The sequence below is a fragment of the Poromitra crassiceps genome, assembly GCF_964638095.1.
Source record: "Poromitra crassiceps genome assembly, chromosome: 2".
NCBI classification, from domain to species: Eukaryota; Metazoa; Chordata; class Actinopteri; order Beryciformes; family Melamphaidae; genus Poromitra; species Poromitra crassiceps.
This window is the reverse complement of record NC_139624.1, coordinates 4,965,531-5,037,619: the sequence shown is the minus strand read 5'-3', so window position 1 is coordinate 5,037,619 and position 72,089 is coordinate 4,965,531. Positions and strand designations below refer to the sequence as shown.

The 72,089-nt window shown below is 44.5% G+C and overlaps 3 protein-coding genes and 1 pseudogene across 4 annotated transcripts in view; 2 read left to right on the top strand and 2 right to left on the bottom strand.

The window, feature by feature from the left end:
* Positions 1 to 2,157, top strand: part of LOC310791774 (putative nuclease HARBI1 pseudogene) — a 4,253-nt pseudogene extending 2,096 nt beyond the window's left edge. Inside the window, exon 2 of the transcript in view lies at positions 2,150 to 2,157. The product of the transcript in view is annotated as a putative nuclease HARBI1 pseudogene (transcript). The remainder of the gene's footprint in view (positions 1 to 2,149) is intronic.
* Positions 2,158 to 2,549: 392 nt separating this feature from the next.
* LOC310791767 (olfactory receptor 2K2-like) lies at positions 2,550 to 7,309 on the bottom strand (the record flags this gene model as incomplete). The annotated part of the gene is made up of 2 exons (XM_083653421.1): positions 2,550 to 2,656; positions 6,517 to 7,309. The coding sequence occupies 2 exons, from the start codon at positions 7,307 to 7,309 to the stop codon at positions 2,550 to 2,552; spliced, it is 900 nt and encodes a 299-aa protein (XP_083509547.1).
* A 27,365-nt stretch (positions 7,310 to 34,674) lies between these two features.
* LOC310791755 (membrane-spanning 4-domains subfamily A member 4A-like) lies at positions 34,675 to 57,940 on the top strand (the record flags this gene model as incomplete). The annotated part of the gene is made up of 6 exons (XM_083653413.1): positions 34,675 to 34,848; positions 35,945 to 36,055; positions 41,615 to 41,671; positions 43,240 to 43,395; positions 53,439 to 53,558; positions 56,802 to 57,940. 6 exons carry the CDS (start codon positions 34,675 to 34,677, stop codon positions 56,994 to 56,996), a joined length of 813 nt encoding a protein of 270 aa, XP_083509539.1. The 3' UTR covers positions 56,997 to 57,940.
* Positions 57,941 to 61,774: 3,834 nt separating this feature from the next.
* Positions 61,775 to 63,272, bottom strand: LOC310791746 (olfactory receptor 10A6-like; the record flags this gene model as incomplete). The annotated part of the gene is made up of 2 exons (XM_083653403.1): positions 61,775 to 61,791; positions 62,480 to 63,272. The coding sequence occupies 2 exons, from the start codon at positions 63,270 to 63,272 to the stop codon at positions 61,775 to 61,777; spliced, it is 810 nt and encodes a 269-aa protein (XP_083509529.1).
* Positions 63,273 to 72,089: the final 8,817 nt, after the last annotated feature.

Here is a 72,089-nt window from a genome sequence, read left to right as displayed (position 1 = left end):
CACCCCCTCCCCCAATCACCATCAACGGCACAGTGGTGGAAAGGGTGGACAGCTTCAAGTACCTGGGAGTCAACATCCACCAGGACCTGACATGGGCCGGTCACACCGCCACTGTTGTCAAAAAGGCCCAACAGCGACTACACAGACTCAGGCGCCTGAAGAAATTTGGGCTAAGGCCAGAAATCCTTGGGACTTCTACAGAGGCACCATTGAAAGCCTGCTGACTGGCTGCTTCACCACCTGGTACGGGAACTGTACCACCATGGACCGCAGGGCGCTACGAAGAGTAAGACCCACGTAACAGGATGTGAGCTGCCAGAACTGCAGGAACTGTATAACCAGCGGTGCCTCAGGAGGTCCCTGAAGATCATCAAAGACACAAACCATCCCCACAACAGCCTGTTCTCCCTGTTACCCTCAGGGAGGAGATACAGGGTCCCAAAAGCACACACAAATCGCTTGAGGGACAGTTTCTTCCCGCAGGCCACGAGACTCCTTAACATACACAAATAGTGTAGTAGCTGTACTGTACCGTACTGTAGCTGCTACCATTATGTATGTCTAATGTTTAATTGTATGTTTAATTAGGTATATGCTATTTGCACCTGTACGTCAAATACGTCGAATTTAAAATGTTTAAGCACATCTAAAGTATGCACATGACATGTGCACCTATGTGCAGTGAATATGCCACTGTCTCTTATTTGTCTTATCACTCTACTGCCGTATTGCTTGTTGTGTCTCTTGTGTTTGCACTCATATGCCCTGTTATATTTGTACTATGTTGTAAATGGAGTCCACAGCACAAGAATTTCACACGTGATACTTGTACCACGGAGTGACAATAAAAATCTTGAATCTTGAAAACAGCTGATTGTTGAGGATCACTCCAAGGTTCTTAGCTGTTTGAGAGGGAAACACGGTAGTGTTGTCAATGGAGATGGGTCAGTGAGGGGACAGTCTTTCCCGGGGAGGAAGAGGAGCTCTGTTTTCCCAAGGTTCAGCTTGAGATGGTGGGCAGACATCCAAGCACCAATGTCTTTGAGGCATGCAGCGATACGTGCCTCGATTTGGGTGTCTGAGCGGGGGAAAGAGAGGTAGAGCTGAGTCTCGTCAGCATAGCAGTGGTAAGAGAAGCCATGAGATGAGATCACATGGCCCAGATATCTGATATAGGGAAGGAATAGCAAGGGGCCTAGGACTGAGCCCTGGGGCACACCTGTGCTAAGAGTACAGGATCTGGATAGGGATCCTCACCATAGAACCTGGTATGAGCGGTTAGAGAGATAGGAGGCAAACCAGGAGAGTGCAGATCCTGAGATGCCTAGATCAGAGAGAGTAGAGAGAAGAATCTGGTGATTCACTGTATCAAAAGCTGCAGACAAGTCAAGGAGGACAAGGACAGAGGAGAGGGATGAGGCCTTAGCAGTGTGTAGGGCCTCAGTGACTGAAAGGAGAGCGGTCTCAGTAGAGTGAGAAGCCTTGAAGCCAGATTGTAGAGGATCCAGTAGGTCATTCTGGGAGAGATAGAGAGAAAGTTGTTCGGAAGCAGCCCGTTCAAGGGTTTTGGAAATGAATGAGAGAAGAGAGACAGGACGGTAGTTCTGGATGGCAGTAGGGTCAAGGGAGGCTTTCTTAAGCAGTGGCTTGACTCTAGCAGTATTTAGAGGAGCTGGCACAAGACCAGAGGATAGAGATGAGTTGATAAGGGTAGTGAGGAAGGGAGATATATCAGTGGAGATGGATTGGAGAAGAGAGGAAGGGATAGGATCAAGGGGGCAGGAGGTGGCACGGTTTGACCTGACAAGCTTATGGTCATCTTTGGGGGAGAGGGGAGAGAAGGAGGTAAGCAGGGGTCAGAGAGTATTGCAGCTATTGACTGGATGGGGGAAGGAAGACCTGATGTCATCTACCTTCTTAGCAAAGAAGGTTACAAAATCAGAGAGGGAGGATGGTGGGGGAGGTGGGGGAGGGTTGAGGAGAGAGGAAAAGGTGGAAAATAATTTGCTGGGGTTGGAGGCAGAGGACTGGATTTCAGAAATGAAGAAGGAGGTTTTTGCTGTTGAGACAGCAGCTGTAAAGTTAGAGTGGATCAGGTGGGAAGCAGAGAGATCCCTGGGGTTCTGTGTTTTTCTCCATTTCCTCTCAGCTGCCTGAAGCTCTGTTCAATGAGATCGCAGAGATTCAGACAACCAAGGAGCAGGGGGAGAGGATCGAGGAGGTTTCGAGGTGAGAGGGCAGAGAGAGTCAAGAGCAGAGGAGAGAGAGGATAAAAGAGTAGTGGAAACCTCCTGGGTAGATAGGAGAGAGAGGGAGATTGGAAGGGAGAATGTTATAAAGTGATGGTCGGATACAGGGAGAAGAGTGACAGTGAGGTTGGAAGTGCAGCAGGATCGGGTGAAGACCAGGTCAAGCAGGTTCCCTGCCTTATGAGTGGGTGGAGATAGAGAGAGGGAGAGATCGAAGGATGAGAAGAAGTTAAGGAAGAGGGTTGCAGGGTTACCGCCTGGATGTTGAAGTCACCCAGAAGAATGAGTGGAGTGCCATCCTCAGGAAAGACAGAGGAGGGTATCCATCTCATCAAGGAAGTTACCCAGTGGACCAGGCGGGCGGTAGATCACCACAATGTTGAGCTTGACCGGTAGGGCAACAGCAACTGCATTGGACTCAAAAGAGGATATAGAGAGATGAGAGAGATGAGTGACCGTGTAAGTCAATTTTGGTGAAATGAGGAGACCCGTGCCTCCACCACGCCCAGAGGGTCTGGGGGTTTGGGAGAAAGAGTAAGCCGCGGAGAGTGCGGCTGGAGTAGCATTATTCTCAGGTATGATCCAGGTCTCTGTCAGAGCTAGAAAGTGGAGGGATTGAGATCGAGCATGAGCTGAGATGGTCTCAGTTTTCTTAACAGCTGACTGACAGTTCCAGAGTCCTGCAGTAATAGTAAAGGGATTACTTGTGCATTTTGGGTAGGAAAAATTACATGGGTTACTACATCTGAAGCTGCCATATCTACGGCGTCTATGGGCTGATGTAACAACGGGGATGGGGGAAAGACACATGGGTAGAAGAGTAGGTAGTTAGTAAAAGATAAGTAACACAGGGCCCTATTCTCTGGCCTACCCTCGATGGACTCCCTTGTCTTTGTGCCCCGAGGCTTCGTGCCGCTTACAGCTGCGGCTTTAGACTGACTGTGCTAAGAAATACTGCTTCAACAGGGGCTCTAAACTCCGCCTACCCAATGCTGGCCTGATGTCAGCTGAGAGCAATTAACAGCTGGAAACTACGCAGAGTTTCACTCAGACAGAAAATCTAGCCTAAACAGCTTACAGACAGAGAAAATACAGCTAGTCTAAGGATAAACAGTTCACAGACAGAGAAAAAGCAACTAGCCTAACCACTCACACTGTTCTGGAAGACAAGTGAAATCACAGACAGGTATATCACAGAGGAGAAGCACTATGGCAAACAGCTATATGTGTTGTAATTTTGGCTTGTATGATGCCCCTGATCATAGCCTGAGCATGTAACATACGCCGCTGTCTGTACATGTCATCATGATCAGACATTTGATCTGTAATAAAGTGACCCAGATATTTTGTTTGATCACAGACATATAGAGCATTCTCTGACAAATAAAAAAAGAGCATTCTCTGACAAATAAAAAACAGGAAAAATCTCCCTGTCCCCTTTAGTTATATATATATACGTATATATATATATATATATATATATATATATTTAGAACACGGCTCTCTTGAATACTCGATTCTGATTGGTCAATCAACAATATTCACCGGTCATTATTTCTCGACAACCGACCGCTGCTCTGCCACACCTGGATTAATCAGTTGATAAGAGCTTTTTGTCAGCAAGACACTACTAATTAGGCCAACCAGTTGCAGCTGTGGTGTCTTGTGTGCCAATTACGAATGAAACCGCTTTGTCGTTGAAAACGCTATTAAAAAATCTATTTGAATAATTATTTTTGTCAGATTATTGAATGATTTAGTTGTAGGCCGTGTTCTAAGCGGGATAATGTATATTGAGGCGGTGATTACTGGGAAATAATGACCTTCAGGTGAACGATTAAGCCCTCCGCTGGCGCGTCGGGCTCAATCCACCTGTCGGTCATTATTTCCCCCGTAATCACCGCCTCAATATACATTATCCCTTACATATATATATATATATATATATATATATATATCATCAGTTGTCCGTCCGATGTTCGTTAACACGATATCTCAGGAATGCAGACGAAATTTCATCAAATTTGTCTCAAACATCGACTTGGACTGAAGCATGAATTGATTAGATTTTGGTGGTCAAAGGTCAAGGTCACTGTGACCTCTCGAACGCCATTTTCAAGCTTGTTAACGCGATATCTCAGGAATACCTTGACGGAGTTTCATCAAATTTGCCTCAAACATCAACTTGGACTCAAGGATGAACGGATTACATTTTGGTGGTCAAAGGTCAAGGTCACTGTGACCTCTCCAATGACATTTTCAAGCTTGTTTTGATACGCCATCAACGCGTATCAAACATTGGAACATCAAGGGTTCCAAAAGCACGCACAAATCGCTTGAGGAACAGTTTCTTCCCGCAGGCCACGAGACTCCTTAACATACACAAATAGTGTAGTAGCCGTACTGTAGCTGCTACCATTACGTATGTCTAATGTTTAATTGTATGTTTAATAAGGAATATGCTATTTGCACCTGTATGTCAAATACGCCGAATTCAAAACGCCGAGTGTAATTGTATGTTTAATAAGGAATATGCTATTTGCACCTGTATGTCAAATACGCAGAATTTAAAATGTTTAAGCACGTCTAAAGTATGCACATGACATGTGCATGTGCAGTGAATATGCCACTGTCTCTGACTCTCACTATACTGCCTTATTGCTTGTTGTGTCTCTTGTTGTTTTTGCACTCATATGCCCTGTTATATTTGTACTATGTTGTAAACGGAGTCCACAGCACAAGAATTTCACACGTGATACTTGTACCATGGAGTGACAATAAAAATCTTGAATCTTGAATCTTGAATCTTGAACGCGTTGATGGAATTTCTTCACATTTGCCTCAAACGTCAATGTCTGGACAGACATGGATGTCGACTTCTCACTTTATTTTTTTATTTAGTTATGTAGTGAGTTATGTTTTATTAATATGTTAGCATTTCAATCATGAGAGACAAGTGGGTAAACTTGCTCACCACACATCAGCTGTCACGGTGGAGAGTTGAGGATTGAATGTGCCAATCAAGCAACGAGGGATGATTAGGTGGCCATGATTGAAGGAAGGCCTGTTTGGGAATTTGGGAAAAGCCAGGGCACCGGGGTTACACCCCTACTCTTGTGAAGAGTGCCGATGGGATCTTTAATGACCACAGAGAGTCAGGACCTCTGTTTAATGTCTCATCCGAAGGACGGAGGTGGTATGAGGTAACATGACTGGTCCTCATCTTGAAACTAGGTTGAGGCCATCATTAATACAGGATCTGTTAGTATTGAGTGGATCAAGATGAACAGAAGAATGTCAGATGGGGTTTGGGATTTCAGACCATTCCTTAGTTTCTTCAAAATGAAAGATAGACCATAGAGCATATAGCCCTACTTATAGAATCTATAAATTGAATGTTTAATATTGTTTCATTGACACATTTAACCAGAGACATCATCTCATTACTGTTGACAACTTCTGTTCATTCAGTTTTTTTCTTGGTCTTTCAGTTGTAAAGAGACACTCAAGACTTTATTGATTGGTTTTTATTCAGTAGTCAATATAAACATACAAGGAAAATACAATAATGACTTATTTCCACTGTGGTCCTAAGGATATAAGGACAAGTCACAGACACCAAATCACAGCAATAAAGACAGCCACCATGTCAAGTGTGTGTCCATTATATTGTGGAGGACAACAGATAGCACGGGAGCTGTCATAAGACATGAAGGCTAAGTGACAAAACTGTCAAGTTTCCTGGATGAAGGATGACATTATAGATTCATGATAGGGAAAATACAGGAAGGCAAAAAAAACATGAAATTATGTTGTATTTATTTACACTGCCTACACTCACCCTGGAAAACAAGAAAAAAATCAACAAAAAAAGACTTCTCAACATAATCATATTATTTTTAAATACCATGAATTTACTGAACTTTTATTTCACCAGATCTCAACCCAAATAAAGTAAATGATAGTGGGCCACTGGCACCATCGGGATACTTTTTTCATTATTTGTCTCTTTTTGTGAAATCAACACACTATAAATAACTAAAATATTATTTGTATTTACATATTTGGTTTCCGGTACTCTTCCAGACTTATTACACCTACCCAGGAACCCTGGAACGAGCCAGTATGTAACAATAGACCAGACTTTTACATATGTTTCGTATTTTGGACAGTCCCATTCCATACATGATAGGATTTAAAAGCATTAAAACATTCATGCATATCTGAGCATACACTTGAAAAAAAAAATTCAACACACGGGGCCAACTGCTCTTGTCAATTCTACGGGTCGCTACTAAGAAGAGGCAGGCAAAGGCAAAGCACAGAAGGGAAACAAGCTGAGGAGTGCAGGTGCTAACAGCTTTTTGTCTGGTCTCTTTTGAACCAACAAAACAAATCTGAAGAATCTTCATGTAAGAAAAAAGGATTGGAATTAGAGGGACTAAGACACTTTGAACAAGAGTAAAGAGTCCATAAATGTTATTTACTCTGGTGTCAGAGCGTGAGCATGCCAGCTTGATGATGGAATAGTTGGCACACCTCCAATTGTTTATGTAGTTTCCACACAGTGTCAAGCGCCTGCTCAAGGATAAGCCAATCAGGTATGTGAGAAAAACGTAAAACCATGTCACAACAATAAAGACAGCCACCTTGTTAGATGTCATGCGTGTATTATATTGTAGAGGATGACAGATAGCAAGGTATCGATCATAAGACATGAGGGCTAAAGTGAGAAATTGAATACTTCCATATGAATACATACAGAACATCTGCAAATAACAAAATGGGACAGAAACTGTGTGAGTGTCAGAGATTAGCTGAACCAGAGAGAGTGGAAAGGTCCCTGCAGTCCCAAGCAGTTCATTTACAAACAGGCTGCACAGAAAAAGATACATAGGTTCATGTAAGCTTCTATTCATACAAATAACCACAATCAGTGCTGTGTTGGAAAAAACAACTGCAATGTACAACAATGCTATTATTGTAAAATACAAGTATTTCAAAGGTCCAAGATGCGCATAAGCCCCAAGAATGAAATAAGATACAGTAAAATTGGCCATTATCCTTGGATTAGTTCACAAGACAATTAGTATGCACATGATGAAATAATTTGACTTAATGCTTTAGAAATGATCGACTAAATTGCCTTCTTCCATATACAGAACATCTGCAGAAAACAATGTGCGACAGAAATTGTGTGTCAGAGATGATCTGAATCAGAGTGAATGGAAAAGTCCCTGCAGAAAGATACAGTTCATTTACAAACAGGCTGCACAGAAAAATATATATAGGTTCATTCATACAAATAATCACAATGAGTGCTGTGTTGGAAAAAACAAGTGCAATGTACAACAATGCTATCATAAAATATATTATAAGTATTTCAAAGGTCCAAAATGAAATAAGATAAAGTAAAATTGACCATTATCCTTGGATTAGTTCACAAAACAATAATAAGTGTGCACACAATTAAATAATTATTATGAAATAATACAATTACAATTCACTCCCCTACCCACGTAGAGGATCCAGGAACATTAGAAGAAGAAAACAAGTTACGTATGAATGACACAAGTTTACATGTTACAGTACACACAATCTAACATTGTACTCTGCTGTCATGTACACTCAAAGAAATAATTTGTAAGATTTACTTAAAGAAAACACTGCGACAAATTGCACAGCGATTTTCAAGTAAATTTTAGTGCTGAAATACTAAGTACAACTCACTTGCCAGTATCAAGTAAGATCTACTTAAAACCTTTAAGTAAATGTTATTTAAAACTATCAAGTAAATCTTATTCATCTGTATTGTTCTCTGTTTGACATTTTAATTACTTAATAATTACTCACTATAATTAGACCCTTCTCAAGGGGGCCATTTTGTGTCGAAAAGGCAGGGTAAACACAGGTGTAAGCAAAACACTAATGAGGGTTTCCAACTTCCATGATTGGAATTTGGAAATCCTCATTAGTGTTTTGCTTGCACCTGTGTTTATTCTGCCTTTTCGACACAAAATGGCCCCCGTGAGAAGGGTCTATTATGTAAATGTTTTTACATGTTTTCCATAAATGTTACGAAATATTCACAAATCACAACTAAAATACCATTTAACAGTTTATTTTTTTCCCAACAATGAATCACCAATGTTCATATCACATGTGACATCTGGAAGCATCTACTTAAGGTGCATTCCGTAAAACCTTCCAAATGGTTGAAACAACAAAACCGTGGAATTAGCTTGACCAGGGATGCAAACATGGATAATGAAAAAGGTGACATACCAGGGCAGACACAAGACCACTCAAAAATCATTCACTTAAAGGGATAGTTCGGTTTGTTTGAAGTGGGGTCCTATCAGCTAGTTCCATACACTAACTGAAATAGGTACAGTGTTCTGGACGCTGAGCACACCGTTTATCGAGACCCAGCACTCTGAAGCAGCAGCCTCCAGACCTCTGTCTCTCTAGTAGACGGGGCCAAGAACTAAAACGTAATTTAGCCACCTAAAACAACGGCCACCTAAACAAATCGATATATGTGTACATGTACGCTCTATTTTGACAATTTTCAGCGCTTTACTTTTCTGCCAAACAACCTTCTCATTCGGTACTACTTTTTCTCCCAACCGTACAATTGCCGTATTCCTCCGCTAAACGCCTGCACAGAGCCGCGGCGCTGGATTACTCCGCAGATCAGCTGTTATTTTGGGTTATTTCTCCCAGCTTGTTAGTGAAGACAACAAATAGAATACACAAACGAAAATATGAGTATTTTGATAGCGAGGACGATATGCCATTCACCTTGGTGACAAATACAATTATGAACCAGAGAGACTAATATACAGAAGAGGAACTTTTGCAGAGAGAGAGTGAACACGCAGAAAGAGAGATACGAGGAACTGCCATAATAGGCTGCCTAAATGCCGGGGTGTCCTGCAGACCTTTTTCACCATTCCCAGGATGAATTGGGGAAAACGTCCCAGACGTGAGAGGCCAGGTGACTTGTTGTCTCTAAGGTAAGTCAGTGTTTTGTCTCTCTTCTAAGCCTTTCTGTTTTGTAAACCGCGGCTCTGTGTTCTGTGCAGGTGTTTAGCGGAGGAATACAGTAGTTCTACGTTGGGAGGAAATAGTGCCGAATGAGAGGGCTGTTTGACGGTAAAGTAAAGTGCTGAAAATTGTCAAAATAGAGCTTGCATGTACACTGATATTGATTTGTTTAGGTGGGCGTTGTTTTAGGTGGCTAAATTACGTTTTAGTTATTGGCCCCGTGTACTAGAGACAGAGCTGTGGATGCTGTTGCTTGGAGTGCTGGGTCTCGATAGACGGTGCGCTCAGCGTCCAGAACACTGTACCTATTTCAGTTAGTGTATACAACTAGCTGATAGGACCCCACTTCAAACAAACCAAACTATCCCTTTAAGTGCCTTAATCATAGCGACCATAAATGTTCTGACTTTCTAAAACAGTGATTCTCAAAGTGGGGTCCTGGGGATCCCCACGGGTCCTTAAGAAGATCCCCATCAAAAAGCGACAGACATTATTTTTTTGACTATAATTCCATCCAAAAGTAATCCAATGACAGAATGTATGACTATTTTGGTCATGGATTTTCATACACTTTCTGTAATATTGTATCAGATGGTGGACCCTGGGACAAAATCTTATCAAATGTGGTCCATGGTCTAATTTGTGTCATGTAGGGGTCCTTGATGTGAAAACGTTTGAAAACCACTGCTCTAAAAGACTTGTGTTGGATCTGGTCAAATATGTCCAGGACTTGACTTTGGAAACATTTTACAGAAAAGCAGACACTTGAATGAACATTCAGTTACAGCAAAAAAACAACCATTCTATATCAGATGCATCTGTTATTGATTAATGTCTGTCATGACATTGGAAAGTCCACAAGCTGCTGTATGCGAGACGAGGGTCCAATGCAGGTGAATTGTTACAGTCTTTTGCAAGATGGAGAAGTGATTTGAGGCGTACCAGCAGCAGATTGTACAGTACTTGCCATGGCGACAGCAGTACTGTCGCATCCTGACATCTCCTTGCCCTCAAGGACGACGGATACATCCACTGGCTCCTCTCGATCAGCACCATGGACGACCAGGATCTTGAGGATGTGTTGAGTGGCATCACTGCGACTGTCCCCCTCATACAATTGACAAGAAAAAAGAAGACAATTCAGTTGAGAAACAAATACAAAATAGAGTGATTGAATCATTTGAAGTGATTACATTGTCAGGGCAGAATGAACACATACAGTAGTGTTAAAAATGATCTTTATTAAACATAGCTCAGATTATGTTAAATTGTGTCAAATCTACAGTAAGTTCACGCTGTGATGCTTTTACAGTAAGCCAGCATTCATAAAATATTTGCAGAACATGGCACAAGATGGCTGCATTCCAGATTGTAGCCCCTGCATACATGTTGCTTTCAGCCAATCGTGTGCCTCTGCACCTTAATTGACCTTTCACATTGTCACCTTTAGCTGTGTAAAGCCATGCCATGTCGAGCTGATTTCAGTTTCCATTACAATTTTTTTTATGTGCCAAGCCATGCCGAGCTGCGATCGAGATGGACCTTCTCTGGAATGGGACCAAAGCACACTAGACCCACCTCGAGCGGGTTGCAAAATTGCAAGCGAGCTGCAGCAACGCCTCAGTCAACCCTTGACGACCCCCCTCCTCCCCCTCAAATAAACAGCTGTGCTGCAGCATAGGTTGTAATAGCAAACTCTCCTGTCTCTCTCCAGAGTGGAGAGAGCAGAGAGAAAGGTGTGTTTAAAAGCCTCTCAAGTGTTCTTTTGTAGCTTCTAATAATTAAATCTCTGTGGTTTGATGTTTAATTTGTCTCGTGTGTTTCGGTTTGTACTTTCAGATATCTGCTTCATTTTACTGTACCATTTCCTGATAACATGATCCGTGCCTTTGGCCCCATGTCCATCTCGGGCAAGGCTCGGCGCATTTAAAGTGGTAAAAGAAACATAAATCAGGGTGACATGGTTTAGCTCAAGTGGCCAAAGGGGCCAATGGAAAAAGGCCCACCTATGGCTTTGTAACCGTAGAGCACGTTTGATTTTTGATTGTACTTAATTTGAATCATTGAAATTGAGTTTGTTCTTCCAGATGATACAGTATGATTTTTTATTTTTTTTTATCTGCCATTTGGGCCATCGCTGAGTGTAATATCTCCATCCCTTCCCTCCGTCCCTTCGTCTGCCTTCCTCTCTTACTGTTAATTTGCATTTTAAATGATAACAAATTAACATTTTAAAGTGTTAAAAAAATCATGCATTACCTGGCATTCGTCAAAAAGTTCCTCTTCTTTCTCGCCAAGGTACAGTACGAGGGTGCAGATAACAGCTTCATGTCTCATCTCAATGCTTTGGTTCTGTGAACAGAGCACAACAAATATTGTGTCAATACTGAACCATTATTCATACACGATGAACTGTCAAGAGAGAACACAACATGTGATTTGAGTGCACGGAGCAAGTAGCCTGGTAAACCAGCCCGTCACGTGAACTCACATTTCATTTGGTTCTGTGTGACGGTCTGGCCCCGACGCCATGGGGGGGGGGTTTAGCAGGGGCGGGAGCATGGGCGGGCGTAGTTGCCTTGTCAGACAACTCCTTCAGCCAATCAGCGTCGGATCCAATCAAACCCAAATCCACTCGGGAGAATGGCAAAAACATATTTTCCGCCAAGAAACTCTGCGGTTGCGACGATACTCCTGTACTTGTTTAATTGTTGTTATTGAGTCTATTTCTGCACTAACAGCACTTTATGGCTGTATAAACTAGACAAACGCTGACATTACTCCTCGAGACGATCAGGCAAGGAGGCAGCCATTACTGTTTTGTTAGTGCAGTGCTAGTGGCGTTCCTGATTGGCCAACTTGCGCTGTCAATCACAGCGGAGTCGCTGATTGGCTCTTCCGCTCTGCACCTTCTGCTAAACCCCCCCACTGGCGTCGGGGCCAGACCGTCACGGAAAACCAAATGAAATGTGAGTTCACGTGACGGGCTGGTTTACCAGGCTACGGAGCAAGAGCCTCGGGGTGGAACGATACATCGATCTGCATTGATGCATCGATTCAATGATCCGATACATTTTTTGTTTTTGCTCCAAGTTAAATGTTTTATGGTCACTCACAGTTCAGTAGGTCACGAGTTGGCTTGGTTCCAGCCTTAAAACTTGTTATATAGGGATTTTTTTAAATGTCTATGGAAAAAATGAATGGGAAACTCACTTCCGGGGCAAGAGATTTCATGTGACTGTTCAGCTCCACAGCATCGATGGCCAGTGAAAACATCAATATGAATTATTAGCGTACTCTTTCTCATACAAACAATGCGAGCACCATAGCAAGCACGCAAGAAAAAGAGGATATTCGCTCCCCTCTCGGATATAAATCAATGCATATAGTCTAATATCGATCGCAGCCGCTCAATCGAATCGTATAGAAATCGTGATATTGGCAAATATCGCATCATTGTCCAATGAATCCATATACATGTAGTATTGTATTGAGATCAAACGTGTGATGCCCACCCCTACAAGAGCCATGGGTGGAAAGATGGAGGATTTGTGCTGTGTATGGATTGGAGTGGTGTGTCTTCCTGAATTTTTTTTTAAACAAGCACACCTGACTCAGTTTGTCCAGGAACGGCCTCAGTTGTCCCCACAACACCTCCCTTGGTGTTGGTGTGTCCTCCTCCCTCAACTGTCCACTCTCGACTCATCGTAAGAGTAAGGTCATCCTGTAACAGACACAATTGTGATATTAAAACAATGGTCTAAAACAGAGGTTTTCTAAGTGAGAGGCGGGCCTCCCCAGGGGGACTCCAAACAGTTTCAGGGAAGGCTCAGTGAATGGAAGTTAAAACATATATCATTATTTCATTAGTTATCAAAAGGAGATCACATAGAATAGCCTAAATGTATGTGATTTGGTTAAAGAGATAGTTCAGAGATCATTTATTATTTTCCCCTCCAGTCAGAGAATAATCTCAGCCCCGATCTAAAACATTTAGCCACAATTTTATATCACATTAGGATAGGGGGAAATAAGTAACAGCAACATGATAGAATGCATTACATTTCTACTTGCCTGACTAATGTTGCAGTGTCACTCCACTGTCTCATCCTGCAGCTGTGGTGCTGCCCTGTGTCCTGTTGACAGAGACATGTTTTTTTACAGGTGAATTTCATGGATCACATTCACCTAATTGCAAAAGTATTCACACATTCTTTCATTGTGTGCAGACTAGCCCTTTTTTAAAGACATTCATTCTGTGTGTGTGTGTGTGTGTGTGTGTGTGTGTGTGTGTGTGTGTGTGAGTGTGTGTGTGTGTGTGTGTGTGATGCGAATGCAGTGAGCACAGCACAGAGAGAGAGAGAGAGAGAGAAAGAGAGAGAGAGAGAGAGAGAGAGAGAGAGAGCGAGAGAGAGAGAGAGAGAGAGTGAGAGCCGAATGCAGCCACAGGCATGTATGTCCAGACATAACGTTACATTAAGAGAGAGAGAGAGAGAGAGAGAGAGAGAGAGAGAGAGAGAGAGAGAGAGAGAGAGCGAGCGAGCAAGCGAGAGCGAGAGAACCAACGCAGCCACAGGCATGTCCAGACATAACGTTACATTAAATTAGCTCTTCCACAGCGCGGGACTGGCGGGATACTCAGTCCCACACTGGTGGGGAACGAGAGTGGACTGACAAGAGCAACTAGGCAGCTTAAACTGTGAATTGTTCAGCTCAAAATACAGGGCAGTCAAATGGCGGCAACTATTACCAGGCGCGGTGCAGCTGCACTGCACTGTTACCAACAGGAGTTTATGAGATTAAAATATGAACAGTAACATATCAACAAGTATCACAAACGCACACGGCTCCACTATTAGTATCACACATCGAATTAAACAGAAAGGCAGACTTACCTTGCAACCAAGTCAATCCTCTTGCAAAAATGCAGCCACGCACCAACTCCTCCATGTGCTTGAAACCGAAAGAGAACTGCCTGGTGCAAATGCGCATGCGCAGATTAAATAAAGCTATGTTTGATTAAAATTTACCTACTGTTTTAAGGATTAGGTATGTAAATATTATTATGTATTATGTAAGTAAATATTACGCAAACATTCTTACAAAAATGTACCCATTCCACACAGTTAATTTACTTACTGTTTTTAGGATTATGTATGTAAATATTATTATGTATTATGTATGTAAATATTACGCAAACATTCTTACTAAAATGTACCCATCCCACACATTTAATGTATTTTCAAGAATAAAATGTGTACATATTACAAAATAATATTTAGAAATTATACTTCCTAATATTACTAAGTAGAAATTATGTCAGTTCTTTACTAAACATTACTACACCATGCAGTAAATTCTTTCAGTGTACACAGCTGTAATCCTCCCTCCCTAACTGTAGAGAGCAGTGATGTCCGCTGCTTTATAGGGTTTCAGGCCACTCCCACAGGCGTTTACCTGTCCATCACATATTCATCCAGCGTAAACAACTATGACTCAGGCACTTTTGGATTATTTTCTTACTGCTAACTTGACACTGGCTGAAGTTTACACTGGAGCAAAATAACTGAAAAATGTATTTGGGGAGCAAACAGATTTATTTGGCCATAGTATTGTTGTGCTCGTAGGAGCTGGTTTGGTTATGAAATATGATTATTAATAATTATGAATTATTAATATTCATAAATTTATTAAATTTGACAGAAAATATTGTATTCTCTGTAAGATTTGGGCACCAGCGTGGATAAGGCCACACACCTGTCTAAAAGTCAAGTTATGACTATTTTAGACACCAAACCAAATTATCATATCAATCTCATAATGATATAATGTACATTGTACAGTTAATTGAAGGGTCAAAGTCTGTAAGCTTCTGTCACAGATTTCCACAGATAAAATACCTCATGAATAATAACCAAGATTCATAGAATTATGTAATAAAAATATTAAATTCATCACAATATCAATGGACATTAACATAATGATGAAAATGTCAGTTCATCACATCTAATTCTACAGCTAATAATCTACCACATCTATAGCTAATATGATATATGAATAAACATTACATCACTTGCGTGTGTGTGTGCAGTGGTTTAAGTCTGCAGGTTTTGCGGGAGCAGACTTGAGTGTGTGTATGTTAATTAGCATTTGGGTGTGTGTGGGTGTGTGTGTGTTAGAGAGAGAGTAGGGGGAGAGAGAAAAGGAGGAGAGGTCTTCAGGCTGTCTCTGTGATGTAATCACAGAGGTGGTTGGGGGGCGGTCTGGAACCGCCTCCTCTCCAAAATGGCGGTTCTGCCTGGCGAGATCACTCGGTGTGAGTGACTCATCAAACTCTCTAATTCAGCTTAACTGTTTTCTAGCGGGTGGAAGTTCTGAACACCTCCAGAACGTTCCAAGCTTCTTCCGGTTGACCCGGCTAGAACGGGCTCAGCTGGGAAGACGAGAGAGTGAGAGAGAGAGGGAGAGAGGAGAGTGGCCCGCTGTTGGCCGCAAAGTTCGTCCGAACTTGGCGCTCATCAGCTCTGCCTACAACACCCTTAGGTTTCTATATCATTCAACAGTGTGTAATACATTCAACGTCAGCATACATGAAAATGCATTTTAACCCTAACACTGCCCAGAACCATTAACCATGAATGAACTCTCACGTGGGCTCCACTCCGTTGAGCGGGATCCTCTGTTGGTTAGGGAGAGTTGTCCTACGCGCTGTGGGTTCCGGCGCAGTAGGGAGGATGGCGTCGGTCTTTCGGAGCGATGTTCTCCGCGCAGCTCACCCTGGCCGGGAAAAGCGTGTTTTGGGTCCCTTTCTGTGGCTGGTTCGCAAGCCACGGTGTGTCTTTTCTTCTTGTTGGTTGGCTCTGCTGTGGTGTGCGCTCGCTTGGATGTTGGTGGGTTTTCCCGCTGGGCGTCCGGGCTACAAGTTTGAAAGCACAGGAAGGGCTTTTCCTTGCGACTTATAACAACTAAACCGACTTAAATTAAACTGAGATTAAGTAGAACAATCTCAGTCACGGGTATTTCCTATAGACTCACGGCCTTTCCCTATAGACACGTTTCCTGGGCACTTCCGGTTTGCTTCCGGACTCGGCCGCGAGATGTCTTTCTCTTCCGGTGTTTGTGAATACAAAGAAGTGTAACGTACTAGCGTAGTAGCCATAGCGACCGCCGGAAAAATGCAAACTTACTTACTATGGCAATAAATACCACAGATGTACATGACTGTATTGCTAAAGTAAAAAAAAAAGTAGGTCATGTGGCCTGGGCAGGGATGAACAGGCACAACAGGTGTAGAGGGCGTCCAGGAGGCAGGGCCGAAGGGTGGAGCAACCCTGGATGATGGCCTGGACACCAACGACACAGGCGGAACCTTTCAGGAGGCCGGCCCAGAAACTGGTGACGAAGACCATGAAGGTGGCTGGGCTGTGCAGAAGGCAGGCGACTAAGGATGGGCAAAAACAAAAGGGGTCAGACGTCACAGCCCTAAAAGAGGCCTCAATTGTCATGCCTGGCCTAATGTCAAATTCAAAGCTATACACTAAAGTACATAACATCCAGTGTGACAGTCAGTCAGTCAGTGGGAGACAGACATCAGTCAGTCAGGTAGACAGGCAGACAGCGAAACACACACAGTCAGTTCAGACACTGACAGACAGTGGGACAGACAGTCAGTCAGGTAGACAGTGACACAGTCAGGCAGACAGTGAGATAGTCAGTCAGGTAGACAGGCAGACAGTGAGACAGTCAGGCAGACAGTGAGACAGACAGACGGTCGGTCAGTCAGTCAGGTAGACAGTCAGTCAGGTAGACAGGCAGTCAGTCTGATAGACAGTCAGACAGTGGCAGACAGACAGACGTCAGTCAGGTAGACAGGCACGGGGCACGGTGGCTCAGTGGTAGAGCTGTCGCCTCACAGTCAGAAGGTCCTCGAGTTCGATTCTCGCCTGGGACACTGTGGGCGCTGTGGTTGTGTTCCCCCCCATATCTTTGGTGCCTACTGCCCAGGTGGGGTATCTCGTCGTAAGGGCCTTTCTGGTTGTGTGGAGTTTGCATGTTCTCCCCGTGCTCCCCCAGGGGGTTCCTCCGTATATAACCCCCCCCCCCCCCCCCCCCCACCAAAAACATGCAGAAGATCAGATCGTCATCGTCATCCGACCAGTGACGACAACATCCGAAGTTGGTCCCCGGGCGCTGTATGAGAAAGCGACCACTGCTCCTGGCCTGCCCCCCGGAGGAAAGGACATGCCTGGATGGGTTAAATGCAGAGGACACTTTTCACCGGCCACCATCAGCATGAGTGTGTTGTGGCCGCATGCATGTGTTGTGGTGTTCGTGTGACAATAAAAGACGGGGCTTGTCCCGTTACGAGGCAGACAGTGAAACACACAGTCAGTTCAGACACTGACAGACAGTGGGACAGACAGTCAGTCAGGTAGACAGTCAGGCAGACAGTGAGACAGTCAGTCAGGGGGAGCGTACCTATGTTCCCCGGGTCCTATATTCCCCGGGTCCTATGTTCCCCGTTTTTGTGGGACCGGGGAACATAGAACCCTTCCTAACCTCCCCCAGACCCTAACCCAAAACCTAACCTCTCCCACCCCTCACGCCTAAACCTAAGGTCGGCATTGCGGGTGGTCGGCATAGCGGATAGACACCCCAAATGTTACGGAGAGTGTTAAAAACGGGGAACATAGGACCCGGGGAACATAGGACCCGGGGAACATAGGGATGACCCCCAGTCACGTAGACAGGCAGACAGTGAGACAGTGAGACAGACGGTCAGTCAGTCAGTCAGGTAGACAGACAGTCAGTCAGGTAGACAGTGAGACAGTCGGGCAGACAGTGAGACAGACAGATGGTCAGTCAGTCAGGTAGACAGGCAGTCAGGTAGACAGTCAGTCTGACAGACAGTCAGGTAGACAGGCAGACAGTGAAACACACAGTCAGTTCAGACACTGACAGACAGTGGGACAGACAGACAGTCAGTCAGGTAGACAGTGAGACAATCAGGCAGACAGTGAGACAGTCAGTCAGGTAGACAGGCAGACAGTGAGACAGACAGTCAGTCAGTCAGGTAGACAGACAGACAGTCAGTCAGGTAGACACAGGCAGTCAGTCTGATAGACACTCAGTCAGGTAGACAGTGAAACAGTCATTCAGACAGTGAGACAGACGGTCAGTCAGTCAGGTAGACAGGCAGTCAGGTAGACAGTCAGTCTGACAGACAGTCAGTCAGGTAGACAGACAGACAGAAAGTTGGAAAGTAGGATACTGACTGTCTCACTGTCTGTCTACCTGCTGACGCTGCCCTCCAAATCAAAACCGCAGTAACTACAATTTTGGTCAAAATTGAGTTATTATTGAAATTGAACTTTTAGATTTGTTTTATCATGTGACAAATTTTCTAAGTTCAGTCTTGCTCTATATTTGAAAAAACCGAGTATAAATGTTGCAGTAACTACGAAATCCAACCAAAATCCAGACAAAACTGCAGTAACTACACTTACTGCAGTTTGATTTGCTATCACAGAGCTTCAGCTGAACTTTGAGGTGTAGTTACTGTGGTTCAGACTGGTTTTTGGTTGGATTTTGTAGTTACTGCAATTTTCCCGCTCTTTCCATAACAAAGCCCAACATATCAATCACTCATAATGGCACAATCTGTTTAGTTAATCCAGTCAATTCCCAATATGGGAGCGCACTGACAGCTGTCCAAATTGTTAATGAATGAGTCTTCTGTGTCTTTAAAATCGTAAATGCTGTATTCCTAGCTAATAATCCATAAGAGATCATCCAATAAAGAAGGGAATTGTGTTCTCCACTGGGAAGTGTTAATCTGGCTGTAGATAGTGATAATTGTTTGGTATCACTAACTAGCTCATCAAGACAAGCTTTTCAATTGCTGCATAAATTATCAGCATTCAGACTCAGTCTGTAATTCATTTTATTCAAAATAATTTTAATATGCTATGTAATATACTGTATTATGTTCTTGTATGAATTATCAATCTGAAAAGCTGAGCTGATTTGTAAAGAAAACCTGTTCTAAATTAAGATAATAAAACAACTGTGCTCATTAATTGTGTCAGAATGATGACCAAAAAGCAACACCAGTGATGAAGATTACATCAACTGACTTCAGGATTCCCTGAATTTATCTGTTACTCATCCATTTAAATGTTTTAAACATGTAAACAATAAAACAATTAAATACAGATATGATGTGGTATCGAAATCAAAACCGATTACAATTGTCTCATGAAAAACAAGACGTTACTGCGGTTATGATTTGTAGGGCACTGCAGTCAGGTAGACAGACAGTGAGACAGATTGACAGACAATGAGACAGGCAGACAGACTAGCTAATGAGACAGGCAGACAGACAAGCTAGCTAGTCGCTACATTTTATACTGGCAGGCAGGTTTGCCTCAAATATAAGTTGAAAGCTAACATTAGCTTGCAAGCTAACGTTAATGTAACGTTACATAAATAGCTCTTATAGCTGATATAAGTTTGCAAGCATCGCCACATGGAAAGGACAACATAAAAACAACAAACAATATAAATAATACCGAAATAACGTACTCACCTTCATTCCAGAACTGATATTTCAGCCAAGTTTAATCCACTCGCTCAGCCCCAGACAGCTTTGTCTGTGATCCCTGTCTGTCTGTCTGTCTGTCTGTCTGTCTGTCTGTCGGTCTGCTGCAATATAGGGCTGTTTTTGTGTTGACAAGTATGGCGACACCCATCGAGGGTGCCGCGTCTATGTGCCGACAGACCGCAGTGCCGACAGTCCGCAATGCCGATAGCCCACAAACAGAACCATCTGAGCGAGGCGGTGTGCAGCGTGTCGGGGGACCGGCTCCCAGCCCCCACGCCTAAACCTAACCTCTCCCACCCCCCATGCCTAAACCTAACCTCCCCCAGACCCTAACGCTGGTTTCACACCGGCGACCCACGCCTTGCCTATGCCTTGCCTTTACCCACGCTTTTTAATAGGCGTCCGTTTTAGTCAACGAGGCTGTGTACACCGGACGCCTGAGCGTGAACCCTGCGTGTACCCACGCCTTGCCTGTGCCTTGCCGATTTTATCGAATAGGCGAGAGTTCTATTTTCACGCCGACAAGGCGCGTGCAGGCAGGCTTTTCTGTCAAGCCATGAAAGAAAAACGTGACAATATCCGTGGGAACTGGAAAAGTCAACTGAATTTCAAAATAAAATGGAGTTTCTACAACAGTATTGAGCAGAGAGAGAGAGCGAGAGAGAGATTGACGGGTGGCTATCACGTGGGGCTTTCTCCCTGTCGGCAAACAAATCTTCATGAGAGAGAATAGCGACCGAAGAAGCAAGATGGACAATGTTGTTGTGCCAGCACATATTCTTGCAAGATCACCTCTCTAAAATGTCCGACTATAGTCAGACCTGGTTATACATATCCAGCATCAATAGAACATTAAATATATCCGATTTATTTTACCTAGAGTAGAGGCTACCCATGACAATCCTGGACAACACGTAAAAAAAATACAGTCGGGAGAGAGGAGAGGCGCTTGTGACTCGGCTCCAGGTTCGGCGTGCAAAAGGCGTGCGGTGTGATCGCAAAAGCGTGTAACAGGTTCACGCCCAGCTCGGCGTAGGCGTGGGTTGAGGCAAGGCAAGGCGGAGGTCGTCGGTGTGAAACCAGCCTAACCCTAAACCTAACCTCTCCCATCCCCCACGCCTAAACCTAACCTCCCCCAGACCCTAACCCTAACAGGCCTTGAATAGGCAGTACACCATTTCAGCAAGCACACTGATGATGGCCGGACGGCCGAAAATGTTCTGTGCCAAAGAACATTAAAGCTATTTATTGCATTCGAGTGCGGTCCCCACTTCTCCTTTCTTCCATTAAGTCTTTTTGGGACGACGCACCAATGAGCGCAGTGGTAACTCTATTATTTACTAATTGTAGTAGCCATAGATTTAGTCTGTGTACATTAAGCACATAAGGCCAGAGGTTTTAAGCATTTGGCATTAATTCAACTCAAATCACAACACTGTTACTATGGCACTTAAAATTACATTGATACTGTCCATGTACATTGAATAGAATTTGTATAACAAGATGATACTAACAAAAATATATTTTAGGTTGTGTAAATCTTGCTTCAATTCAAACTGCTAGTGGTGCTAGTGGCTTAACAGGTTACCAGCTAACATGTAAAACACTTGTCTCACTAATTTGACATTCAGAAAGGTAACCTTGGACATCTACAAGTCATCAATAAAAGTGCAAGACCAAGTTTGACCAGAGGAGTGAGGCTGTAATGCATAAATATACACTGAGACAAAAGAGACAGAGATAGGATTTAAACACTAATCAGTATTTATTAAAAAATACAAAATAGTTTATAAAGTAAAGAATCAAGGCTAGGGGGAAAAAAATCTCCAAAAACAAGTGGTGATAAGAGCCAAGTAATAATGGCTTAGGATTTTTTGATCCATTTCACAGCAGAGGTTGAGGGTGAGTTGGGGGCTGGGTCAGGGGGGGATTCAGTGTGTGTGGGGGGACTGTTTGTCATGTTGGGAGTCAGAGTTGGGGGCTGGGTCAGGGGGGGATTCTGTGTGTGTGGGGGGACTGTTTGTCAGGTAGGGAGTCTGAGTCAATGTGATGATGTCATTGTCCTGTATGTCAAGTCGGATGTCATTGAGGAGTAGTATGCTTTCTTCGATTTCGTCAGTCATCATTTGATAGTGTGGTTTTGGAAGTAGTGGTGTGATGAGTGAGAGTGGGATTATGTATGATATTTCTGTGTTATTGGTGAATAGACTGATCTGAATATGTGTTTTGCAGTTGACTGTTTTAGTTTTCCGGCGCTGATTGCATTTATGGCATTTGTATGTGAGTGAAGCATAGTTAATGGTGGGGATGACGGCAGAACAAGCACAGAAGTGCTTGTTTGTTACCTGGGCACCTACTACCTCGCCATAGACTGTTTCAATGGTGGGTGTTGGTGGTGACATGCAGGGTCCAGGTGCAGTGATGGGTGTTGATGTCGTTTCTTTGGTCGTCGAGATATATTTTTTGCCTTTGTATTGTCTGATGGAGAGATGTGTCAAGTCATACCAGTTGCTGACAGTCCCCCCACACAGTTATGTTGATGGTCCCGCTGGAGTCACTGAGGAGAAATGTGTTGGTTGTCATGCAGATGCGGTTGTTGTTTGATTCATTTTCGTGAGATGATCTTTCCTGTGATGTTGATCTGTGGAGAAGTATAGCATAAACAGACAAATTAGGAAAAGGAAGAAGCATGTGTTGCCTTTATTTTGTATATTAACAACTACTTGACATTGACATGACTATTTTTATAAAAGTTGACTTGAGAAATCAGGAGGCATGCAATTCCTAGTAAGTAGGGATTAGACAGTGTTGTGTAATTGTGATGGGGCCAGTTTTATATTGATTTTATCTGTTCTGTTTTATTGGGAACTGCTGTCTGACTGTCCCTGAAGGCCACAGCTAGATGTGGCCTAATCACAGAAAGTACCCTCACCTGGTGATATAAGCAGCATGAGCCACAGACAATGGCAGAGAGACCAGAGGGGAATGGAGATGCTGTGCTGACAGCAGGAGTCCAGAGGAGGAGCGGCTGAGATGGGGAGCCGTGTGTAGCCCTGTCTCCAGGCGTACCTATGGGCGCACCGTGGCGGATTCACGGGGGAGAAGGAGAGAGGGGGAAGGCCCGGAACTGGGAGCCGTGGGCGGGGTGGGGCTCCCCAGTCTCCTCCATGCTGCTGTTCCTCCTCCAAGACTATTCAGAGACAAACCGAGCCAACGAGAGACGGAGGGAGAAGGCCGATACAGCGAGGAGGCCACACAGCGCACCAGGACAGACCCAGGAGAGTGGAGAGCCAACACAGCACCTATCCGGACGAGGCCTGTGATTCGGCGAGCTGCGTTGGAGAAGCAAGCGTCTCATCCGTGAAAGCAAGGGGGAAGCCATTGGACCGCAGCAGAGGGGTGGCGTTGCGACGTGCCCCTCGAGTTAAAGGAGAATTTCGTTTTTTTTTTACCTGCAGCCCTCTCCTCACATTAATTATGATCTGACGACTCACCCAGTGTTCTCCGCAGCGTTTTTGTCCGTCCTAGGCGTTGTTTTGAGATCAATAGTGTCCAAGCCAGTCCTAGAATGGAGCTCTGTGGGGGCCAAGTGGCAGCGTGCTTTTCCTCCATCTAAATAGACAGTTTTATTCCCGTTTTGGACGCATATCGTCATAAACTTTTCCCTAAGGAACGATCAGACTGCAATTCTTCCCCGGGCTCTTTTCACCGGTAGTTACAGGCATCCCATTTTCGCCTGTCGGGTCAGTGAGACACAACTCTCGTCAGGAAAGTCTCGCGGGACTTACCCTTTGGTACTCACGGCCTTCAGCATGAATGGATGCAATGTTGGTTACAGATGACATTGACGAGTAGGTGGAATTGAACATGCATGGGAGGTCTCCGAGATGTGAAATTTTGGACTGATACGTGATTTTGATGTCTGGTGTTTTATTGTTCCATGGTGTGCTGTATTCAATATTTTCCAGTTTGACCGGGTTTCTAGAAACAAGAGTACAGGCATGATGAGAACAGGCAGTTGTGATGAGTAATTGTCTGGATAAGTAAAGGCATTGAGTGGCAGATGGTCCAATTGTAGGAAAGTAGTAACACAACTGAAAGAAAGTTAGATTATTTAGTGGCTATAGGAAATGCCTATGTTCATGTAAAGGGTAGGCAGATGAGGTTAAATGTAGGTACAGGGTCAAAGGAAGGGCAATAGTGAGACATTAAGGAAACTGACAATACAATTGCTGCAGGTGTACAGGCTAGATATGTAGGATGCTTACTTGTTATTTTGGGCAGGTATGAAGGTTGTTTGCAAGTTGGGGTTGAAGGATACAATTTTTGTGAATTGGTCTCGTTCTTGGATGACAGCAGTGAAGTAGCTTTTGGATGGGTCTTTGGAGAATGGTTTACTTGGCCTGACATCCTGTATGTAGCCACATACATCTAGTTTAGCCTTTTTTGCCTCGCTAGCCATTTTGAAAAAAATCTGAAAGGCAACAGCATGGTTTGTTATTGGCTTGCAAAAGCACATAAGACCAGAACTCTTAACTAATTGGTGTTAATTAAACACACAAGGATAAAAATACATTTCCTAATCACATCAACACTGTTACCATGTCAACTTAAAGTACCATGTCATATGTGGGGGGAATAGTACTTAGGGGCAACTGATGTCCAACACAGCTTCCAGCAGGGCCTGGTCTTCATCTTCAAAGAGCTCCCCAAGTGCTGAAAGTTTCTTCTGCTTATTGAGTGGTATCTGAAAATTAAAAAAGGCATTGTGATTCATCAAGCATTATTTGTGTTATCAATAGAAAGAAGTGTCAGTGCTATGCACATCTTAATAGAAATGAGAATTTATTGTTAGTAACATAGCTTACACTATGAATAACACACCCATTATCACTCGTCATTATGCAAAATAATAATTTACCTGAACCATATCCATCCACCCAGGGGGTTCCTCCGTACATAACCCCCCACTAAAAACATGCAGAAGATCGTCATCCGACCAGTGACGACAACATCTGAAGTTGGTCCAATGATGGTCCAATGAAGGTCCCCGGACGCTGGAAAGAAATAGCGACCACTGCTCCCGGCCTGCCCCCCGGAGGAAAGGACAAGCCTGGGTGGGTCAAATGCAGAGGACATATTTCACTGCCCACCGTCAGCATGAGTGTGTGTAGTGGCCGCATGCATGTGTTGTAGTGTGTTCGTGTGACAATAAAGACGGGCTGCCGTCTGAAATCGTGTTTAATCGCTGAGAAGAGGGTGAATCGTGTCTCCTCCTGTGCGGCTAACTCAGCCAAGACAGTGAAAAGCCCCGTTATCTAACAACCACAACGGCAGTGAAACAACTTATCCAGCTAACGCTAGCTAATTAAATAATGTTACCTGATGTTGTAGAAGTCGATGCCTCTCTCAAGTCCCATCATCATCTTCTTCCAAGACTTCAGCTAACGTTAGCTGCACACGCACACGCACACGCACACACACAAATAAATAAACAAACAAACACACAAACACAGACATTCAATTAAGTGACGCTGTGAAATGCGACCTCCACATCTCCACATTTCTTGCATCCTGGCTAGTCTTTCCTCGTCGGGGCAAGCCCTGAGTGGTGGGGAGCTTTTTTTCCTCACAGCGCCCGAGGGCCAACTTCATCTCAGTCGTCACTTCTGTACGCCTATGTTTTTCATGGGGGGTTCTTAGATGGAGGAAACCTCAGGGGAGCATGAATAGAACATGCAAACTCCATACAGAAAGGCCCTTTTCATGAGATAGCCCATGCACCCGGGCATAATAGGCACCCAGGCAGCATGGCAGGAATCGAACCCAGGACCTTCTTGCTGTGAGGCGAGCGCTGCACAGTGTATAAAGCTCAAAATGTGTTTTGGGGTCAATGTGACTGATTTTGATATTGAATGAATTAATGTAATCATGAAATAATGTATTTGAGATTTACAATATTATTTATTTTTATTCATTATTTGTCTAATGGCAACTGTCCAGTCTGTAGAAGTGAGGTAATCATGTGTCTAGGGGTGTAGTCTAGTTGTATTAATAAATTAATTAAATCAAATTAGAATGACAAGCATAGCCCTTAGACCTGCATGTATTTTATCATATATAATATTGTATAATATATATATTGGGGGAAAGTACACACTTTTGTTGCTATGATGACGTTTCTAACCTTTACAAACAGCCAGAATAATGATAATAATGAATGCAAATAAATTCATACAATAGTATTAAGGTAAAATAATAATAATAATAATAATAATAATAATAATAATAATAATAAATATAGCCGCAAGCGGCGATGCGGGGTCCAAGCTTCCGGTGACTTGGGGGGTATATGTCAGATAGTGCACATTTATTCAGACTTGGTATGTGCACAAGTAAACAAAGTTTGGTTGAGATCCGGTGACCTGACGGTTTCCAAGCAGTACTAGTAGTAGTAGTAGTAGTAGTAGTAGCAGTAGTAGTAATAGTAGTAGTAGTAGTGTTGGTAGTAGTGGGAGTGGTAGCAGTAGTAGCAGCAGAAGTACTAAGAATAGTAGTAGTAGTAGTAGCAGCAGCAGCAGTAGTAGTGGTGGTTGGCTGTTATAGCGCCACAATCTGGTGGATTGGTGTAATTTTTTCCTCTGAGTAGTGGGTGATGTCTTGAAACTATGTGGAAAGGTGGGTGATGTGGGGCGTATGGTTTCTGAGATCCACACACTTTTAGGGCAGGAAAAGAACAAAAGCACACAAGTTTAGACATTTATCATTTCAAAACGGTTTCACGTATCCAAAATCCTTTAATAACTTTAGGTCGGGGTAGTCCATAGATGACCCAGAAAAAGTTTCGTGTGATTTGTCCAAACGGTCTAGGAGGAGCTCGCAAAAGTAGGTTTTTGATCAAATTCAAAATGGCGGAAAATCTACCAGACAGAAATGGGCGTGGCCTAGTAGGTTAGATGCATGATGCTCCAGGGAAACCAGTAGATGTGGAATTTTGATTCTACAGCTCGTGGTTCAGAAGTTATGGACCGACAAATGTGAAATTGGCATCGCCGGAGATTAGCCCGGACCGAGGGGACGGCAATGTCATCCTCCTGACTGGGGAAAAGGGGTGGTTGGTAGCTGAGAGAGGCCATGAAAGGTGACATGCCGGTAGCAGAACTGGTGAGGGAGTTGTGTGCATATTCAACCCAGGGCAGTTGTTTGCTCCAAGCAGACGAGTGGCGAGCGGTGATACATCTCAACGCCGCACCCAGGTCCTGATTGGCCCGCTCCATCTGCCCATTGGACTGGGGATGGTACCCGGAGGAGAGACTGGCTGTGGCCCCTATGGCCCCACAGAAAGCTCTCCACACCCTGGAAGTGAACTGCAGACCTCTGTCTGACACAATGTCCAAGGGAAGACCATGGGGTTTAAAAACATGTAGAACGAGCAGGTCAGCAGTCTCTGCAGAGGAGGGCAGTTTAGGGAGAGGAACAAAATGCACAGCCTTAGAAAAACGATCCACAATAGTCAGTATTACTGTGTTACCTTCTGATGGCGGCAACCCGGTAACGAAATCCACTGCAATGTGCGACCAAGGGCGGTGAGGGATAGGCAGTGGCTGCAACAAGCCGGCTGGCGGCTGGTGAGAGGCCTTGCTGCGGGCACAGATGGAGCAGGCGGCGACGAAGGCCTTGGTGTCCGCCGACATGGTGGACCACCAAAAACGTCGCTGGATGAAGTCCAGGGTGCGGCGGAAGCCGGGATGGCAAGCCAATTTCGAGGTGTGACCCCACTGCAGCACTTGAGCTCTAACTAGATCAGGAACAAAAAGACAGTTAGGTGGTCCATTACCTGGGTCCGGCTGGGCCTCCTGAGCTTCACGGACCAGGGTTTCAACCTGCCAGGTAGCAGGCCCCACCACACAGGAGGAGGGAAGGATGGTTTCGGGCTCCAGAGCTGGCTTCTCAGGTTCAGCCAAGCGGGAGGGGGTGTCTGGTTTCCCGTTACAAGAGCTGGGGTGGTAGGTGAGGGTCTAGTTGAAACGTCCCAAAAACAAAGCCCACCGGGCCTGACGAGAGTTCAACCGTTTTGCAAAACGGAGGTACGAGAGGTTCTTATGATCGGTCCATACAATGAACGGATGCCCTGCCCCCTCCAGCCAGTGCCTCCACTCCTCCAGAGCCAACACCACTGCCAGGATGCCGTTTGAAAGTGAGTTGTCCGTTAAACACTAACAACCCATCTCAGAATGGGCTGGGATGTAGCCATCTTCTTCTTCTTCGGATAGCTTTCCAGCAGACTAGATGCCTTACGGTACATTGCTGCCTCTCACTGGTTGGAAATATTACTGTTTATGGTGTTTCTAATTCCACAGGAGTACTGCTTCCACAGTCCTTGCCTGATTCTCAGTGGGATTCAGCAGGCTCTTCATTGATACAGTCTTTGTGCCCAGGCTTAATACAGCAGCATACAGCCTTTCTCTTTCTTGTGTGTAACAGTTACATTCCATGAGTACATGTTTCACAGTTTGTTGTTTTTTGCATATCGCGGCATGTTTGGACGGCACGGTGGCTCAGTGGTTAACACTGTTGCCTCACAGCAAAAAGGTCCCAGGTTCGAACCCCGGTCCGTCCCAGGTCCTTTCTGTGTGGAGTTTGCATGTTCTCCCCGTGTCCGTGTGGGTTTTCTCCGGGTGCTCCGGTTTCCTTCCACCATCAAAGAAAGACATGTATGTTAGGGTTAATACTCCTGTCAGTGCCCCTGGCCAAGGTACTGGCAAAAAGAACTGGAGTTGGTCCCCGGGCGCTGCACTGTGGCTGCCCACTGCTCCTAGTTCTAGGAAGGTTCCTAGTAGAGGATGGGTCAAATGCAGAGGATGAATTTCCCCAAGGGGATAAATAAAGGATAACTTTCAAACTTTCGATGTCGCACACAATCCATCTTCATGTTTTCCCATCTTTGCCAAGTCCCATGCCAGTCCACAGTGCCCCAGTCTCAATCTAGTAATCACAACTGTGTGTCTTCTCTCACTCCCTAAATAACAATGCTCTTTTCTTACACTATTTTGTATATCGAAATAGTGCCGCCCCTTCTTTTCATTTTCCCACTCTTTCTGCCACACAGCTGTTATTCTTCTTTTGATAATGGATCTACACTCATACGTCCCAATGGGCACTCTCAGATCGACAGCTTTCTTCAGGGACTTTTTAGCTGCCATGTCACCTACCTCATTCCCTTCCACTCCCACATGGGCTGGCACCCACAGAAACCCCACTGAACCTCCAGCATGCTCAATCCTATACAACAGAACCAACAGCTCCACTACAAGATCTGAGCGGGCTCCCAGGCTTCCTCCCCTCAAAGTCATCAGAACTGAGGCCGAATCCGAGCATATGACTGCCTGCCTCACCTCCTCCACCCACTGCAATGCCCATATTATAGCAATTAGTTCTGTTGTATACACTGAAACCCCCTCAGACAGTCGTCTAGATTTCACAATTTGTAAATCTGGAACGTAAAATGCAAATCCAGATTTTCCAGTTTTGGGATCTTGGGCCCCATCTGTATAAATTTGGAGATGATGTTCCCAGTTGTTTTTTAGCCTTCCCCCCACTACTTTACTATAATCCGTATTCTCATGTTTTCTTATCGTTTCTAAAACAGTGAAATCTATTTCTGGTGTAGGCAAAAGCCATGGTGGTGCAACTGGCCAGTGAATTATAGGGGCCACCCCTACCTGTCCCAACTCTGAATTTACTCTGCCCCATTCCCATGCGTCTTCCAAAACTAATTTTACTGGGTTCTCCCCTTGGTGTACCCTTAGTTTACTTATATATTGCATTGCTAGTTTTGTTTGTCGTATTCCCAATGGAGTTTCCCCCATTTCTACAAGTAGAGCTGGAATTGGAGAGGTACGGAAGGCCCCACAGCAAACTCTCAGTGCCTTTGCCTGCACTACCTCCAATTTCTTGAGAGATGATTTGGCTGCTGTTCCATAACATAAACACCCATAGTCTATTCTTGATCTTGTCATTGCTCTGTAAATCATTAGTTGTGTGTCCTGTCCTGCACCCCATGTACTTCCTGAGAGGGACCGCATTACATTTACTACCTTTTCACACTTTGTGACTATGCTGTCTATATGCTTTTTCCATGTAAACCTTTCATCAAGGTGCACTCCCAAAAATTTGAATTCTTTTACCCTCTCAATTGCCTGCCCATACATAAACAAATTACCAAATACAACATACTTTGTTTTTTCTACTGATATCGTAAATCCCCACCTGCTTCCCCAATTAACTATTTTATTCAGTGCTTCCTGCATTCTCTCAGTTGTGTGTTTAATATTTCTGCCTCTCTTCCAGACTGCCCTGTCATCTGCAAATAGGGAAAGTCCAAAACCAGCCCCAATGTCCTGAAAGATGTCATTTATCATGATGTTAAATAAGACTGGACTAATCACACTTCCCTGCGGTGTTCCATTATCAATACTTGTACCTATAAAAGCCAGGCATCACTCCTCACGTCTCACACAAAAACGTTGTCGATCCTCCTGCAGACTAGCTGTCAGGCATCACTCCTCACGTCTCACACAAAAACGTTGTCGATCCTCCTGCAGACTAGCTGTCAGGCATCACTCAAACTAGCTAACAGGCATCACTCCTCACGTCTCACACAAAAACGTTGTCGAGCCTCCTGCAGCATGGATGCAACTGGGACGTATCCTCAGTGATGTACCCTGGGGTCATAGGATGTTTCGGGTCTCACAACATCATACACCCTCGCCCAGGTGACCCAGCCGGGGCTGGCCAAGCCCCAACTTACGTCCCAGTAGCTACCCACGGTCAGCCCTCTAGGAAGGGTCGAAGGTGGTCACATGGTCAGGGCCACTCAATCCGCTGCTCCGGAACTAGAGCTCTGGTACATAGAGGGACCGGGCTCTGTGGGTTGCCACCCGGCCGGGCCCCTCCCTCGTCTCACCAGGTCTAGGACCTGTGCGCTGCACCAGACTCCCCCGCTCCAAACATCTCATTCCGAGGTGATGGTATCTTGGTGGATACCATGCAGTACCAGTACTTGGTGGCACGGCAGACTCCACTTGCGGCTTGAATGGCCCTCCTAAAAGGCCTCTCGTGGATTGTTGGGCTTCTTCCTCACGGAAGACGCAGGCTGGGGCACTAACCCATACTGCTCCCGGGTGCCGTCCCTGTTCCGGCTGTCAACTGACTCTCCAGTAGTCACTAGTCTTTCCTGGTTGTCATGTAGTCTATTCCTATGAGTCACTGGCTAAGCCAGGCTAACTAATAAAGAAAAAAACATTGCATGGATGCAACTGGGACGTATCCTCAGTGATATACCCTGGGGTCATAGGATGTTTCGGGTCTCGCAACATCATACACCCTGGCCCTATAATTGTTGTTTGTTATAGTGATGTCTTCTTCATCCAATATTAATATTTGTGTGATTTCATAGTTGCCTAGTTGCTTGTGATTTATTTGTATTAATGTACATTGGCCTGTGCTTTTGAAAGTTTCTGACAAAAATGACTTGCATGTGTTTCATGTCTTTAAACATGATTTCAAGCAGTGGTTCTCAAAGTGGGGTCCTTATTTTCACTATACTTCCATCCATAAGTAACACAATGACAATGTATGACTGTTTTGGTCATGGTTTCATACACTTTCTGTAATAAAACATCTAAAAGCTAAATTCTTATCAGATGGGGGACCCAGGGACAACATCTTATCAGATGGGCGTCTGATTTGGTGGTCTAATTTGTGTCAGTTTAGGGCCCTTGATGTTAAAAGGTTAGAGAACCCCTGATTTAAAGTGCACACTGAATATGATATTCCAACCCGTTCTCACTCCGAACTCATCTCAGAGCCCCGCTTTGTCAAGCGCCTTTGACAACCTCCTTACCGCTGCGCGGAGCCTATATCGTTTTATGGAACGCGCCACGGGCCGACCATTAAAAAGCACTCTGCAGCTGTGGGTTCAGGCAAAAGTCAAGCACGCCCTGCGGCTCATCGTCCAGTACGAGTTGGGAAATATGGTAGTACCGCCCAGGGGACGGTAGTACCACCCTGGTTTTGGGTTAGGGGCTTGGGCCTTGAAGACCCCTGGGTCTACCCGGGAGAAACAGGCGGGTCGAACACCCCCTAAAGACCCTACCCCTACCCCTAACCACACCCACTCAATGCCTAAACCTAAAGTTGGGAGTGAGAACTTGTGTTGGATATTCTTTTGTGTAGTAAGCAGAAGGAGTGAAATGTTACAGTAGAGCAGTGGTTCTCAACGCGGAGTCTGTGTGGACCACCAGGGGTCCTTGAGGGGTTTCCCAGGGGTCCCCAGCAAATTGATGAATTGTGAAACTTCAGCATTATTCCATTTACAAGAAGTGAACACAATTAGAGAATGTCGAAGAATGACTGTTGTGGTCATAGTATCTCTGTTACCAAAACTATTGCAATCCTGTACAAAACAAAAGAACTATTAACTCAAAAACCTGCCTACATATTGTATTGTTCTCTCTTTGTTCCATACATCAATTACTGTGTGGAAGTTTGGGGGAACACCTACAAAACAAACATTGACTCAATAATTAAGCTACAAAAGAGAGCCATACGAATCGTAAATCATTCTAAATATTGGGCCCCAACCAACCCACTCTTTATCAAATTAAATACATTAAAATTTGAAGATATAGTCGAACTTACAACGTCTCTTATAATGTATAAGGCACATAACAACCTTCTTCCCAACTGCATTCAGAAAGTGTTTTCACCCAGAGTCAGTAAGTATGAACTCAGGGGAACTTGTATGTTTAAAAAGATTAGAGTAAGGACAAACTTTAAAACTAGATGCATCTCTGTTAAAGGGGTACACCTATGGAATCGTCTTTGCGATGAGCTAAAATTGTGTAATTCTATCTGCAAATTCAGAAAAATGTTTAAACTTAGAGCGCTTCATAAATACAAAACCTTAGTATAACCAAGTATACAAAACTATCTTAATGCTTCTACGATCTAATGTAAATATTGTTTTTCGTTGTTAATTGATTCTTGCAACTGTCTTATTTTGTGTTTGATGTATTGAAATGTAAAAAGGGTCGTAGGTATGCTACGGCTTCAGCCTACACCTTTTCGGTCTGTCTTGTTTTTGTATTGCTTTTTATTCTACATTCTGTGATTTTCCTTTGTGCTCACTGCATTTTACTATTTCTTATCATTTTACTGACATTTTACTATTGCATTTTACTATTGCTTGCATTTGACTATTGCTTGTAATGTAATGTAGCAGTCATCTTGGCGGCAGCTAATGGGGATCCTTTTAATAAACAATAAACAACGCATAATCCCCATCTGCAAGGTGCTCTGAAGCCTTCTCTGGATAAAACTCAAGGTTATGGATATAACCCCGGTTTTATATAAAAAGGCGAGGAGGACCTCACCACACCACCCTTCTTGACCAGGGCGGATCGAGAAGAGGGCTTGTCAATCTGAAGTGGCATACCCCCTGCTTGGGCATAGGAGCATCGCCCCATGCCACCCCATTGTGTTCACAATGGTGTAGAGATGATTGTCTTCTGTAGATCTTGCAGAGGCAAGATGCCCCATTTGCGAGGTCCTCCTTGCCTTTTCTATAAAACAGGGGTTATATCAATAACCTTGAGTTAACATGTTTTATTAGAGGAGCAAGGCTGATGCATTCTGCTTACACAGTCTGCAAAGTGATGTTAGTCTCCATTTCCAAAGAAGCATCATTCCTGTTTTCTTGTGAAACACTTCCTGACCTCATACTGTATGACCGCGTGTGCACACACACACACACACACACACACACACACACACACGTGCGCATGTAAGAAATTCACCAGGACCATAAAAAGAAGGATAAGACATCAATCACGTCACAGCATTGAAATTTTGCATTCGGGCCAGTTCTATTGAAATGAATGGGGCAGGCTAGGGTAAGTCCCACTATAAACCATCATATGTGTAGTTTTCCACCAGATTAAAGAAGACACATTAGTGATGTTGACTGATGCTTCGTCTGGTCCTGAACAGGGGCTTACTTTAGCTTTGCACTGCAGCTGCTGGACAGAGCCATGATCTGTTTGGAGACCAATAATAAGGAAAACAAATGCATATTTACATGAGAAAACATCAGTCAACAACATCACGTAATGTCTTTTGATGATGTCTTATCCTTCTTTTTAAGGGTCCTTGGCAGCCTGCAGCCGGCTTCACTGCTTCTCTTCTTTGGCCAATAGACCCTTTTCACGTGGGGCATTTTGTGTCGAAAAGGCAGAAAAAACATTTTTCTTATTTTCTTATTATTATCAAAATAATTCTTATTTACAATGTCGGCCTGCAACACGGCCTGCAACACAGGTACAAGCAAAACCCTAATGAGGGTTTCCAAATTCCAATCATGGAAGTTGGAAACCCTCATTAGTGTTTTGCTTGCACATGTGTTTACCCTGCATTTTCCACACAAAATGCCCCCCATGAAAATGGTCTATTCAAACAGTTTACAGTAACACAGCCTCCGCCTAACACACTCACTCACGCGCGCACACACACACACACACACACACCCACTCATGCGCATGCACACACAGACACACACACACACACACACACACACACACACACACACACACACACACACACACACACTAAACTGCAGATTTCGTAGTTGTGGGTTCCTGGTTGTTGCAACCAGGAAACAGAAGAGCAAGGGATCAGGCTGCAGAGCAGCACAGATTCAGACTCAGCTGAAACATGTCGGCGTCAGTAGGTCTATCGACCACGACGGGCGGGGGGGTGGTGATCAACGTGTACCCAGCGCCTCAGGGTGCTGCACCCCAACACGACCCAGGCACCCAGGGGTACCCAGCACCCCAACACGGTCCAGACACAAAGAAGTTCGGGAAGTGCCGGCCATGGGTTCTGGGGGTAGGTACCAGTCCGTTGTTTGTTGTTACTTGACTTGTTATTTGTTTCACTTATTTGTTGAGTTTAGAGGTTAGCATGTCTAGCTTATCTCTTCATAATTATAACATTTTATTTTGTTCTGTTTTTCATTAAAATTTTTTTTTTTTTTTTCCATTCACGTGTGTGAAACCCCTGTCTACTGCTGATGCAACCCAAGAGGAAGTGGAACAGATTGGACATATCAAGTTACTGTTTGATACAGTTTACAGAACAAAAACAGAGTCAAGCTTTGAGAAGGCGAAATACCCCCTTTAACTGTGATAGGAAGTGCTTCACAATGGGATACTGGAAAAATAAAACCACTGAAACAGTACAATATTAACATGCATCGCAAGACAGTATAGTAAAACAGCCAGCAGTAGACTACAAGAAATAAAACAGCAGACACAATCAAAGCCAAGAGAATAACAATTTACTGTTTTTCTTTAGCCTACTTTTTTCAGTGCCTGTAAGTTAACGGCAGTGTTGAGTCGCACTCGATTCTGAGTCCTCGTCACTCAACTCGGGCTTGCTGACTCGGACTTGAGCATTCATACATTCAGACTCGGAAGTTGGAGACGAGGACTCACACTTGTTATTAATTGATAATAACGGCTGTGTTTTTGTTTTTGTCTGTTTTGTGTGTGTAATCGGCCTTAATAATTTGGCATATATTGATAGTTATATTCATACTGTGACATGGCAATTTCGTTCCACCTACAGTGTGGATTCACGCTCATGTTCAGTAACTCAACAATCATGTAGTCATTAACACTCAATAGCAAGTAGTCTACCTTTTTATCTTATTTTGTATGTGTTGTATTTTATGATGTTGTACTACAATTGTATATGTGTACCAAATTTACACTGTAATTGTTGTAGTTGATTTATTGTTTTTGACTGTCCTTGTATCATTTCTAGGGACCCATGGGACTGCAGATGAAATTTAGCTTCCAGCTAATTCTGGGACAGTTTCTGACTGTCCATTGTCCCTGTCAAATAAATAAAATAAAAATATGGTGGCTTGACTAACAGGACTGGTTAACGGTCTCTGCTGCCTGCCGTGTCGTCCCTCCAGACGGTGCAGATCATGATCGGGCTGCTGGCGTTCCTGTTCGGCATCGTGATGGCGGTGCATGTGCAGTCACTGGGCGTGTTCAGTGGCGTGTTCTTCTGGGCAGCTTTACTTGTAAGTCTACCTCACAGTCTTTTATTTTATTTTATTTTATTTCACCTTTATTACACCAGGTAAGTCATTAAGAAGAAATTCTTATTTACAATAGCGACCTGGCAGAAGGCACAGCCTTTTGAGGGGTAGGGGGTAAAATAAATACAGTTAGGAAACAATTAAAACATGGCAAGACAGACAGAGCAAAAAAAAAGAAAAAACAGCCAGAGCAGACAGACATAAGTACTAGTTCAGGAAGCAGTTGCAGGTGCCAGTGAAAATGTCCATGATAGAGTCCTTGAAAGCTGACTTGGAGATGAAATTGACCAGTTTTAGTCTTTTCTTTTTTTTTTTTTAACCGTGTATTTATTGGTTTTACATATTCGTACTGTACATATATTCTTTGCATACATACTTTCATACCTATACATCTTTTATAACCCCCCCCCCCGTGAACATGTGGCAGTAAATAAAAAATAAAGTCATTAAATAATTAAATAAAAGGAGTAAAAAAAATAAGAAAAAAATAATCAGAAACACATACAATCACAATACAAAACATACAGCACTTTCTTCACAATAGCTTATTCAATTAAATTATTATATCCAGTCACCCTTCCAATGCCTCTTCAATATTACCATTTTTTACAAATTCCAAAAACCAGATGCCAAAGAACTCAGCAGTCTTCTTCCGAATTATATAAGTGAGTTTTCTCAAGAGCCATACTTGATGTCAGATTTTTTAACCATTGACCTAGAGAGGGACAGCCAACATTTTTCCAACACAATGCAATCGAACGCCTGGCCTGTCGTAATCATAAGTCAACCATTTTCTTTTCTCTAATATTTAAGGAGCAATTGACAGGGTAGATGCATAATACACACAATTTAGGACATAGAGGTAATGGTGAGGAGGTAATCTGAGAGATGGTAAATGGTAAATGGCCTGCATTTATATAGCGCTTTTATCCAAAGCGCTTTACAATCAGTAGGTAGTCTACATTCACCCATTCATACACCGATGGCTGCAGGCTGCCACGCAGGGTGCCTACACACCATCGGGAGCAAGGAGGGTTAAGTGTCTTGCCCAAGGACACAACGACAGCAGCTGGGAGGGAGCGGGGATCGAACCGCCAACCCTTGCGTCATTGGCCGACCCGCTCTACCTCCTGAGCTAAAGCCACCATATAATTTATCACAGACTTCCAAAATCTTTGGATCCCTCCACACTCCCACAAGCAATGAAATAAAGTACCTTGATGACTAACATGTATCAGGAATATTTTAATCAAATTTGCTTAACTTTACTGGGGTGATGTAGGTTCTCATTATCCAATTATATTGTATTAATCTCAGTCGAGTATTTAATTGTTTGCGTTTGTGCTTTTGAACAAATTAAGGCCCACTCACATTCTAAGATGTCCTCTTGTAAATCCTACATCCACTCCTGTCTCTTACTTTCAGAGCTGTCCTTGTGATTTCTCACCAACAGATTATATAAGTAAGTGACCTGACCTTTACTAAAACAATTTCCTGTGGAGAATATCTGCAGTGCAGACAATGGAGGCTGTTGCACAGAATTGTTACACCGTGCCAAAATAAAGCTTCTAATTTGAAAATACTTGAAAAGGTGTTTTTTTGGTCAATCATACTTCACTTGGTCAAATCAAATTGGTGAGAAACAGGGCAGCACCGGGAAGTCTCCCAAATATTTATGAACCTCATGCCAGACAACAATAGTGTTTTCCACAAAGGGATTAAGTGCGTTTTTCCTTAATTTCTTAAGGGGAACAGAATATAAAAAGCTATCCAACCTTAAGCCCCTCGTAAACAACAACTCAATTTGTAACCAGGGCAGATTTACCTCAGAAAACCAAAACATTGCAGCCCTTAACTGGGCAGCCCAATAATACCATTGTAAATTTGGAAGCTGCAACCCTCTCCTATCGTATGGCAAAAATAAAAGAGACAGTCTTGACTACCTATTATTCCAAATAAAATTTAAGAGCAATTTTCTGACTTTTTGGGGGGGAAAAGGGTGGCGGGGCCAAAGGAAGACTGGAAAATATATAAAAACTTATATATATATACTTGTGAGGTCTCCAGACCAAATTTCAAGCAGAAGGCCACACATGCATAAGTCAAAGTCCAAGTATGACGTCTGCAATGACGTCAGTTCATTATCATATATATAGCAAGGGTTCTACTCACCTCTCTCTCTCTGGCCGATCATAGCAGCAGCTAGCTTCACGGCAGTCCATCTCCCCTGAAGCCGTCCTCTCAAGCGTCGTTTTGCACCATATCTGCAGACCGAATCAGCACCCCCAAGTCTTCTTTACCCGTGGATAATCCCCGTGGATCTCTCAACGCTCCCCACTCCACTCCCGGTATGTCGGATTCCGAGCAAGAGCAGTCCATGGACAGTGACAAGAGCTTCAACGACGATACCCTGTTCCGGATCGGCTACGGAGTGTATCTGCCTTCCGAGACGTCTGACAACACTGGCGGAGCGGCCGTGCCACAGGCCGGCCAGTCCAACGAAGCCACGATGAGAAGGCCCGGCGCACGCTCCCGTAGCACGGGCGCGGCACTGCGATGGCCCGTGGGAAGAGAGCAGAAGAGGAAGCGCCGCGCGCTCGTGGACGCCCAAGAACGCGTGTGAGCGAGCCAGAGGGAGAGGCCGCTCGGCGCGGACACGCAAGAGGCCGCGGACGAAGACCAGAAGAGGAAGTTGCCCCTCCAGCCTGCCCAAAGACCTTTCCTTAGGCGACTTCCTGAACACGTTTGGCGTCTATCGCGACGTGATTTGCGATGTGTACCCAGAGCGCCGCCCGAGCTAGACAAGTATCTGCTGCTAATAGGGGACCTCCACACCAACCACGGCAGACTATTCTACCAATACCATAAAGCATTTTCCGCTAAAGCCGCCCTGATGATCACTCAGGCTAATTCACGGCTAAACTGATCCATCATGGACATGCAGATTTGCGGGCGGCCGGCGAACACCTGCTACTCGTGCGGCAAACCAGGGCACTCGGCACAATTCTGCCCAAAGGCGGCCTTTCAGTCCAGTGCCACCCCCGTCCCCGCCCCCCGTGCCAGACAGGCAACCAGGTGCGTTATGGCCCCAACACGATCTGCAAATATTTTAATGAGAACGTGTGCACATACCCTAACTGTATTTTCCTGCACGCATGTAACACCTGCGGGGACGCCCACCCCCTTTCCGTCTGTCCGCGAAGGACCCGCCCCCCAAAGCTGCTGGCCCCCAAGAAGGAGAGAATGGGCTTCCGGGGATACTAAAACTCCACCCTTCCACCCCCATCGACGTCCCAGCTCTAACGCAGGAGCTGTCCCGTCACCCCAACCGCCCATTCGTCGACTACTTATTGTCCGGCATCTCCCAGGGGTTCAGGGTAGGTGTAGTCTCCTCCCATCCACCCCTCCCAATGGCCGCTGTTCGGAATCAAATGGGAGTCGAAGTTCTACTTTGCGGTCAGGCTCACGTTCGGCTGCAGGAGCAGCCCCGGCATTTTTAACTCCCTATCAGAAGCGCTATGCTGGATCCTGCTTAATAACGAGCGTCTCCCCACCGTGCTCCACATGCTGGACGATTTTTTACTGGTGGACCCCCCGTCGGTCCCCCTAGACAAACTGAAGGGGGTGTTCCGAAGGCTAGGCGTGCCTCTAGCAGAGGAGAAAACCGCCGGCCCCGAGTCATCAATTGAATTCCTGGGCATCAATCTCGACTCTGAGCTCATGCAAGCCTCTCTCCCACTCGAGAAGCTCACTCAAATCCGTGAAATCGCCCAGGCATATATGTCCTCTATCCAGGTCACCAACGGGAGCTCCTGCCCCTTCTCGGCCATTTACAGTTCGCCATGCGCATAATTCCCCAGGGCTGCTCATTCATTTCTGCGCCAAGTTGGGGGCCAAGGAAGCCAAGTTGGGCGGCATGCCAAGTTGCCAAGTTGGGGGCCTAGAAGGCCAAGTCGGGCGGCGCCTAGTCAAAGGTGAGGTGTCAAGTTGGGGGCCAAGTAGACCAAGTTGGGAAGCGCCAAGTTAAATCGTTAATGTACCAAGATCGAAGGCCAGACCGAGTTGGGAAGCGCCAATCGCAAATAGCTGTATGTCGCTAAAGGTTGAAGGCCAGGAAAGTACAGTCAAACTACCGGTGCCCGCAGGTCAAAAGCAAGGCCAAACCGGGAAGCTCCAGCAGCGAGTCGCTGCTGTAAGACGCCTAGTCAAAGTAAGGCAAGTGACGGTCCGATCTCAATTAACCTCCGGTAATCGGATCTTCCTTTTGGGGGATCCCCTATCCTAGCCTGTGCAGATGCCCTCCTCTTGCCTCAAGAGGAGCCCCACTGGCCAATGGAGTCATGCACCAAAGTATTTGTGCATAGCATATCCACACATGCATAGCGAGGGTTCTACGTCACCTCTCTCTCTCTGGCCGATCATAGCAGCAGCTAGCTTCACGGCAGTCCATCTCCCCTGAAGCCGTCCACTGAAGCGTCGTTTTGCCCCACCCACCTCCCCAGTCCGCCACCAACGAGTCTTGACTCCTGTAGGATCCCCCACGGGGGGGATCCCCTATCCTAGCCTATGCAGATGCGCTCCTCTTGCCTCAAGAGGAGCACCACTGGCCAAAGTATTTGCCATGCATGCCGATTGCTAAATAAAGTTTGTTAAATCCTACCAACTGGCCTCTCATGATTGAAACATGTATATTCATTTTAATTACATTTATTCTTCCAATTATAGACAGATGCAGTGTTGCCCATCTTGTGACATCTTCTGAAACTTTAGCAATCATGGGTTCATAATTAGTTGAACTAAGAGTTTTTATCTCTGGTGTTATTTTAATACCCAGATAAGTAAAGCCTCCTACAGCATTTACAAATGGGTGGGGAATCAATGGTGACTGTTCAAAATAACCAAAAACACAGATCTAATAGCGCCAAAATACATGTTGTGCTTCAGGTACTCACCACGAGATGAAATATTCATCCAAATGTGGAGAAATTATCTTTTTTAAGGTAAATACATAGCCGGAATTACTTCTTAAACATGGCCGCCAGGCATGCGCGACATACAGCGGATGCGCTGTGTACAGCGGAAGTGCTCTTTACAGGCAAACAAGGAAGTAACTCGGTGTGGGGATTTACTCCGAAAACAACGTTTCACGTAACTTTGGATTAATCTTTCATCTCGTGGTGACTGAGGACGTTGCCCAGTTGTTGAGAATTCTGCAAGGAAAAGCGGCTATCTCTTGTGGCTAAGCTGAGGAGGGACGTCTGTGTATATTGTTTCCAGTGTAGCTTATAGTTACGCTATTTTCTGTGTGTAGCTGACACAAATAGCGTAGCACAGAATCAGATGGCGTGCAATTGTACTAGGTGCTCATAGAATGTTTGAAAAAGAACATTAAGCGTTAAACAGGTAGAAACGTGACTGACTGGAGAGGGGCTTTAAGATCAAATTAAAAAGTACCGTGATTTGCTTTAATGTTGTGCTGTTAGTAATGTATTCAGATAGGAGTGAGTACTGTACTGAATCTTTCTGTCCTCCTCTCTGCAGTATGTCGTGGCTGGATCTCTGACGGTGGCTGCTGGCAGGTCGATGAGCCGGTGCCTGGTTAGTAACTTTAGACGAAGAAGAAACTGGACGGACAAACGCTGGCTTTATTTAGTCAGAGACGACACACCATGTCAAACTGAAACGTAGGGTTAGTTTCATATAAAAACTACATAGCTTGTGGAAGCTCGTGGCATGTCGCTTCAGCTTTGCCGGTAGAGAAAGTGACGTCAAGGCGACAGTGTATGTAGTCTTTCTGATTTATAACTTCTAGTGCAACAGTTTGCCGACAAACTGCGACTTTCTTGACATGCAAAGTTACGTTTTAAATTGACAAAATTAGCGTTCGCGCCCCGTGGCACAATTCAAACAGGATCAAAAAACGGGATCAAAAAAGTAACCTTATTCTCCGTCTACCGGCATTCATATTTTTCGCAACGCTGGTAGGCTACAGGGAGAAAGCAGGAAGTGACGTTTCACTTTGGCTCTCTATATCCCTGATCCATATGTTAACTGTTACTTCTATCTGTTGCCTGTTGTTATCTTGTTTTATGTGTACTCATACTGTGTCACCGTCTTTGGGGTAAGTACTCTCACCTTACCTTACTAAATACTTGTTAGTAACGTTATATTACTATCACCTTACCTTACTAAATACTGGTTAATAACTTTATGTTACTATCACCTTACCTTACTAAATACTGGTTAATGGGGGCGGTGGTGCAGTGGTAAGCGCTGTCGCCTCACAGCTCGAAGGTCCTGGGTTCGATTCCCACCTGGGACGCTGTGAACGCTGAAGGAATGCGTGCCCGTCTGCATGTCCTCGAGTGCCCACCGCCCGGGTGGGGTCATCAAAAGGGCCTTTCTGTGTGGAGTTTGCATGTTCTCCCCGTGCCTCCCGGGGGTTTCCTTCATATAGGAACCCCCTTCACCAAAACATGCAATATCCTGGTTGCTGATGTGGTGCCTCCTCTGGTCGTTAAGGGCACCTGTTCGGAGGGAGGGGAACTCGTTGGAATAGCATGATCCTCCCACGTGCTATGTCCTACCGGTGAAGCTTCCCCTGTCAGGTGAAAAGAAGCGGCTGGCTAACTGCCCATGTCCCAGATCGGCAGAGGGTGGAGCAGCAACCAGGATAAATAAATTAAAATTAGCACTAATGGGGGACAAAAATGGGATAAAAATCGGGGGGGGGGGGGGAATAAAAATAAATACTGCTTAATAACTTTATATTACTATCACCTATACCTTACTAAATACTGTTTAGTATTTTTTAGGCGTTCAGATTTAATTCCATTACATTGACTTTTTCAAGTAACCTGTGCAACCTGGGTTGTAGAGAAATTCCTTTTCATTGAATGGAGGATTCATAGTAGATTGAGTGCAGTTGACATCAAACATGGTGGCCTTCATAGTAATGGATTATAAAAGTGTTTGTTGACCTAACTTGATGTGTATTTATGCAATGTGTTTATATTATTTATATTTCCCTCTGATTATAGGAATATTTTGAATTCAACTAATTTTACAAATTAAATTAGCCAGTGTTTGTTAGCTAACGTTAGTTATCTAGCTTGCAACATATGTTTTTTGACGTGTTGCCCTGATGTCGTCCCTTTACTCGGCAGGTGAACGCCTCTCTCGGCCTCAGTGTTGCTGCTGCGGTGATTTCCTGCCTCGCCACCATTCTCTACTCTCTGGACACCACAGGTTTGATCATCCACTGCTATAGCTATAGCAGTGGCTATGGCTATAGCACTGACTATGGCTGTCTCCAATATAAGGTACGATGTTTTGGTTTTAAATATGTAATGTAGTTCTCAAAAAACTAAAAGAATACCATGTGTTGGTCCACCATATTCTCACGGGACTAGTGTCGTGACACTAATGCGCATTGTTTGCTCTATAGAATTGGGCCCATATTCACAAAGGCTGTAACGTGTTGGAATTCAAGATTCAAGATTCAAGATTTGTATTGTCACTCCGTAGTACAAGTATCACGTGTGAAATTCTTGTGCTGTGGACTCCGTTTACAACATAAATATAACAGGGCATATGAGTGCAAAAACAACAAGAGAAACAACAAGCAATAAGGCAGTAGAGTGATAAGACAAGTCAGAGACAGTGGCATATTCACTGCACATAGGTGCACATGTCATGTGCATACTTTAGACGTACTTAAACATTTAAGAAGAAAAAAAAGAAAAAAAGTGGCATATTCACTGCACATAGGTGCACATGTCATGTGCATACTTTAGACGTACTTAAACATTTTAAATTCGACGTTCTGTTTGCACAGGTGCAAATAGCATATACTAATTAAACATACAATTAAACATTAGACATACATAATGGTAGCAGCTACAGTACGGTACAGTACAGCTACTACACTATTTGTGTATGTTAAGGAGTCTCGTGGCCTGCGGGAAGAAACTGTCCCTCAAGCGATTTGTGCGTGCTTTTGGGACCCTGTATCTCCTCCCTGAGGGTAACAGGGAGAACAGGCTGTTGTGGAGATGGTTTGTGTCTTTGATGATCTTCAGGGACCTCCTGAGGCACCGCTGGTTATACAGTTCCTGCAGTTCTGGCAGCTCACATCCTGTTACGTGCTGGGCCGCGCACCTCACTCTTCGTATCGCCCTGTGGTCCATGGTGGTACAGTTCCCGTACCAGGTGGTGAAGCAGCGGGGGTCAAACCTAGCGTAGAACGCGTTGAGTTCGTCCGACAGGGAGGGTGATGTGTGGGGGGATTGCTGTTTCTCCTCCTTGAAGTCAGTGGCAGCATGGAGTCCTCTCCATAGATGCCTGGGGTTGTTAGAGTCCAGTTTGTAACGTATTGCCATATTCTCTCCGTGCTCTTTTTATAGTGGTTCGGAGGGCATATCTCGTCTGCTTGTATTCCTCTGGTGTTCCAGAGTTGAAGGCGGTGGTCCTGGCGTGAATCACTGTTGATCCAGGGTTTCTGGTTTGGGATTAGTTTGATTATTTTTGTTGGGATTATATCCTCTGTGCATTTTTTTATGAAGCCTGTTACCGTTTCTGCATAATCGTCCAGGTCCCCTGCAGCCCTGAACTCTTCCGCTACTTGGTCGAAGGAGTCCCTCAGGATGTCCTCTGATTGGTCTGACCAGCAGTGGGCGGTTCGGAAGGCCCGGGGGGTGTTGCTTGAGTTTTTGATGGCACCTGGGAACGAGCAGGATGGAGGCGTGGTCCGATCTGCCGAAGGGGGGGCGGGGTGTAGCCTTATAACAGTATCGGATGTTCGAGTAGCACTGGTCCAGTGTGCGTTTTCCCCGTGTGTGGAAATTGATGTGCTGGTGGAGTGTAGGCAATCTCTTCTCAGGTTAACCCTGTTGAAGTCGCCTGCTAGTATCAGTGCTGTTTCAGGTTGTTTAAGCTCCTGTGCGCTGATTGCGCGGTGCAGTTCCTTGACTGCGTTTGCGCCGTTGGCCTGAGGGGGGATGTACACTGCAGCAAGGGTGACTGACGTAAATTATCTCAGGCTGTCATACGGTACACATTGAAGCATCACGTATTCCAAGTCCGCTGTGCAGTGCGTTCCGATGTTAGTGATATTCGCACACCAGTTCTTATTTATCATCAGACAGACCCCGCCACCCCTCGCTTTCCCTGATCGCTCCGCGTCTCTGTCTGCTCTGTGTATGCTGAACCCGGGTATTGTGATGGCGTGGTCTGTAGTGTCGGGTGAAAGCCAGGTTTCAGTCAAACACAGGACGTTACATCTCGCTATGTCCGTTTGGAATTGTGCCCTTGCAGTGGGAACAATAGGCCGGCGGTAATCCCACAGTATTCCACGCTGCTGCGCTCTTTCTTCTGCCAAAAAGTGCACATACGCTACTATGTACACTGTATAAAAGACACTGATATATACACTAGATATTTACAAAGCAAATAGAAGCAACGAAATTATAAACAAAACTAAATTACTCTAAAAAAAGACCTATTTCTCTACGAAGTTCACGGAATATACAGCACGAAATTGCGATGCGAATATTGATCCACCTGTCAATCACAGCAACAGATGTGTACACTCTGTGTAACTCGCTGATTTAGGAGAAACTAATATAATATACGCCCATACTTAAAAAGTCAAGGGGCGTGAAAGCATCAATGTGGTACGAGATGTGTTCATGGGTAAATAATAGGGATGAGAAAGTACACCATTATCTCTATCTGTTTAAGCAACTAAATTATCCGTGTCCATATCTATACTCAGAGGGGGCGTGGCTTAAATCAAAGTGGGTGGCGTTTCGAATGAAAGTGGGTGTGGCTTAAGTTGTGTTTGTTTTGTGGTTGTTGTTGGCAATTCAGCGCGTCGAGATGCCACCAAAATGTCCAAAATATGGCTAACTCTTTCTACCGGTATCACAAGGATACTCTGGTATATTGTCATTTTTTTAAAGATACCCAGCCCTAATCACGAGTACGGATATTGACACGTACTCGGATGATACTCGTAAAAAGTATGTTATCTGTACTGGATACTCGTTTCATCCGAGTAGGCTACTCTGCTCGTCCCTAGTGAATAATAATGGTTGTACCAATCTTATAATGATATGGGAAAGATACTTGGACTGTACTTTTGAGTTTTGATGAAGAAACATGGGGGAGGATTCTTTCCAACAATGGTAAATCTATGAGATAAGCCAGAGGCAGTGACGATTCTAGAGTCTGTTGGGGCCGTAGGCAAAAATTCCCCGGGGGCCCCTCCAAACAGCATTCATCGCCACTATTTTTTAAATAACTTGACACCAACAAAAAATACATTTCAATCATGAGAGGCCAGTTGGTAGGATTTAACAAACTTTATTTAGCAATCGGCATGCATGGCAAATACTTTGGCGCATGACTCCATTAGCCAGTGGCGCTGCTCTTGAGGCAAGAGGAGGGCATCTGCATAGGCTAGGAGATCCCCCCCCCCCCCCCCGTGGGGGATCAGGAGTCACGACTCGTTGGTGGCGGACTGGGGAGGTGGGTGGGGCAAAACAACGCTTCAGAGGGCGGCTTCAGGGGAGATGGACTGCCGTGAAGCTAGCTGCTGTTATGATCGGCCAGAGAGAGAGAGGTGACGTAGAACCCTTGCTATATATATGAGAATTGACTGACGTCATATCTGACGTCATTACGGACGTCATACTAAGACTTTGACTGACCACGTCATACTAGAACTTGACTGACGTCAGGGGTGATCGGATTAGATTATGCACGAATGGCCTTCTGCTTGAAATATGGTCTAGAGACCTCACTTCAATCATGAGAGGCCAGTTGGTAGGATTTAACAAACTTTATCTAGCAATCGGCATGCATGGCAAATACTTTGGCGCAGGACTCCATTAGCCAGTGGTGCTGCTCTTGAGGCAAGAGGAGGGCATCTGCATAGGCTAGGAGATCCCCCAAAAGGAAGATCTGATTACCGGAGGTTAATTGAGATCTGCGGGCACCGGTAGTTGATTGTACTTTTCTGGCCTTCGACCTTTTAGCGACTTACAGCTATTTGCGGCTGGCGCTCCCAACTCGGTCGGGCACCTCGCGATAGCGCTTCCCAGCTTGGCTCACCTGGCCGCCTTGGCGCTTCGCGATTGTACTTTTCCGGCCTTCGACCTTTTTAGCGACTTACAAGCTATTTGCGGCTGGCGCTCCCAACTCGGTCGGGCCTTCGATCTTGGTACGTACTTTTCCTGCCTTCGACCTTTTTAGCGACTTACAAGCTATTTGCGGCTGGCGCTCCCAACTCGGTCGGGCCTTCGATCTTGGTACGTACTTTTCCTGCCTTCGACCTTTTTAGCGACTTACAAGCTATTTGCGGCTGGCGCTCCCAACTCGGTCGGGCACCTCGCGATAGCGCTTCCCAGCTTGGCTCACCTGGCCGCCTTTGGGCTTCGCGATTGTACTTTTCCGGCCTTCGACCTTTTTAGCGACTTACAAGCTATTTGCGGCTGGCGCTCCCAACTCGGTCGGGCCTTTGATCTTGGTACATTAATGTTTGACTTGGCGCTTCCCGGCTTGGCCTACTTGGCTGCCTTGGCGCAACTACCCTGACTTTCTCCGACTCTCTCTTTCTCTATCCCCCCCCAAAAATGAGCCGGGGAATTTACTGCACCTTACTGAGCGCCATGCTTACGGGGAGCCACCACCAACGAGACATTTTAAAGTCCGGGACACTGTTCGTTGCCATGCTCGCCGATTAAGGGAGGAGGGTTCTTTGGGCCGCCAGTATGGCCGCCTGCTCCGGGCGGATGTGGCTGGAGAATGCCGATGAGGACCAGCGGCCCATTTGCTGGAGGGAGGCGGAGGACACTCCTTGCTCGGCGGCCGAGGTGGCCGCTCCGATCCTGAAGGAGTGGCTGGAGTAGTTCTTCGTCGGGAGGTTGCATTGCTGGAGCGTCTGCTTGAGGTGCAGGGTGAACCAGGATCTTGTCATGTGGTGACAAGGTGCGATGATGAGCAGGGGAGCCGAGGGGCCGGTCCGGGGCGGTGACGGCCGGTGATGATGTCATCAGATAGCAACCATCTTTTCCCCCTGAGCAAACGCCCGTTTGCTACGGACTGCTCGTAGCCCTGCTGGCGCAGCTGGGGCCAGACCACGGGGAAGTCTGGGCAGATTCACGGTGATTGACGGGAACCGGCTTGGAGAAGCGCTGAGGCTGGAGTGCCGTAGCCTCTCGGGCACTCTGGGCAGACTGAAAGGTCCATGGGGCGAACGGTTCATTCTGGCGGCAACAGCTGAAATGTAGTGCTTAATGCATGAGATATAAAGAAACTGGTTAATAAACAAGTGAGAGAAAGCGATGGTTTCACCGCCTTGCAAGTGCACCATGGACTGCTAGTTGCAACTCGCAGTGATATGTTAGGGTTGGCCACATATAGCGATGGGGTTCGCAGCCTCTTGTTACCTGACTAGCGTGACACTGTATCAATTATTTTAGCTTTGGTATTGTTTATGGTTAAGAAGGGGCAAAGCCGTCTCTACTTTCTGAGACGGCTGAGGTCCTTCAACGTCTGCCGGACCATGCTGAGGATGTTCTATGAGTCGGTAGTGGCTAGTGCCTTCCTGTATGCTATTGTGTGCTGGGGCAGCAGGCTGAAGGCAGCGGATGCCAACGACTCAACAACTGATCCGTAAGGCCAGGGACATTGTGGGGCTGGATCTGGGCTCTCTGACTGTGGTGTCAGAGAAGAGAACGTTGTCCAGGCTACGTTCCACCATGAACAATGACTCGCACCCACTCCACGGCGTGCTAGTCGAACACAGGAGTACGTTCAGTGAGAGACTGATTCCGCCTAGATGCAGTACGGAGAGGCCCGGGAAATCATTCCTGCCTGTGGCCATTGGTCTATTTAATGCCTCTCTTAAAAGAGCACCTCGGAGACGCTCAGTCTCCCTGAGACTGAGCCAGCCGATAGGTTAACTGTGCCTGGCTGAGCCACGTGTAACGTATAGGGCAAGCCGACTTAATATAGTCCAGGGTGCAATAATGATAATTGACACGGAATGTATACTTGCCTGACGTATTTTGTATTTTGCTACTTAGACATTCCACTTATTTTTGCTTCTAGCGCATTTACTAGTTATTCTATGCTATGTTGTGTTTTTCTGCTTATTGCTTACTACTGCATTTGCATTGCATTTACTACTGTTTATTTTTTATTTTAAGCTATGTGTGTTCTGTGAGCGAGCTACTGTAACTTGTCCCAATTTCCCCTCGGGGATCATTAAAGTCATTCTGATTCTGCTTCTGAAGAAATGCCAGAGGCATTTTACTTTGAAATTCGTTGAGCACAGGAAGTGGTGTATTAAGACCGGGTAGCTTGACACGGAAAAGACGTCAGCATTCCCTGGGCCGTCTGGCTTCGGTCTGAAAGTTGTGCAGTAACACTCATTCTAGCTGATGCTCAGACAAGCTCCATGGGCCAGGGGTGTTAGAATGGCCCCTTGCGTGGTTATTATTATTATTATTATTATTGTTATTATTATTATTAATATTATTATTAAATTGTGACTCCCGCTGGCCATTTGCCAGAAAGCGATTTCCGCCAGCGTTGCCAGACGTACGATAATTATCGTATGTGTACGATAATTTCGACCTCTGTACGATGTACGATCAATGATCCCAAAATCCCCCAAATGTACGATAATTTCATCATTTTGTGACACTTAGACGAATCCTACGTCTATCACTCTATCTGTTATACAATCATCTCTTCAAACAACATATTTGCCGCCAATACGTGCAGGGTGTTTTGTTGTTGTTGCAACGCAGGCTGAGATCACAGTGTTAAAAAATCATGCCAAGTCCAAAAAGTAGCCTGTGATCAGCCGCAGGCCCGCAGCCCCCCCGAAATAGGTGCGCCAAAGGCGCGCCGCGCTGGGGAGGGGGCGTACGATAGTTTCACTCCAAAAACGATAATTTTGACCCTCTGGTACGATAATTCAACATTTGCCATCTGGCAACACTGAATTTTCCGCTTAGGCGTCGGAAATAGCAGGCTGAGATGCCCACTGGATAGAATGGTCAGATCACAGGCCGAATAACTAGTCAGTCAGCCTCGCTTTATTTAGTCAAAGCACGAGGGACACCTACGGTACATGTGGTGTTTTCAGAGCAATGTAAGATAGTATTTCTGTTTGGTGAGGCGGGCCGTTGCGGGCGGACGGAGTATTAAATAGATGAATACGTCTGAATTTTACTGGACTGGTAGATTGCCCGTTTAAATACTGAAGTAATGATACTTTCCTCATGGGTCCTTTCGCGTCCACGGGTGACTGGTCCTCCGGGGTATGCTCGGTGTGCTGTGGTCGTCAGCCCCGTCCTTGGTAGAGCCTGGGGACGCGATGATCGCGGTGCGGAAGCCTGAATGCTTGGACGCCTGGAAACCCGTCCGATGAAGAATAGTGGGGCTGCATGCATGCTGCTTGCTGAGCGAAAATGTTAGTCACTGATTGTCAGTCTGAAAGTCTGTTGTTGACTTGGGGCGGACTCCTGGCTGGAGGGAAATGGCCGCTTTGCTTGAGCCGATTTGCTCCGTGAATGGAGATAGCCAGGAAAGATTGACGACGTGCAAGACAGCGTAGAACATGGCGTCTCACGGCGGCCCCTCGCAGTGGAGCGCCCCGCGTTGGCAGCCTGCGGCCCGGCCGTCTTGGAAGGCCAATGCGCTCCGTGCCGACCCGGAACAGGGTATCGTTGTTTGAGCTGTCGTCGCTGCCCATGGACTGTTCTGGCTCGGGATCCGACAACCAGGAGTGGGGAGCGTTGAGAGATCAGCGGGGATTGTCCACGGATAGAGAGGACTTGGGGGTGCTGATTCGATCTGCAGATATGGTGCAAAACAACGCTTCAGAGGGCGGCTTCAGGGGAGATGGACTGCCGTGAAGCTAGCTGCTGTTATGATCGGCCAGAGAGAGAGAGGTGACGTAGAACCCTTGCTATATATATGAGAATTGACTGACGTCATATCTGACGTCATTACGGACGTCATACTAAGACTTTGACTGACCACGTCATACTAGAACTTGACTGACGTCAGGGGTGATCGGATTAGATTATGCACGAATGGCCTTCTGCTTGAAATATGGTCTAGAGACCTCACTACATAATAATTAGAATTCCTCAAGTTCCTAGGACATTATTTCATTAGCCTATTCATAACTTTAATACATGGTGCAAAATTAACCTTTCTGTCCACCGACCAAATGAGTAATGAATATTCAAATGTTACCAGCCACTCAATAGATTATCGTTGTTTGTTTTTGGCTGGGGGTGAGTGAAGCAAATCCATCAGCCACTTGCATATTTATATTTTACCAGCATTGTGTGCCCTGCTTTCATAGCATTCATAGCTTAACTGTTAGCTTAGCTAGCTAACTAAAAAACTAAAAATAGTTCATTGCTAGCTGAAGCTATTCAAGTATATCTCCCCATAGGCTATACTAAAATCTGCTTAATCAGTATCTGCTCCTCTGTCCTGCTTTTTTTCACATCCTCTTTTCTCTTTCGTTTTGACTTCCAAATACAGTAACTTCTCCATTCCCTTTATTCACTTTCAATTCAAGAGAATTCCTAAATCATGCAAGCTTGACGGGAATGATTCACATACATTCTCTTTTTTATATTTTATTTAAAATTTTAACAAATTTAACAAACGAACGAGCTCAGACACAGGAAAGGAAAAGAAATCCAAATAATATTGACAGTTATAATGTGGTGCTACCATCGATATAGGGTGCTTATGTACTTGTAAGAGATGTCGTGCATGGGGTCCCACGCAAGGCATCCAACAGGAACCATCTGGGCAGAGATGACAGACACAAAGAGCAGTTTTACGTCTTTTACTTAGACTTTGAGGCATAAAAATAAACAAGGAATATTTGTGAAAACGTGAACAAAACTAGCCTAAACTGTGTCGGCAGGCCGACGGAATAAACTAATAGTTTCCCAAGGAGCGAGGAACAGGAATAGTCCAATGGGACTTTCCCACCACCAGACATGGGCGAGGAGAGGCACAGCAGCAGTAGGTTAGGATCAGCAACGGGGTCTGAAAGCAGAGATGATTATATAGCATGCCAATCAGGTGCAGAAAATCATACTGGAATTAGCAGGGGTTATGTCACTGTTATTTCATAGGTTGCCTTCTCCCGCTACTGCCAGTGGCGCAGGAAGGCTGCCTAGCACCATGGACAGCGGCGGCTTGGCCTCCGCCCGCTCTGGTCCGGCGCGCTCTGGCCGGTTCAGCACCTCGGACAGCTCCTTCACCACAGCCCGTAGCGGAACCACTAGGCCGGATTCCCGAGGGTGTGTCAGAGGTAGGCTAGAAATGGGTCCCAAATAGTTAGAAACTTTTTAAGTGAGTTGGTTCTCAGGGATCTGAGCCTCTACTCTCGATCCTTATAACAGAGATCATGTCCGTCAACCACAGTTCTCTTTCAGAATGAGTTTTTTTGCCAACAGTTGTCCCCAGTGTCAGAGACTGTTCACATAGATTCTCTTGAATTGAAAGTGAAGGTGACCGTGAATCATTCCTGTCAAACTTGCATGATTCACATACCCGTACATTATCTTGAATGATTCACTTTCAATTCAAAACATTATGTGAATCATGTAGGTTTGACTGGAATGACATGGGTCCCCTTTAGGGAGGTTTCCCACGTCATTCCAAATTGTCCAGGGCATGGGATGACATGGAACCCCTTTAGAGAGGTTTCAATGCATTGCAAATTGTCCATTAGCTGCTTAATGGAGAGGGGTTTGCAGTCATTGCTGTGGAGTAACGTTTTTCAGCCCTCGGGGGCCCTAATGGCCTGGGGCCCCAAGCAGTTGCCTGCCCTGCCTGTTCACAAGCTGTGCCTCTGGCCAAAGGCAAATTTATTCAATATACTGTAAAATACTTCATATTATTACACTCAAATAAGACTCAATAAAATGGGTCTGATTAAAGACAGTGTATGTTGGAAATTTAAAACAGAACAAGGTACATACATGCACGCACTTTGGGAGTGTTCCGTCATCTCTCCTTTATGGGGGAATGGGTGAATGGTTAATGGCGCTTTACAAATAGAGCAGGTAGAAGACCAGGCTACAATTCCCACATGCACTGGCTATTTTACTGCACAGGTCAGGTAGCAATTGAAACAATTTCCCAACAAGAGCATGTACTTAGCGTTGGTGGCAAGGTAAGACCCCTTTAACGGTGGGTGAAGCCTTGACCAGATCTGGCTCTCACAAAAGTAAGTTGGACATAAACCTGTACAATGATTTCCTCCAATAGCAGGAGGTCTGACTCCATGTTTCCTCCATGTTGTCCACAGCGTTTATCGATGGGGGTTTCAGGGGTCTTGGCTGTCTTCAGTCTCCTGGAGTTGGCTGTTTCCATCACCGTTGCAGTGTACGCCTGCAAAGCTACCTGCAACTGCAACCCCCAGCCCCAGGTGAGGCCACTTGCGTCTTACAAACAGATCACCACGCCCATCACAGGGCGCCAAATGACCGCATGGCTAAGCCACTACTATGAATTATGTATTCACTCTCTGTCCGGGTTAATGTTGCTTTGTGTTTTCATATAACAGCAGAGAATTAAAAGACTTTATCTGATTAAAATATGGCGACACGGTAACACTTTAAAATAAACTACTACACAAAATCTAGAGTAGTTACAAAGGGGGAGCAAAGACAACTATGGACAGGTAATAATTAATGATTCTGTCCTCATCAACTACTCAATTAACCAATCATTAACTAATGATTAGTACTCTGTAATTTGAATAGGAGTTTGTGAATAACTGACCATTAATTAATAGTTAGTTCCTCATTTATTCCCTAGTAACTACTCTAAATCTTTTGCACATTATTACCTCCGCTAAGGAGGTTATGTTTTCGGTGGCGTTTGTCAGTTTGATTGTTAGGATTGCGGAAAAACTACCAGGCCCACTTTCATGAAACTTGGTGGAAGGGTGTAGCAAATAGGGGCACGGTGGCTCAGTGGTAGAGCTGTCGCCTCACAGTCAGAAGGTCCTGAGTTCGATTCTCGCCTGGGACACTGTGGGCGCTGTGGTTGTGTTCCCCCCCATATCTTCAGTGCCTACTGCCCAGGTGGGGTATCTCGTCGTAAGGGCCTTTCTCTCTGTGTGGAGTTTGCATGTTCTCCCCGTGCTCCCCCAGGGGGTTCCTCCGTATATAACCCCCCACTAAAAAAAACATGCAGAAGATCAGATCGTCATCGTCATCCGACCAGTGACGACAACACCCGAAGTTGGTCCCCGGGCGCTGTACGAGAAAGCGACCACTGCTCCTGGCCTGCCCCCCGGAGGAAAGGACATGCCTGGATGGGTTAAATGCAGAGGACACTTTTCACCGGCCACCGTCAGCATGAGTGTGTTGTGGCCGCATGCATGTGTTGTGGTGTTCGTGTGACAATAAAAGACGGGGCTTGTCCCGTTACGAGAGTACGAGAGAGAGCATGGGCCAATGAAGAAGCCATTACATTTTGGCATGGATCTGAGCCGGGTCAGGTCAAGGGAGGGGGCGGAGCTAGGGAAAGGGGGCTGTAGGGGGATGGGAAGCCTTATGGTGAGATGGGAAGGTCATAGAGTCGGGATTCGAGGGTCATGGTCATAGAGAGTCGGGTGGCTGGGGGGATGTTGGTGGGTCAGGGTTAGGGTTCTGATCCGACTCACAAAATGTGCATATCATAGCAGACTGGAGTATAGACCCTTTTCACGGGGGCCATTTTGTGTCGAAAAGGCAGAATAAACACAGGTGCAAGCAAAACACTAATGAGGGTTTCCAAATTCCAATCACGGAAGCCTATAGAGAGAAAAAAGCCAACATTTCAACTGTGTAGTAGCATGCAGAACAGCACTATTAGTCGACACATAAACATATTGAGCAAAATACAGATGGCAGGGAACGGACAGCCACCATCAGACAGGAAAAGTTTTGCAACCTACCTTATTACGATAGAGATTTGTGCTAATATATGGGCATATGTAAGGTTTAATGTTGTATTGTTAACTGGAAAATTACGTGACATTGCATCTCAGGCGATGTTACTCAGTAACGCAAAAGTAATGTAACGAGTAGTGTAACAAATTACTTTCTCCAGGGAGTAATCAAGTAAAGTAAGGCATTACTTTTTTTTAAAGTAAGGTGTAATACATTACTTTTTTGAGTAACGGACCCCAACTCTGCTCCACCTACCTTGCAGTCTCTGCTCCCTTCACAGGCTCCGCCTACTTCACAGGCCAACCCTGAGGTTTGTTGTAAATGTGTGATGTCACGTCATGTAATGTGTGACATCATGTGATGTAAATGTGTAGTGTAAATGTGTGACGTCATGTGAGTCAGTTTGGTGAGTTCAGATTCCAGAGGCCCATACCACAAATGGAGGATGAACAGATCCAGGATCTGTCCCTTGATCTGCTTTGGCTTAACCAGATCAAAGCAACCATGCTATTCTGTACCACGATGCCAGTTATCAGCTGGGTCAGCTGTAAACTCAGTCTAAATTTCCAAAATCCGTAGGCCTATTTAGATCATAGTTTTAACGTTAGAAATATAGGCTCTGAATCAACACGGTGCGGGCGTAGTTTTAATTGAATAAAAAAATTGGCTATAAAAATAGCAGCTCCGTTGCACACAGCGCACCATAGTGCGCTTTGGAGACGTTTATGGTAATCGTTTTACGCAGGTGATTTAGTGTATTTCTCCATCCAGCGTTCAGCTGCAATCGGCAGGGTCAAACGTGCTTGGGAGCAAATAAAAATTAATACTTCACGCTGGAGGAACAAACCATAATCTTAAGGAAATATGAAGAATTCAAAGATGTAGGCTAATAAAAACCAAAGGCAACACTGCTGCACATAATAATCACAAAGGAGGGCTGGCAAAAAAATGCAGATTGTCTCAATGCGTAAGTTATTCAGCTTGCTTGATTTCGCCACCGATGTTCAGCATCTCCGTTGCGCACACGGTGCGCTTTCACGTTTCTCCAATGTTCAAGCATGTGCCTCAAGGACTACTAGGGGTTCAATTTGGCCAAGGCTCGAAACGCTGCTATTGCCGCTTGCGGCTATATTTATTATTATTATTATTATTATTATTATTATTATTATTATTAATTTAAGCTTTATTCAGGGGAGGCTCACTGAGAGCAATGCTCTTTTTGTCAGGAGCGCCCTGTTCACATCTGCTGGCCACTGAGCAGCTCCACTGGAGCGGTTGGGGCTAAGGGCCTTGCTCAAGGGCACCTCAGTCCGTGTGTTATGGGCCCCCTGAGCTCTCTGGCCCCTGGGCCTGGGCCCAGTAGGCCAATTCGGCAGGCAATACAGTACATCCCTGTACCTAACCCACTATAAACTCACCATTAGTGCCGAGTCTTTCAGCATTTGCTTTCGCCCGGCTGTTTAGTTTGGAAAATCCCTGAGAAGACACATCATACAGCTCACGTTTTGATTCCCACAGCTCTACCAAGAGTTTCTCTCTTTCCAGGGTCCAAACTGAAGCCATTTAATCACCTTACATCAGCAACAACACAACAACAGCAGCCCGGAAATGATGTTTGATGTAGATGTAGGATAGATGCAAGATGGAGGACTGTTTCCATGGCTACCGCTGGTGTGCTCTCCTGCCTTGTAACCTTACTGAACTTAATATTATTGTATTATTTTTTACAGAATGTCACCTATGCAAACTGTCCTCCAGCCTCCAGATCTCAGCCAGACTCCACCTACCAGAGCATCAATCCAGCCACCATGGACCAAGACCAAACATACTCTACTCTGCCGCCAGACTCCACCTACCAAGGCCTCAATGCAGACACCATGGACCAAGACCAAACATACTCTACCCTCGAGCAAGGCCAGTTTTAAGGTCTTTTCAGACCAAAAGGGAATAATCAGTGTGAATAAATTGTATGGCGATTAAAAACAAACAAACAAACAAACATACAAACAAACAAACAAACAAACAAACATTTATCTCTATGGGACTAATCACACCAAATGAAAATTTGCTGTCTGGATTTTTTTTCTTTCGTTTTTGCCATGCAATTTATTCACACGTATTATTCTCTTTTGTTCTAAAAATACCTTGGCCCCTATCTTCCCACTGGCCTTAGGCGCAAAAACTGGCATTAAACGCAAAAAACACGCCTTGCGCCTGCCTCGGGCAGATAGCAACATGGTTTTAGGCCCCGAAATGCGCTTAACGCCAAAGAGGCATGGCGCAGTGCCAGAATAGGCCAGAATGGGCGTTTCGGCCTTGAATACCGGCCTAACGATATCTTCCCCCCTGGCGTTAATTTAGCCCTTATCGCTTTTCAAAACCAGGCCTTATTCAGTGCGTCGCGGACCGGGGCGTCATGCAAGCCAACAATCTGAGGGGGCGAACTCTGGCCCTACGGGCGGCGCCGAATTTTTGGGGGTTGGAAGCCAGATTTAGAGGAATATCTCATTTTAAATTAACAGACTGAGCAGGTGTAACCATAAGGCTATTTTCCAAACTGCTCAGCCTCCTGGAAAGATCCATAATCACCAGACTAAGTACATTGCCACTGCCCAGGCTCAATGGACTTGACAAAAAAGGGAGACCACACGTTTCAAAGCAATGTAACACAATGTTTATTTTGGCTGGTATTGCCTTTTCAGAAGGTAGAAATCTTTTCTCTTCCATTTCAATCAGGAGAGACTAGAGACCAAAGAATGAATTAAGTGATATTTATTACAATAAAGTGAATGATGCATTACAGAAAGAATGATGAGAATAAAGTACTGTTATTAGTCTTTGGCGGTTAGACACCGCAGGGAGATCTTGAGAGAGCTGCATCAGCCCAGATCAGCATCCAGATATATCCCCCTGTGGAGTCTAGATACTGGTGGTGCTGGTGATCTCCTTCTGAGACTCATGATGAGACTCTTCCGACTGAAGAATCGGATAGGTCTGCAATGACCGGGAGGAGAAGGGGAGGAGGAGGGTGCGAGCCTGACAGCAGCGGTGTTTGAGAGGCTGAATGAGACAGAAGAAAGTATATTTAAGGAAACCGCCTCCAAGCAATTGGCTTACGACGGGGGTGAGAAGCAATGTGATAGGCTTGAGGTGTGTGGGGTGAGAGGTGATGAGAGCAGTGATGTGACACTATGCTATTGGTTAACAGAGACTGGGCGGCAACCAGCTGATTGTTCATTGAAACCCGGAAATTAACAGCTTATTATGATCTTGTGAGTAGATTGAAGAGTGGAGATATAAAGTTAATTAAGGAAGTGTAAATGGATATTATAGTCTTCCTGGCTTGAACTTACGTTAAGAACTACATTAGTCTCATCTAGTGTCCTCTAGAGCAGGGGTTCCCAACCCAAGGACCGGTAGATACATGGACAAAAAAGTGGCGGACCGGTTGTCAATTTTAATGGTTTTAGTTACATATATATTTACTCACCAGGTGGCGACAAAGCGTAAATAACAGCCTTTTGTGTTGTACTGTATGTAGCCTATACAGTATTTATGTTTTTGTTTTAACTACATACATAAATAAACGTCAACTTGAAACTATGTTTCAACTACCATACACAGCCTATAATATTATAGCCTATGTTTATAAAAAAATATATATATATATATATTTTTTCTTTTCCCTCTCAAAAATCTGAGGGGGCAATCGCCCCCTCAGTTACAATGGGCATGACGCTTCTGGCCATGGATATTACTGTGCGTATTTACGCACAGCTCTCCTCTGCCGATCTCACACTCTCTCCCCCTCTCTTTCTCTCTCCCTCTCTAGCGCGTCTCTATCTCTCTCCCTCTCTCTCGCGCGTCAGACAGGCACAAAGACCGATGGAAAAAAAGTTGTTATATCTAGTTTTGAGCCCCTGTCATTCAGAGGCTGTTGAGCCACATGTGAAATCTCCCAGCATGCATTGAGGCTAATACATTTCGACAAGAAATATCAACGAAATCAGCCTAAATTGCCTAAAGTGGTAAATAGAAATCATGTTTATCTTCACACAACATGCAATTCTCGATAGAAATAATGTTTATGTTCACACAACATGCAATTCTCGATAGAAATAATGTTTATGTTCACACAACATGCAATTCTCGAACATTTCAATATTGGCCAAAATAAAACATAGAAATCCAAACACAACCCTATGTGAAACATATATGTAATTCCTTAGGAGCTGGGTTCGATCTAGACTCAGTGGATTATTAGTCATACTGTAGAGAAAGACCTTTTGCTATGTGTATTCCTTGTGTGTGATCTGTTTTCCTCCCACCTGTTGCCTATGTGCCCTCGTTAGTCTGCCCCATTACCTGAGTTCTCCCCACCAATCAGTTCTCCCGTTTTGCCCTCTGTGTTCCTGCCTTCCTCAGCTGTCCCTCATGTTTCATTAGTTACCTCTGTCTATATATTGTCTCAGTCATTGTCTACCCTGTCTCGTATAGTATGTCATTGCTGTCTCTGAATTTCTTGTTTCAAGTTTAGCCTAGCCTAATGCTAGTGGTTTTGTTCTTTTGTATTTAAAGTTTCAGTAAAGACTTTTTGTTGCTCCTAAAAAACCTTGCCTGCTGCCTCTGTTCTTCATTTGGGTCCACACACCTGTACATTCCTGACAATACTAGGATGAAAATGGCGACGACTGACATCAAAACCGACGTCATACATCTTGACTGATGTCATACATCTTGACTGACGTCATACTTGACTGACGACACGGGCTGATCAGATATGATTATGGAGGTTGGTCTACGTGGGTTGAATTCAGTCTGCGACTACACGTGATTACATTTAGATTTATTCTTTCGCGTTTTCTGTGCATCATTACTTTGTATGCCTCCGGCGGCGATAGCCAGGCCGGAGGCATTATGGATCCAGGTTGTCCGTCCGATGTTCGTTAACGCGATATCTCAGGAATGCCGACGAAATTTCATCAAAATTGAATTGATTAGATTTTGGTGGTCAAAGGTCAAGGTCACTGTGACCTCTCGAACGCCATTTTCAAGCTTGTTAACGCGATATCTCAATGCCTTGACGGAGTTTCATCAAATTTGCCTCAAACATCAACTTGGACTCAAGGATGAACTGATTAGATTTTCGTGGTCAAAGGTCAAGGTCACTGTGACCTCACGAATGCCATTCCCAACTTCGTTAAAGCGATATCTCAAGAACGGCTTGATGGAATTTCTTCCAATTTGGCTCAAACATCGACTTGGGCGCAAGGATGAACAGATTACATTTTGGTGGTCAAAGGTCAAAGATCAAGGTCACTGTGACCTCTCCAATGCCATTTTCAAGCTTGTTTTGATAATCAATCAAAATCTCAGTAACGCCTTGATGGAATTTCTTCACATTTGCCTCAAACGTCAATGTCTGGACAGACATGGATGTCGACTTCTCACTTTATTTTTTTAGTTATGTAGTGAGTTATGTTTTATTAATGTTAGCATTTCAATCATGAGAGACCAGTGGGCAAATAGCATGGCAACTAGTTTTGGTATAATGACTCCGTGGTAAGATGCCCCTCTTCTTGTGGTAAGAGAGGAGGGCATCTGCTCAGCCTAGACTAGAGAATCCCCCCACCCCTGTAGGGAATTCCTCAGGAGTCAAGACGTTGGTAGTGGACTAGGGAGGTGGGTGGGGCGAAACACAGCTTCAGAGGATATGATCAGCCCAGGTACAGCAACCACTGTGGTAAAAAAAAGGGAGAGGATGATGCGATGCACTGATCATGGCTATATGAAGTGCCACATCATAGGCTTGTCAGCGACGTCATAACATACGTCATACTGACAGGGGCTGATTGGCTGTTGAGGATGGGGTGATGAGTCAGGAGACGCACGTCATAACAGACGTCACACTTAAATTACAATTGACTTATGTTCAGAGCTGATGTCTTTGTGGAAATTAATTAATTGATTGGATTTATATAGCGCCAAAGGCACTCAAAGCGGTTCACATATCAGGGGAGGGAGGGGGAGGGAACTCAACTCATCCACCACCGATGTGTGGCACCCACCTGGGGATGCACGGCAGCCAGTTTGCACCAGAACGCTCACCACACATCAGCTATCACGTGGAGAGTTGAGGGTTGAATGTGCCAATCAAGCAACAAGGGATGATTAGGTGGCCATGATTGAAAGAAGGCCTGTGTGGGAACTTAGCCAGGGCACCGGGGCTCCACCCCTAATCTTGTGAAGAGTGCCGATGGGATCTTTAATGACCACAGAGAGTCAGGACCTCTGTTTAACGTCTCATCCGAAGGACGGAGGTGGTATGAGGTAACATGACTGGTCCTCATCTTGAAACTAGGTTGAGGCCATCATTAATACAGGATCTGTTAGTATTGAGTGGATCAAGATGAACAGAAGAAGAATGTCAGATGGGGTTTGGGATTTCAGACCATTCCTTAGTTTCTTCAAAATGAAAGATAGACCATAGAGCATATAGCCCTACTTATAGAATCTATAAATTGAATGTTTAATATTGTTTTATTGACACATTTAACCAGAGACATCATCTCATTACTGTTGACAACTTCTGTTCATTACATTTTTTTCTTGGTCTTTCAGTTGTAAAGAGACACTCAAGACTTTATTGATTGGTTTTTATTCAGTAGTCAATATAAACATACAGGGAAAATACAATAATGACTTATTTACACTGTGGTCCTAAGGATATAAGGACAAGTCACAGACACAGACACCAAATCACAGCAATAAAGACAGCCACCATGTCAAGTGTGTGTCCATTATATTGTGGAGGACAACAGATAGCACGGGAGCTGTCATAAGACATGAAGGCTAAGTGACAAAACTGTCAAGTTTCCTGGAATGAAGGATGACATTATAGATTCATGATAGGGAAAATACAGGAAGGCAAAAAAATAAACATGAAATTATGTTGTATTTATTTACACTGCCTACACTCACCCTGCAAAACAAGAAAAAAAGCAACAAAAAAAAGACTACTCAACATAATCATATTATTTTTAAATACCATGAATTTACTGAACTTTTATTTCACCAGATCTCAACCCAAATAAAGTAAATGATAGTGGGCCACTGGCACCATCGGGATACTTTTTTCATTATTTTTCTTTTTTTGTGAAATCAACACACTATAAATAACTAAAATATTATTTGTATTTACATATTTGGTTTCCGGTACTCTTCCAGACTTATTGCACCTACTCAGGAACCCTGGAACGAGCCAGTATGTAACAATAGACCAGACTTTTACATATGTTTCGTATTTTGGAGAGTCCCATTCCATACATGATAGGATTTAAAAGCATTAAAACATTCATCCATATCTGAGCATACACTTGAAAAAACTCTTTCAACACACGGGGCCAACTGCTCTTGTCAATTCTACGGGTCACTATTAAGAAGAGGCAGGCAAAGGCAAAGCACAGAAGGGAAACAAGCTGAGGAGTGCAGGTGCTAACAGCTTTTTGTCTGGTCTCTTTTGAACCAACAAAACAAATCTGAAGAATCTTCATGTAAGAAAAAAGGATTGGAATTAGAGGGACTACGACACTTAGAACAATGCTAAAGAGTCCATAAATGTTATTTACTCTGGTGTCAGCGCGTGAGCATGCCAGCTTGATGATGGCATAGTTGGCACACCTCCAATTATTTATGTAGTTTCCACACAGTGTCAAACGCCGGCTCAAGGATAAGCTGATCAGGTGTGTGAGAAAAACGTAAATCCATGTCACAACAATAAAGACAGCCACCTTGTTAGATGTCATGCGTGTATTATATTGTAGAGGATGACAGATAGCAAGGTATCGATCATAAGCCATGAGGGCTAAAGTGAGAAATTGAATACTTGCATATGAATATACACAGATCATCTGCAAATAACAAAATGGGACAGAAACTGTGTGATTGTCAGAGATTAGCTGAACCAGAGAGAGTGGAAAGGTCCCTGCAGTCCCAAGCAGTTCATTTACAAACATGCTGCACAGAAAAAGATACATAGGTTCATGTAAGCTTCTATTCATAGAAATAACCACAATCAGTGCTGTGTTGGAAAAAAGAACTGCAATGTACAACAATGCTATTATTGTAAAATACAAGTATTTCAAAGGTCCAAGATGCGCATAAGCCCCAAGAATGAAATAAGATACAGTAAAATTGGCCATTATCCTTGGATTAGCTCACAAGACAATTAGTATGCACACGATGAAATAATTTGACTTAATGCTTTAGAAATGACCATCAAGTGTAAAGAAGATTAACAAACATGAGAAGCAACCCAAATTTACAATGCACTCCCCATTTATCTACCCACACAGAAGATCCAGGAACCTACAAAGAAAGAAAGAAAGTTATGAATGACACAACTTGGAATTAGAGGGACTAAGAGGGTTAGACCAGTGCCAACGAGTCCCTAAATGTGATTTACTCTGGTGTCAGAGGCTGAGCATGCCAGACTGATGATGGCATAGTTATTGGCACAATACCAATAGCCGATGTCGTTTCCACAGAGTGTCAAACGCCTGCTCAAGTGATCGGGACTTTGAGAAAAGTGTACGACCATGTCACAACAACAAAGACAGCCTTGTTAGATGTCATGTGTGGATTATATTGTAGAGGATGACAGATAGCAAGGTATCGGTCATAAGACATGAGGGCTAAAGTGAGAAATTGCCTTCTTCCATATACAGAACATCTGCAGAAAACAATGTGGGACAGAAATTGTGTGTCAGAGATGATCTGAATCAGAGTGAATGGAAAAGTACCTGCAGAAAGATACAGTTCATTTACAAACAGGCTGCACAGAAAAAGATATATAGGTTCATTCATACAAATAATCACAATGAGTGCTGTGTTGGAAAAAACAAGTGCAATGTACAACAATGCTATCATAAAATACAAGTATTTCAAAGGTCCAAAATGCGGATAAAGCCCAAGAATGAAATAAGATAAAGTAAAATTGACCATTATCCTTGGATTAGTTCACAAAACAATAAGTGTGCACAAGATACAATAATTATTATGAAATAATAAAATTACAATTCACTCCCCTACCCACGTAGAGGATCCAGGAACATTAGAAGAAGAAAACAAGTTACGTGTGAATGACACAAGTTTACATGTTACAGTACACAATCTAACATTGTACTCTGCTGTCATGTACACAGCTGTAATCCTCCCTCCCTAACTGTAGAGAGCATTGATGTCCGCTGCTTTATAGGGTTTCAGGCCACTCCCACAGGCGTTTACCTGTCCATCACATATTCATCCAGCGTAAACAACTATGACTCAGGCACTTTTGGATTCTTTTCTTACTGCTAACTTGACACTGGCTGAAGTTTACACTGGAGCAAAATAACTGAAAAATGTATTTGGGGAGCAAACAGAATTATTCTATTTGGCCATAAAATGTTCTGTTCAATTCAATTCAAAATACTGTATTAGTCCCTCGAGGGGCAGTTTGAGGCAGGTATGTTGCAAACAGATAGTTGTGTCGTACAGCAGCAATCACACTATGTTGTTGCCACTCTTTATTCTTATTCCAGCTGGGTGAAGAATCCATCGCGTGTATTCAACTTTTCAATACCATTTGTAGATGTTTCACCATCGGGGTTCTAACACAGTATTTTTAACCTGGGATGGGCTGGTGGGAGTGATGGACAGACAGGTGGTGACAGAAACAGAGAGGCTGGACACACAGACACACACACAGGCACACGTGCATGCGCGCGCGCGCACACACACACACAGTGCTGCGGGCATTGAACATGAGGTCCGTGACCCTCTGACAGGCCATGGGCATTCAACATGGGGTCCGTGACTGTTTTAAAGGTTTTGCATCAACACCAATTGGCCGGCCGGCCCCCGGTTCAGCTTCTGGGCTTCTGGGTAAAGCTGGGTCCCTGGAAGCTGTCCCTGGATGCAACATCATGTGATGACATCATCACCACGTCGATGCCATCACAATGCAATCTGTGACATCATCGAGGCTGTGACGGGAGTCAGCAAGGATATAAATATGAGCACAGAACAGAGTTAAGTTAAGTTAATGTGGCAAGGTTGTGAAAGCGACCACCTAGGCAATTGCACACTAGGAAATACCCAGAATGATTTCTTACACTTACACTTGATATACCAAAAACGTCAACACAGGTTCCAAACACCACTGGACAAGAGACGGACTTCCAAAAATATAATTTTTATTTTAACAATGAGTTGCTTCTTTTAAAACCAAACAATTAAAATGGCAATAGAAAAATAGTTTTGTTCAAGTTCAAGATCATACTGGTTACTACTGAGCCCCTAAAGTGACATGGGAAAAAAAATGTGTTTCGCGTGCGCACACGAAACTATCGCGTGCACACCTGAAACTATCTGGTTTCGTCTGGTTGCTCTGAGTTGAATACCCCTTGGGTCAAGTTCTTGAAGAATTAAACGGACATCTTCTTTTCTGACATGTAATCCATTCTCGATGCATTTCGTGTACATCCACCGATATCCATGTAGTTGGCCAGATGCTTGTAATTGTTCATAAATGAAAGAAATTACCCGATCATAGCTGGCATATCCCTTGCGCCGAAACAGACCACATGACTTCAAAATTCAATTTAAATGTCGTTGGGAGACAATATAACGGTGACGACTTGCAAGCAAAGCAGTAATGTCCTATAATGAAGTCCAAGGTTAAAATATAGCTCAACTAACTCCTGTACTGTCATTTCTAAAGCAGGTCAAACTTTTACTAGGTCTCCTATATGCTCTCTCTGCTCTCCAGACTACAGTATGCACCAGATAGTTTTGCGTGCTCACGAGAAAGCAAAAAAATAAATAAAAAACAAAAAAAGTTTTTTTTGCTTTCTCGTGAGCACGCAAAACTATCACGTGCGCATGCGCACCTGAAACTATCTGGTGCGCACCCGATAGTGTAAATGATTTGGATTGAATTGTTGTAAAAGCTAATTGTAAAAGCTAACATTTGCTGATGTACAGCCAGCTAAAATGTGATAAAATGCACAAAAAATAAAAGGAAAAAAAGAAGTGTAGACAAAAATATTGCACTATCCACTTTAATTTAGCATTTTCTAGTGAGATAGATTGCATTTCATTTCCTTTGAGAGCTTGCTGAAGAGAGGCTTGTGAGAGGTCAAAGCAACATGCATGCACTGGTTAAGATGCACGTCTGTGAGTCTGTTGCGCTTCTTGTCCTTAACTCATTGAGTGCCAATGACGTCGATCGACGTCAAAGTAAATAGTGACGTAGAGTGCCAATGACGTCGATCGACGTCAAATGCGTTTTTTGATGGTGGGACGTGGATCAAAGCCTCCTGCATCTCCTGTACAAATATTGTAGCTATTGAAGGTGTATAACCTATTTTACGGACTCATTAGGTGGCGACAGTGCTCTCCAGATTAGAGAAAGGTCAGGAAAACAGCAGGAAAAAGCCCCGTGATGAAAGAGAAACCGCTCATGCTGCAGCCAGAGCCATATAGATTGCTCTGGCTGGAGCTGACGTTGGCTGCGAACACCAGTCAATCCGCGCCCACAACTGAGCCTCTTTGTCTCTGCTGTATAGTTTCTTCACACGATTAGCCGCCAGAAAAGCAGCACCCGACGCCGAAGGGCCAAACCATTCTCAGCAGTCCGGTTTGGCTTTTCCGTGTCGCGCTGGGAGCCGGCGCACAAAAACGGAGCACTCCGAAAATAGACACTGGGTGCGTGAGGCTGTGTGTTAGTGTGGGGAGGAGTTTGCAGCTGAGGGGGGGAGAGGGGAGTGGGGCACGCAGGGCACCACACAACTACACCACGTCACTACATCAGAAAATATTAGCTTCAGACTCAGTGAATGTGCTTGAAATGCTTCATTTCACAAAAGGCGGAACATCTCAGCTTCTAATTTGAAACGCCTGTTTTTGCTCAAAACAACCTATCTTCTCCGGCTCATAACTAAAGAACGGAAAATGGTATCAATAAACTTTTTTTTGCTGATGATACAATAGAGTCTCCTCGTTCTTTGTGCGTGTTCGGTGTTTACATAGTAATATCACACAATATTCTGTGGGCCTCGAGAAATCACTGAAAACGCTCTGAAACTCTGGCACTGGGAGCGTCCGTTCTCCAAAAGTGGCTGGCACTCAATGAGTTAATTAGATTCATCGTTGAAAAACCTGACTCGCATAATGTAGGTTGATCCGAACATTGTCAAAATGTAGATTGCTAGTCTTTTACAGTTAGGATACTGATGGACAGAGTGTGCCCAAAATGCACACAGACTCTCCTCACTGAACTTAGCTCTCAGGACATGGTTGGTCTGCAGCTGGACCATTTCCAGCTGGAATGTGCCCTCATCCATTCCAGGCAGCACAGCCCTTGCTTCTGCTGGACAGCTCCCAGTGACACTGACAGCGAATGGGTTGCGTATGAAGAACAGCACTTGCCCAGGGGATTCTGAAGTTGTCGAATCGTGTGCTGAAATTGTCTGCCAAACTTTTGAGCAATCCTATCGATGAAGAAAAAAATTATCATTAACTTTAAAGCTTAATTACACCTTTAATTATTCACTTAATTACATAATACAATTTCATAAGCACACATTTAATTATTTTTTTTAACTCACCTATCATTGGTGACAGCACAGTCTTATTTGTACGAGTGCCATGCAGTGTGGGGAAGTGTTGTTTTTTCCCCTCTATGTCAGCCAGGAAGAGGTCCAAGTTGACCCGGAAAGCATTCACCTTCAAGATTAAATATTAAACTTTAATTTTAATGGCCATAGTGATAATCAGATTACAAACAAAGAATTTGTCTTAGTGCAAGTATGCAGCACAGTGATCACATCAATAGCAGAAGATGAGCAATACAGAAAAACAATCTTCAAATTGTAAATTATAAAGTGCAAAGTAAAAGTCACCTTTTCAATCAGCTCTCCCACGTTCGCATCTCCACCTTGGGGTTGCAGGTGAGTTGGTTCAGGTGATTGGTGATGTCACATAGAAACGCGACATGAGCCATGGACTCTTTGTCTTGCATGAACGAGGCCAGCTCCTCCGCTTTGTTAGATTTCTGAGTGGAAAGAAAGTCCGCCACTTCTTTGCGAAGTGCATAGAATCGTTGTAGGACTCACCCCCTACTCAACCACCGTACATCATTATGCTGGAGTAGGTCAGAGTATTCAGCGTCTTGCTCCTCTAGCAACATTTTGAAAAGCCGGTGCTGTAGGCTTGAGGTTGAGCGAATATGATTCACAATTTTGATGACTGTGTCCATCGTTGCTTTCATTTCACCTGACAATTTGGCACATAACACAGTGTGAGGAATGATGCAGTGTAGTGAGTTGACTGTCGGGTGTTGTGCTGTAAGACGTGACGCAAATCCCCTCTCTCGTCCGATCATAGACGGGCCACCATCAGTTACAAGGATGTTGATTTTACCCAGCTCCAGAGCATTTTTCTCAAAGAAACCTTTCACTGCAGAATACGTGGCCTCACCTGTTGTGTGGGCATTGAGTGGCAAAAGGCAGAGGAACTCCTCTTTGAAAATGTCTCCATTGAAGTATCTCATAAACACAGACAATTGTGCAGTATCGGTCGCATCTGTTGACTCATCGACAGCAATCGACATGTAATCCGCAGATTTCAGTTCCAGCCTCCGTGCTGCTGTTGAGTCTGATAGTTGAAGCTGTTTCACACGGTTGACAATGTCATCTTTGTTCTTTTGTCCCGCAAACAACTCTTCCACTATTCCCAATGTGCACACATTCACAAGTTCTGCATCCACAAGTGGCTTGCCCTTTGGTGCCATGGCACGAGTCCGATACCTCACGAGTCCGACACCTCACGAGTCCGAAAAAAGAGGCTAACTTCCCCCAGACCCTAACCCAAAACCTAACCTCTCCCACCCCCACGCCTAAACCTAACCTCCCCCAGACCCTAACCCAAAACCTAACCTCTCCCACCCCACGCCTAAACCTAACCTCCCCCAGACCCTAACCCAAAACCATGAGGTGTCGGACTCGTGAGGTATCGGACTCGTGAGGGATCGGACTAGGGGGCAGTCCCCTGCCCTTTTTGGCTAGTTCCCAAGTTACACAAAGCGAAGCAGCAGTGGCTTTCTCCACAGCAGTTGTCGCAGCTGTCAGGATCGTTGATGAGGCAGAATATGACGATTCCAAACTTTTAATTTTCTCTGTTCTTGCGCTGCTACCGGGCGGAAACGCTGCAATGAAGCGAGCATGTTTTGTCTCATGATGCCACCTGATATTAGCAACCTTGCATGCAGCAATTGTCATTTGACAAATTAAACACAGCGGTTTAGCACTGGTATGTGGTGGTAAAACAAATGCAAATTCCTCTGTCCATTTTTCATTGAATTGCCTGTTCTCATTATCAAGTTTTCGACGTTTGCTGTCCGACTCCTCACGCATCTTTGCCAACCACGCTGGGAGCAGGCTCGTTGACCTACTTTTCACGGGCCTGCACCAGGTGCTGTTGATATCTAATCAGATGATCTGGTGAGAGAAACACGTGCAGTATTTCAACGTCTGCTTGTACGTGCATGGTTCTGACAGCAGGTGGCGATATTTGACAACATTTGTCTTTTTTTTTTTTCACTCTGCATTAGAAAATGCTCCGCGGGCCACACGGCACGCATGCGGCCCGCGGGCCGCCAGTTGAGTATCACTGGTATAGCAGATCGAAGTTGCGAGGGTCTTTGATCTTCTATCTCCAAATTCCCGATAGCCTAAACAAATACATAGGCTTACATAGGCTACATAGCCTACATAAATATAAATAAATAACTTTCTCCCTCTCTCTCTCCCGATCCCTCCCTCTTTCTTTCTCTTTCTCTCTCTCTCTCTCTCTCTCTCTCTCTCTCTCTCTCTCTCTCTCCTCGCACGGGCACGCCCGACGTAGCCTACAATGTAGGTCTAACAAAACGCATTCTTATAATAATATAGGAAAATCTCTGGGAATTATTTTTTCCATCCTGAGAGGCTATTAGCCTACCGGAGTGTCTCCTGGCCAATCCAGGAGGCTTGGCAATATTATTTGGACCGTTTGATTTGTGGCTGTGTGAACACAAACGAACCAAGGCACAAATGCAACAATTGTATCAATTAAGTACCTGAATCAGAACAAAGCAAACGACCTACAGTTGTGAATACACCCTAGTGATGGGATCTCTCTATTTTACTTGATTTTAATTATTTTAATGTGATTAATTTTGCTTGTTCTTTTACATTAATCTCATCGTTTTCACTTTGTAATCTTGTTTCTCTCTATGCTCTGTTCTTTTATGTAAAAACGCTTTCACTTTGAGTTGCCTCTGTATATGAAATGTGTTATACACATAAACGTGCCTTGCCAAGTTGCCTAGACTTTTTCTACATGAATGCTACATGCTACATGAATGCTACACGTCCCTGGCACCTCAATGGTGGAATGAGCTTCCACCTTCAGTCAGGACGGCTGAATCACTGCCGATCTTTCGGAAAAGACTAAAGACACACCTTTTCATGCTCCATCTGGGCCCTTCTTGAACTAACTTCTTTCTCTCTCTAAAAAAAAAATACTAACTAACTTTACCACTATTCCTTCAGATGTTGTAGTTGTCATAGACTGTGTTGCATAGTTGATTGCTCTATTGCTGACAAAAATGTGTTATTGTAAGTCGCTTTGGATAAAAGCGTCTGCCAAATGACGTAATGTAATGTAATGTTCAAAAAGTTAGCTGGGAATAAAGTTTGTTTTGGACCTGAGGTACTCAAAAGCAACAACACAGTAAATGACATCCAATAGGAAGCTAATTAGTGTCTCACATCAACAATGGTCGTGTGTGTGTGTGTGTGTGTGTGTGTGTGTGTGTGTGTGTGTGTGTGTGTGTGTGTGTGTGTGTGTGTGTGTGTGTGTGTGTGTGTGTGTTTGGGTGTGTGTGTGTGTGTTTGGGTGTGTGTGTGTGTGTGTGTGTGTGTGTGTGTGTGTGCACATGTGTGAGTGTGTGTGTGTCTTTATACCTTGTGTAAGCATTGCATCATCTTTCAACTCATGATCACAACAAACTATTACCTTCAAAAAGTTATCTGTAAGGCTGGGAATAACATTGTTTTGGACCTGATACTCCAAACTTTTCCGTCCAAGTACCACTACGTACCAAACCAAATTTCCCAGGGACCACTTCCACTTTACTTCCCCCGCATAAAATAAATTTTGCTGATTTAACCATGCAATAGCAGCAGAAATGCTAAATATAAAGCTACATAGCTGGTTCAAAATGGACAGTGAAGGCTGTGAAAAAGAGGACACATTTGAAAATGATTCTTTTTTTCCTCACCAAAATGTATCCTAAATTTGGAGTGTTATTTAGCTACTTTCCTGACAAACTAGCATGACATGGTTGGTACAAATCGATTCCTTAGGTCTAGTTTCATATGATACCAGAAACTCTGCCTTTAAAACTGAGCCTGCTGTTTCCCAAATATCACGATATTTCAGAAAATCGGCCAAATCCGGCTACTCCTCAGGGTTAATGTGTATGTAAAAACTGTTCAGACCACCAGGCGGAGCCCCGCGGACCACTGACCGCGGACCACAGTTTAAGAACCAATGCTTTAAAGCAACCACACAGTAAATGAGGTCCAATATGCTGAAATTAGGAATATAATTTTTTTGTGACACTGAAAGGTGTTTTCTTACTGTGGTGGTTTGAATTTATTTTGAATGACACCAATCAAGTTATCAATTTGGTTTGTAACTGTAGTAGTACCTTTCTTCACAATGCCCCTATCAGCAAGGTGAAAGATGCGTAAGGTTTTATTTTTTAAACCACATGACCCCAATAAATAATTTTGGTGTGCTTCTGAAAAAGGTGAACATGTTTTCCACCAATATCATGAAAATGACCACAATCATAAAAGACTCCGATAAGTTTATCAAAATGATTAAATGATCTGTGATAGTTATGAGATGAGTAGACCAAAACCCAACCA